Source organism: Lepidochelys kempii, chromosome 13 (genome assembly GCF_965140265.1).
Source record: "Lepidochelys kempii isolate rLepKem1 chromosome 13, rLepKem1.hap2, whole genome shotgun sequence".
NCBI lineage: Eukaryota > Metazoa > Chordata > Testudines > Cheloniidae > Lepidochelys > Lepidochelys kempii.
In genome coordinates this window covers 32,153,349-32,220,786 of record NC_133268.1, presented here as the reverse complement: position 1 = coordinate 32,220,786, position 67,438 = coordinate 32,153,349, and the positions used below count along the sequence as shown (strand labels likewise).

Below are 67,438 nucleotides of genomic sequence, written 5' to 3'. Positions count from 1 at the left end.
GCTGCCAGTGTCCCTGCGGCCCTGCATACTGCTCCCCTGGAGATTCCCCAGGCTCTGACGCTGTTATTTCTCGACAGGCTTCTCCCAGCCTCGGTAGCGTGACCTGCCTTCGTGACGCATCGGGGAGCAGCATGGTGAGTCCCTTCTCTTGGTGAAGGCGTGACTGGGGAGGGGGCCCTGTCTCAGGTGGTCAACGGCTACTCCGGGGGCTCCCTCACTGGGAAGAGCTGGGGGCTGCAGTGCGATATGGTGACTGAGCCTTTTGCCAGACATGCAGAATCTAGATCCGTTGTGTCCAGAGAGAACGGGGCTTGGAGATGGGGCCAGGGCCGTGAGAATCCAGCTTAAACCCTGACCTCTCCCATCTCCTTCCCCTGTCCCAGGCTGCCCTCAACTCCCAGATGGAGTGCAGGGAGGAGCTGCAGGTCCCGGATCCCCAGGGCTGTGAGGAAGGGGAGATGCCACGTGGTGCCAGCCCAGGTGAGGAAGGGCTTAACCCAGCTCTGGCGCGGAATGGCCCCAAAACTGCTGCAAAGCTCCCAGCATGACCACCTGTATTCACCTGACCTGTGATACGGCCCCACTAGCGCTGGGGAACCCCCCACCCCATGTTGTCTCTAGGGCTCAGCCAGGATATGCAGCAGAACTGGACACTCTGCCCTCCCCATGGGTGGGTTTGGGGGTCAGACCCTGGTTCCCAGCCCTACAAACAGAGGTTTATTAGTGACACGCACTCCCACCCGCAGGGTCCCTTTGCCCCGGTGCAGGGAGCTACTCACATCTGTGTCTCAGCAGATGACCGGGCGAGCGAGGAGGGGGCTGCCCAGCTGGACGGGGCACCCAGAGGAGCCCAGCTGGACGTTTGCCAGCGCTCAGAGCGGGTCAGGAGCCTGCGCCGGTCGGGAAGGAGAAGCGGCTCTAGGCAGCAGCCAGCGACCCCCGCCGGGCCAGTCCCCCAGCCCCGAGGAGCTCAGCAGCGCTACGTGTGCGCCGAATGTGGCCGCGGCTTCGCCGTGAGCGCCCGCCTGGTGAAGCACGAGCGGACCCACACCGGGGAGCGCCCCTTTGCCTGCGCTGAGTGCGGCAAGCGCTTCACCCAGAATGCCAACCTGGCGCAGCACCGTCGCACCCACACCGGGGAGCGCCCCTTCCGCTGCGGCGACTGCGACCGGCGCTTCGGCACCAAAGCCGACCTGGCCCGGCACCGCCAGTCCCACACCGGGGAGCGCCCCTTCCGCTGCGCCGAGTGCGGCCGGGGCTTCAGCCAGAGCTCCAACCTGCTGCGCCACCAGCGCTCCCACACCGGCGAGCGCCCCTTCGCCTGCCAGGACTGCGGGGCCGCCTTCGCCCGCAGCGCCCACCTGGCGGCCCACTGCCGCACCCACACCGGCGAGCGCCCCTTCTGCTGCGGGCAGTGCCGGGAGCGCTTCGCCCAGGCCACCGCGCTGATCCAGCACCGCCGGCTGCACACGGGCGAGCGCCCCTTCGAGTGCTCCGACTGCGGCAAGGGCTTCACCCGGGCCGCCACCCTGCAGCACCACCGGCGCCTGCACGCCGGCCAGCGCCCCTTCCCCTGCCGGGACTGCGGGGCCGCCTTCGCTGCCCGCGCCACCCTCCGCCAGCACCGCCGGAGGCACTCCGGGGAGGCGCCCTTCCGCTGCGCCGAGTGCGGCCGCCGCTTCGCCGTCAGCTCCGCGCTACTCCGGCACCAGCACGTCCACACCGGGGAGCGGCCCTTCACCTGCCACGAGTGCGGCTCCGGCTTCAGCCAGAGCTCGGCGCTCGTCCGCCACCAGAGGCTCCATGACTAGGGCCTGGCAGTCCCGGGCCCGGCGGCGACAAGCCAGGGCGCGACCCCTGGTGGGAGAAGGGTGCCACGGGGGGCCCTGGGCGAGTGGGCGAGGGGAAGGTGCTCTGCGGAGGTGGGTTAATTCAGCGGGAATAAATGAGCCCACAGGGTCTGTGCCGTTAACGGGACCCCGTCGCTGCCCAGGGCTAAGCGGTTCCACTCGGTTCGGGGTTCCAGTCCAGAGACCCTGCCTTGCTGAGCCCATAGGGGGCTGATGTCCCAGCAAACATCTCCTTAGCCTTCGATTAAAGCTACCGAAAAGAGCGCTAACCAGTTGTAGCCTTTGAAACGTGAAGTATTCAGTCTGGCTTTTAGTTCACCAGCAGCCTGTGCTCCTCTTCGCACTGGCAGGGGGGTTCTCCTAAAACTCTCTCCCATCTGGCAGCCTCTTAGCGAGCAACAGAGCTGGTGATCAGTGGCTTTCTGTGGGGCAAAGAGAATGGGCTGGAGCTGCCATTAGTTTGGCCCTTCCTCCTTGAGGACAGAGCATGGCAGACACACACAAGGAAAGACCAGCCCGGAGAGAAAACGCCGGTGAGTCTCGCTTGCAGCCGGTCTGCTGGAGCAAGCCAGGCCCAGCCCTGGCAAACCTGTCCCAGCCTTGGGCTGGTGAGGGCATTGCTATCCATGGCCACTCTGGTCACAGGCTCAGCTGCGAGAGAGCCAGGCACTGAACAGAAGGCAAGAGAGAGAGCAAAGTGCTAAGGTGGGGAAGGATAAGGCTGCCCAAAGGAATGGGGTGACAGCGGGAGCCCACGGAAATGGGATGATAGGAGGTGCCAAAGGGAATGGGGTGACAGCGGGAGCCCACGGAAATGGGGTGATAGGAGGTGCCAAAGGGAATGGGGTGACAGCAGGAGCCCACGGAAATGGGGTGATAGGAGGTGCCCAAGGGAATGGGGTGACAGCAGGAGCCCACAGAAATGGGGTGATAGGAGGTGCCCAAGGGAATGCAGTGACAGCGGGAGCCCATGGAAATGGGGTGACAGGAGGTGCCCAAGGGAATGGGGTGATAGGAGGCGTCCGAGGGAATGGGGTAACAGCAGGAACCCAGGATTCGTATCCCGGGTGGTGGTTGGGCTCGAGCCAGCACCAGTGGGGGCAGCCGTGTCCTCTGGCCTGGGCATGTCTCAGGAGCAGGGCAATGAAGGCCCAATGGGCTCAAGATGGGTCCTGGGGTCACAGGAGGCTGGGGGGCAGTTCTGATGCGGAAACTCGCTCCTTTCACGCCACCAGTTCCCGGCCCTTTGGATCTCGCAGCCTTCTCTGTACGGCCCTGAGAGTGGCACAGCCCCCTCCTCTCGTTATCAGACCTAATTGCCAACCCCCCAGTTCTGGTCCATCGATTCCCGGCTCCAGTTCTAGGTCATGAGACGTGGGCTCCTGGCTTGGAGCTGGAGCCCTGTTTGTTTGGCCCAGTGCAGGCCGGCTGGCTCCCTTTTCGTAATGTCGGTTGTTACAGGGGATTAGTAATTATTTCCGAACCTTTACCCACATTTCCACAATTGTGCTCACAATTCAGGTGGGCCTGCGAGACCTCAGCTCCTCCCACAGGCTCTGCATGGGGTGAAGGCAGACCGGCGTGGGGAGGTATGTGGCTCTGCTGTTGGGAGGGTCAGGCGGAGCATGTGGGGGGAACGGGGGGGCCTGCATGCTGGGGGCATGAGACTCAGGGACTGGGGCTGAGCAAGCTGCTTTTGGGTTGTTGAAGTGCAGCTGAATGCTTAAATTTGCCCCAAACCTACCTCAGCCTTGTTAAAGGGATCAGGATCAACAGAAGGCAAAAAGCAATTGAATTGTCATGGAGTGGGGGGTCAGGTCCGATGCTATTCAGTATCTTCATCGATGCTCAGCTAAGGGGTGCCCCAGGCCCCCACACAGGCTTCAGGGGATTGTACATGCATGCCCATCGCCCCGCCTCCCACCTTCCTCTCTGCTTGGGGAGGTCCCCTCCCTGCCTCCCAGAGGTGGCACTCACTCTGCCTCGTCCTAACCCTAGGTCTATTTCCCCATTGGCTCCGTGCTCCCAGCTCTGGGGCCCCCAAAGAGACCCCAGAGAAATGGCCCTTTCCCAGACGGGCCCTCCCCTCTGATGGGTTCAAGGCCACTGCCTCTCTGGGTAAGTTTTAACCAGTAACACCCCAGCCACGTTTGTTCTAATAACAGCAGGACGTGACCGGCACGCCCAGTCCAGGGCCAGAGAGAATTTGGGAACGAGCAATTGTCTCACAGGCAGAGGTGCTGCTACCCAGCGGGGGACTGGGTGCAGGGTCTGGGCACACGCCTGGGAGGGAGCCCCCACAGCGAGCGGGCCCCGGGGCCCCAACAGCCAAGGCCATTATGCTGTAGCAGGCGCTCTCCAATGGGCCCCGGAGCCCAGCATAAGCCAGTGGGCTAGAGAGGCTGCCGGGCTAGCTCAGCGTTTCTGATGCCCTCAGCTCCCAAATTCCACCCTACAGCTGTGAGGGCAGCAAGCAGCAGGGATAGCTCAGTGGTTTGAGCATGGGCCTGCTAAACCCAGAGTTGTGAGTTCAATCCTTGAGGGGGCCATTTAGGGATCTGGGGCAAAAATTGGGGCTTGGTCCTGCTTTGAGCAGGGGGTCGGACTAGATGACCTCCTGAGGTCCCTTCCACCCCTGGGATTCTATGATTCTATTTAACTGAGCACCTGGCTGGGGCAGCAGCAGCATCATGCCATTCCTGTGGGGAACCCAACCTTGGGCCTGGCCCCAGGGCCTCCCACGGGAGGAAAGACACTCACCACTCTATGTGCTGCCCCAGCCTGGGTGTAGCCCGCGGACCAGAGTGGCAGGGCCTGCTGGAAGCTGGGGCTCCCAAAGGGGGACCTGATGCCCCATGGGAATCCCAGCCTTGGGTGAGCTGCTGCATTCCAGCAGGGGTGATGGGCTGCCCCGTGACAGCATTGTCCCCCCCACGGGAATGGCTGCGTGGGCACACTGGCCTCCCCGCTGGAGAGGCTCACGCAGGATATGTGGGTTAGGCTGTCCTGCTCTCACCCCAGGGCCACAGCCCTTGCCCTGTGTCTGCCCCCAAACAGCTGCAGAGAGGAGACACGCGTTTACAAGGGAGCATTTCCCCCTCTTCAAAACCATTTATTGACCAAAAACATTACAGAACATGGCACAGAAAGTTCTCCCCTCTGTTCCCACCAACCACTCCCATAAGGACGCAGCCTCACCCAGCGCTCCCTCTCGCACCGCGTGCCTGCCAGCTCAGCCGGTAGTGCTCCCATGCCGTGGGCTCTGACGGCACGCTCCATGGGCGGCTTGTACCATGGCTCCGGGGCGGCGTCCCCTTGGCTCCAGGGCCGTGCACGGCCCGTGCAGGGCTGCTGTGGCTCCCAGGCCCGGGGAGCGGGTCTATCTCGTGTGGATGCGGCGGTGTTTGCAGAGGTAGGACCGAAGGCTGAAGCGCTTGCCACACAGCGCACACTCGTGGGGTTTGCCGGCCGCGGCGGCATGGATGCGGCGGTGCTTGCAGAGGTATGAGCGCTGGCTGAAGCACTTGCCACACTGGGGGCACTGGTGGGGCTTCCCCGCCCCGTGGATCCGGCGGTGCTTCACCAGGTACGAGCTGCGGCCGAAGCACTTTCGGCATTCGGGACATTGGAAGGGATTATCCTGCACCAAGGCTGCGGGGGATGGGGGGGTCTCAGCCAGGCCTCCCCCTCGCTCACCCATGACGCATTGAGCCTCTCCAGCCTGGAGACACTGCAGCGCAGCCAGTGCCAGGCTCTGGGCCACGGGACTCTCTGCTCCGTGGCAGGTTTCCCCGTGGACTGTCTGCACTGCACTCAGTGCCGGGTTCTGCTCGGTGCCGTGGCAGGGCTGCCCGTGGACTGTCTGCACTGCACTCAGTGCCGGGCTCTGCTCGGTGCCGTGGCAGGGCTGCCCGTGGACTGTCTGCACTGCACTCAGTGCCGGGTTCTGCTCGGTGCCGTGGCAGGGCTGCCCGTGGACTGTCTGCACTGCACTCAGTGCCGGGTTCTGCTCGGTGCCGTGGCAGGGCTGCCCGTGGACTGTCTGCACTGCACTCAGTGCCGGGCTCTGCTCGGTGCCGTGGCAGGGCTGCCCGTGGACTGTCTGCACTGCACTCAGTGCCGGGCTCTGCTCGGTGCCGTGGCAGGGCTGCCCGTGGACTGTCTGCACTGCACTCAGTGCCGGGTTCTGCTCGGTGCCGTGGCAGGGCTGCCCGTGGACTGTCTGCACTGCACTCAGTGCCGGGTTCTGCTCGGTGCCGTGGCAGGGCTTCCCGTGGACTGTCTGCACTGCACTCAGTGCCGGGTTCTGCTCGGTGCCGTGGCAGGGCTGCCCGTGGACTGTCTGCACTGCACTCAGTGCCGGGTTCTGCTCGGTGCCGTGGCAGGGCTGCCCGTGGACTGTCTGCACTGCACTCAGTGCCGGGCTCTGCTCGGTGCCGTGGCAGGGCTGCCCGTGGACTGTCTGCACTGCATTCAGTGCCGGGCTCTGCTCCGTGCCGTGGCAGGGCTCCCCATGGACTCCCTGCCGGGCAATCAGGCCTGAACTCCCCTCTGTTCCATGGCAGGACTCTCCGTGGACTCTCTGCAGCACAATCAGCTCCAGCCTCTGGGCCGTGGGTCCCTCAGTGCTGTAGCAGGGCTCTGCCTGAATTCTCTGCAGTGCAAACAAGGTTGGGCATTGTGCCACATTACCCTCTGCGCTGTCCCAGGGCTCCGCGTGGACCCTCTGCAAGGCAATCAGCGCCGGGTTCCCTTCTGGGCTGTGGCTGGGCTCCCCGTGGATGCCCTGCAATGCACTCAGGGCTGGGCTCCATTCTTGTCCATGGCAGGGCTCTCCGTGGACACCCGGCAGCGTAGTGAGCACAGGGCTCCAGCCTGCTCTGTGGCCTGGCTCTGCATGGACGCCCTGCAGTGTAGTGAGCATCGGGCTCCACCCTGCTCCGTGGCCTGGCTCTGCATGGACACCCTGCAGTGTAGTGAGCATCGGGCTCCACCCCGGTCCATGGCCTGGCTCTGCGTGGACGCCCTGCAGCGTAGTGAGCACCGGGCTCCACCCTGCTCCGTGGCAGGGTTCCACGTGGACTCCCTGCAATGTAGTTAGCACTGGGCTCCACCTCGCTCCATGGCCTGGCTCTGCGTGGACGCCCTGCAGTGTAGTGAGCACCGGGCTCCACCCCGCTCCGGGGCAGGGCTCTCCATGGACTCCCTGCAGTGCAAACAAGGTTGGGCTCTGTGCCACATTGCCCTCCCCTCCATGGGCAGGCTCCACATGGCTTCTCTGCAGTGTAGTCATCATTGGGCTCCACCCCGCCCCATGGCAGGGCTCTGTATGGACTCCCTGCAGGGTAGTCAGAGCCCAGGTCCTCTCTGCTCCATTGCCGGGCTCCATGTGGACTCCTAGCCCCTCATTCAGCCCCGGGCTCCGCCCCAGTCCATGGCCAGGCTCTGCGTGAACTCCCAGCCCCTCACTCAGCCCCGGGTTCCGCCCCACTCCATGGCCAGGCTCTGTGTGGACTCCCAGCTCCTCACTCAGCCCCGGGCTCCGCCCCACTCTGTGGCCAGGCTCCACGTGGACACCCTGCAGTGTAGTGAGCACCGGGCTCCACCCTGCTCCGTGGCAAGGTTCTCCATGGACTCCCTGCAGTGCAAACAAGGTTGGGCTCTGTGCCACATTGCCCTCCCCTCCATGGGCAGGCTCCACATGGCTTCTCTGCAGCGTAGTCAGAGCCCAGGTCCTCTCTGCTCCATGGCCAGGCTCCGCATGGACTCCCAGCCCCTCATTCAGCCCCAGGCTCCGTACCACTCCATGGCTGGGCTCCACATGAACTCCCCGGCCCTCACTCAGCCCCGTGCTCCGCCCCATGCTGTGGTCAGGCTCCATGTGGACTCCCAGCCCTTCACTCAGCCCCGGGCTCTGCCCCACTCTGTGGCCAGGCTCCCCGTGGACTTCCCGGCCCTCACTCACTCCGTGGTCAGGCTCTGTGTGGACTCCCAGCCCCTCACTCAGCCCCGGGCTCCGCCCCACTCCGTGGCCAGGCTCCGTGTGGACTCCCAGCCCCTCACTCAGCCCCACTCCGTGGCCAGGCTCCCCGTGGACTCCCTGCAGCGCACTCGGCACCGGGCTGCCCTCCCTTCCATGGCTGGCTTCCGTATGGACTCTCTGATGCTGCAGGAGCCGTGAGGCCCGGCTGAAGCCGCGGCCACACTGGGGGCAGTGGTGGGGACGCTCCCCCGTGTGCATGAGCTGGTGTCGGAGCAGGTCTGAGCGCCACAGGAAGCCCTTCCCACAGTCCCCACAGCTGTGGGGTTTGTCTCCAGTGTGGTTCCTCTGGTGGGAGCTCAGCTTGGAGCGGCGGCTGAAACTCTTTCCGCAGGTGGCACACGTGTGGGGCGGCCCCCCTGCAGCTGCGCTCTGGGGCACAGTGATGTCCCGCAGGGGGCTGCCCCCTTGCCTCCCCGGCGGGGGGTCATAGCGGCTGTTCTTACCCTGCCTCCTCCGTGGAGGGTTCCTCCTCACTGCCCGGTGCTGGCTTCCGCCAGCTCTGCCCTGCTCCGGGATCCAGGGAATGTTCTCTCCAGCACTTCTCTGGAACGGCCCCTCTGGCTCCAGCATCCCTGCTATGCCTGGCTCCAGCATTTCCTGCTTTACAGCCCTCACAGCACTTCTCAAGAAGGGCCTCTCCGACTCCGACATCCCTGTTACGCCTGGCTCCGGCATCTCCTGCTTTGTAGCCCTCACAGCGCTTCTCAGGAACGGCCCCTCTGGCTCCAATGTCTCCTGCTTTACAGCCCTCACTGTGCTTCTCAAGAATGGCCCCTCTGGCTCCAGCACCCCTGCTACGCCTGGCTCCTGCACCTCCTGCTTTACAGTCCTCACCGTGCTTCTCAGGAAGCGCCCCTCCGGCTCCAGCATCCCTCCTACGCCTGGCTTCACCATGTCCTGCTTTCCAGCCCTCACAGCGCTTCTCAGGAATGGTCCCTCCGGCTCCAGCATCCCTGCTATGCCTGGCTTCGGCATCTCCTGCTTTCCAGCCCTCACAGCGCTTCTCAGGAAGGGCCCCTGCGGCTCCAGCTTTACCGCTTCATCAACTGCTGGGAAACAGAGCGCAACCAGAGGTGAGTTCCAGCCTCAGCCGGGCAACCACCTGGGTGCAGCCAGGAGGGCCCACGCGATCATGTAATCTGACCTCCTGCGTAGCCCAGGCCCGAGACCTGCCCGGAATCAATCCCGATTTGAACCAGAGCAGCCCTTTAAGAGAACCATCCCATCTTGCCTGGAAAATTGTTAGTGATGGAGAACACCACCACTCCTGGTAAATGCTTTCAATGGTTAATTACTCACTGTCAAAAGGCACACCTTCTTTCCAGTCTGGACATGCCTAGCTTCAGTGTCCAGCCACTGGCTTGCGTTAGACCTTCAACTGCTAGAATCCCAAGGGATTCCCCCTCCCCTGATCCATCCCATGCGGCTCACACCCCACTAGGCAGGGCTCCCGCACCATCACCCCCTCCCCTGGGCCCAGAGCCCATTATCAAATATTTGTTCCCCCTGTGTAGGTGCGTACAGACTGTGGTCAAGTCATCCCTGAATCTTCTCTTTGTTAAGCTACAGAGATCGAGCTCCAGGGATCTATCGCTGTAAGGCAGATTTTCTATCCTTTCCTCAGTCTCGTGGCTCTTCTCCGACCCCTCTCCAACTCATCAACCTCCTTCCTCAACTGTGGGCCCCAGAACTGGACCCAGCAGCAGTTACCCCAGTGCCAAGTACAGAGGGCTCACTCACCACTGGGATCGCTGTAGGGCTGCAGCTCCAGCACCCACACATTCTCCCCTTCCACCCAGGACGCCGGGTCTGGCAGGGGGACAGAGCATCCTTCTGGAGGAAGCAAAGAGATGAGGTCAGGGAGACCTCCTGGAGAGCCCTGGAAACGGGAGGGTGGCACCACCCTGTATCTGGGGGAGTCCCAGGGTGACTGTCATTGCCTGGAGGTTCCCGCTGCACCACGGGAAGCCCTCGGGAGGCCAATTCCAATAGCCCCTCATTGAGGGGGCTGCGCTGGGTGCCCCCTACTGAGAATCCCAAGGGATTCCCCCTCCCCTGATCCATCCCATGCGGCTCACACCCCACTAGGCAGGATTCCCGTACCATCACCCCCTCCCCTGGGGCAGACTCACCTGCAGCTCGCTGAGAGTCCCTTCCCGGAGCGGGCTCTGCCGCAGCCATGAGTGAACCCGGACGTGGCTCTGCAGCCTGCCAGGGTGAGAAAGGCAGTCAGTGGGGGAGTGCGGGCGGGGGTGGGGGGTGGGGGGGTGTGCTTCTCCCCATTCCCTGCCCCTGGACCTGGTATCTGTGTCACTGGGGAAACATTTGGTCACTCTCCAGCCAATAGACATGGCAGGGAAAGAACTGGAGCAGCCAGCGCCCCCAGCGACGGAGCCCGAGGTGCCCCCCAACGGGGCCCTGAGAAACCCACCAGCCAGGCCCCAGCCCCGAAAACACAGCCCCCCACCTCCAGCCAGCCCCAGAGAGACTCCTGCAGCCAGCCCCCCCAACATTCTGATATTCCAGCACCCACCCAACCCTAACACCACCCCACACACTCAGCAACCCCCCACCCCTCACCCAGACTGCCCAGCCCCTCTGCCCCAAAAACCCAGCCCCCTCCCAGGCTGTGCCCAGCCTCGCACCTGCCCCAAACATCCAGCTATCCACACCCTGCACCCAGCCCCCACACTGAACCCAGCCCCCCCATGCTGCACCCGGCCTGCCGAGCCCCCCCACTACACCTAGCCCCCAGTCCCCGCACACTGCACCCAGCCTGCCCTGCCCTGCCCAGCCCCCCCACTACACCTAGCCCCCAGATACCGAGGCCCCCCCGCTGCACCCAGCCTGCCCATCCCCCCATTCTGCACCCAGCCCCCCCCACCGCTGCACCCAATCTATCCTGCTCAGCCCCCCCCAACATTGTACCCAGTCCCCCCCGACTGCACCCAGGGCCCCCCCACGCTTTACCCAGCCTGCGCAGCCCCCCGAATGGCTCCCAGGTCCCCGGCCCAGCCCCCCACGCTGCGCCCAGCCCCCGCTGCTCCGCCGCCGGGTGCAATTACCGGGTGAGCGGGAGGCTCCGCGGCGGGCCCGGGCTCAGCGACCCCCGGGCAGCCCCAGCGCCGTCCGGGGCGGGGTCCACCTGGAGCTTCACCCCCCCGGCCCCACGGGACCCTCCCGCCGCCAGCCCCGGGGACTCCGCCCTGTGCCCCATAGCCGGCCCCACGGGACCCTCCCCCGGGGCGGGCCCAGAGCTGGTCCGGCCCCGGGGCCTGCAGGGGAGCCCGGCCCCTGCCCGTAAATGCAGCCCCCGCCCTGCTATGCCCATTTCCCCACAGCCCCCTCACCCCCAGCATCCCCTTCACCCCGGCCCTCCTGCACCCCCACGTACCCCTCCACCTGCCCCCCATTCGCCCCGGCCCTCCTGCACCCCCAGGTCCCCCCTGCACCCCTCCACCTGCCCCCCGTTCGCCCCGGCCCTCCTGCACCCCCACATCCCCCCCGCACCCCTCCACCTGCCCCCCATTCGCCCCGGCCCTCCTGCACCCCCACGTCCCCCCGCACCCCTCCACCTGCCCCCCGTTCACCCCAGCCCTCCTGCACCCCCACATCCCCCCCGCACCCCTCCACCTGCCCCCCGTTCGCCCCGGCCCTCCTGCACCCCCACCTCCCCCCCCGCACCCCTCCACCTGCCCCCCGTTCGCCCCGGCCCTCCTGCACCCCCACCTCCCCCCCGCACCCCTCCACCTGCCCCCCATTCGCCCTGGCCCTCCTGCACCCCCACCTCCCTCCATTCCCCACAGCGCCAAGAAGCAGCCCTGACCTGTCCAACACTCACCCTGGCAGACCAGCGGCCGCCCATGCCAGGCACTGCACAGACACAGACCAGATGGTCCCTGCTGCCCCACGAGCCACTCTGGATTCACTCCTAAAGCTCTGGAGTCTCCCCCAACAGCCTATTATTACTCAGATCCCCCGGGGATTCGCAGAGGCCCTGCACTGAAAAGGAAGGAAATCATGCTCCCAGGACGCCGAATGGAAGGCAGCTAGGTGAGGTGCATGCCCCGGAGTGAAGCAGAGAGCTGGACATGGAATTCACAGGCCGCGCCCTGTTGGGAACAGAATCCAGACCCCTGCCTTGCACATATGGGAACGCTGCAGCCCATGTAGGAGGAGACTAAGGGCCCCCTCCCCCCAGTGCTAGGCACTGTACAAGCGCAGGACAAAACACCCATCCCTGATGGACCAGCCAGGCTGATGGGGGAGCACAAGGAGACGATGTGACGATGGGCAGCCACCTCGGCACACCAGCCGCTGAACCCTTGTTGAGTTTATTGTAGGCTTTTTCTGCCAGTTTCCTAGAACTAGTGGACTAAAGATCCCGGCAGGCTGCATGTATGAAAGGCAGGTGATCAATCCACACCCCTCCCTGTCTCTTCCCCACCCTTTTCCCATTTGACTTGGAGTTCCTCTTTTTTCTATACTTGAATACAGGGCTGGGAATATTGTCATGGGAATCCAAGTATAGTGTCAATAGCTGGAGGCCAGATTCGTAAAGGTATTTAGGCACCGAAGGCACCTGGGGATTTTTAAATACCTTTACAGATCTGGTCCGGGGTCTCTTCTTTTTTCTGGCATAGAGTTTTTTTTGTCCTTGGCATGTTCTACGTGTTGACACCTGGAATGGGTTTGGTTTGGTACAAGAAAAAGACGGGAAAAGTTTAACAGATGATAAAAATGTTTATTGAAGGCCTCACAGCAAAGGAGAGCTTGAAGGAGAGGTCTGATGGCAAATCCACAGGACACAAGATTGGCAGGGACCTCTGGGGCATGAAGTCCAGGCCCTGCTGTCGCAGAAACCACATCCCCTACTCCCACCCCGTGTGGATGATCCAATTTCACATAATGAAAGTGCAGCTTAAATCTGTTCCTTCTTGAGGTGGGGCAGGGCTACGCCTCACAGCTACCCCAATAGCAACGGCTGTTTGGGGGTGATGTTGTATGACATTTCTCTACTAGCAAAGCGGTTCAAGTGGCAAAAGCACTCTTTGCTGGTATCGCTCATTTCACACCCTGAGCCAATATAAGTTATATCAGCAAAAACATTTTCACACTGGAATAGCTGGGGTTTTTTCTTCGTATGGCCACGGTTAAGGGGTGACTTGATCCCGGTCTATAAATACCTACAGAGGAACCAGGAATGTGACAGCAGACGGCTCTTCAGTCTAGCAGACAAACATCTAACAAGAGCCAGTGGCTGGAAGTTGAGGCCAGACAAAGGCAGAGTGCTGCACATCTTTAATGGAGAGGATAATTAACCATTGCAACAACCTCCCAGGGCTTGTGGCGGATTCTCCATCCCTGGCAATTTTAAAATCAAGATAGGATGTTTTTCTAAAAGAGCTGCTCGAGTTCAAATAGGAATTGATTCAGGGATGTTCTCTGGCCTGGGTTCTACAGGAGGTCAGACAAGATGATCACAGGGCCTTAAAATCTACAAATGAATTAACACTCCCAAGTGTAGACCTGGTTTTAAGCAAAACCAAAATGAGGCGGATTTGAACCCAAGTCAGAGCATCCACACCACCCATTGCACCGTGAAACCCCAGCGGTAGTGATGCTGGCAGGACAGTCTGTGACGGTTGCGTGGCCGGAAGTGAAGCGAGCCAGACGAGATCCTTCAGGAATGGAAATCCAGGAAAAGAGTGTCTGCCATTCCCACAAGTGACAACGAATCGGAAGGGCTGGAGGGACTTTGAAGAGCAAACAGGCAAGGCTAGCAAACCAAACAAGAAATTCTCTCAGGAGCAGGAATCATAGAATATCAGGGTTGGAAGGGACCCCAGAAGGTCATCTAGTCCAACCCCCTGCTCAAAGCAGGACCAATTCCCAGTTAAATCATCCCAGCCAGGGCTTTGTCAAGCCTGACCTTAAAAACCTCTAAGGAAGGAGATTCTACCACCTCCCTAGGTAACGCATTCCAGTGTTTCACCACCCTCTTAGTGAAAAAGTTTTTCCTAATATCCAATCTAAACCTCCCCCACTGCAACTTGAGACCATTACTCCTCGTTCTGTCATCTGCTACCATTGAGAACAGTCTAGAGCCATCCTCTTTGGAACCCCCTTTCAGGTAGTTGAAAGCAGCTATCAAATCCCCCCTCATTCTTCTCTTCTGCAGGCTAAACAATCCCAGCTCCCTCAGCCTCTCCTCATAACTCATGTGTTCCAGTCCCCTAATCATTTTTGTTGCCCTTCGCTGGACTCTCTCCAATTTATCCACATCCTTCTTGAAGTGTGGGGCCCAAAACTGGACACAGTACTCCAGATGAGGCCTCACCAATGTCGAATAGAGGGGAACGATCACGTCCCTCGATCTGCTCGCTATGCCCCTACTTATACATCCCAAAATGCCATTGGCCTTCTTGGCAACAAGGGCACACTGCTGACTCATATCCAGCTTCTCGTCCACTGTCACCCCTAGGTCCTTTTCTGCAGAACTGCTGCCTAGCCATTCGGTCCCTAGTCTGTAGCTGTGCATTGGGTTCTTCCGTCCTAAGTGCAGGACCCTGCACTTATCCTTATTGAACCTCATCAGATTCCTTTTGGCCCAATCTTCCAATTGGTCTAGGTCCTTCTGTATCCTATCCCTCCCCTCCAGCGTATCTACCACTCCTCCCAGTTTAGTATCATCCGCAAATTTGCTGAGAGTGCAATCCACACCATCCTCCAGATCATTTATGAAGATATTGAATAAAACCGGCCCCAGGACCGACCCTTGGGGCACTCCACTTGATACCGGCTGCCAACTAGACATGGAGCCATTGATCACTACCCATTGAGCCCGACAATTTAGCCAGCTTTCTACCCACCTTATAGTGCATTCATCCAGCCCATATTTCCTTAACTTGCTGACAAGAATACTATGGGAGACCGTGTCAAAAGCTTTGCTAAAGTCAAGAAACAATACATCCACTGCTTTCCCTTCATCCACAGAACCAGTAATCTCATCATAAAAGGCGATTAGATTAGTCAGGCATGACCTTCCCTTGGTGAATCCATGCTGGCTGTTCCTGATCACTTTCCTCTCATGCAAGTGCTTCAGGATTGATTCTTTGAGGACCTGCTCCATGATTTTTCCAGGGACTGAGGTGAGGCTGACTGGCCTGTAGTTCCCAGGATCTTCCTTCTTCCCTTTTTTAAAGATTGGCACTACATTAGCCTTTTTCCAGTCATCCGGGACTTCCCCGGTTCGCCACGAGTTTTCAAAGATAATGGCCAGTGGCTCTGCAATCACAGCCGCCAATTCCTTCAGCACTCTCGGATGCAACTCGTCCGGCCCCATGGACTTGTGCACGTCCAGCTTTTCTAAATAGTCCCTAACCGCCTCTATCTCCACAGAGGGCTGGCCATCTCTTCCGCATTTTGTGATGCCCAGCGCAGCAGTCTGGGAGCTGACCTTGAAGCCTGCAAGGAACTTGGCAGGGCCTGAGGGAAGATAAAGACGTGGCCGAGAAGGTACGGGCACGTCTACACTATGGAAACTAAACAGCGCAGCCCCATAGGGTAGACGCAGCCTTCACCTACAGGAGTTTTTCTGCAGTGTAGGAACATTCCCTCCCTGAACACCACTAGCCACCTTCCACTGGCAGAGCTGTGTCTGCACTGGGGGGGCTGTCAGCAAAGGGAAGTTGGGGTGTTTTTTCACACCCCTGACCGACCAAGCTATGCCAGTGTATCATTTCAGTTAGAGCAGACCTAACTAACAAGACCCAGCCCTTACCATCCATCAGTCCCAAAGAACGGTGCAGCATTATCCCCATTTTACAGATAGGGAAACTCAGGCCCAGAGAAGAATGTGACGGAACTTACCCACAGCTGGGAACAGAGCCTAAGGGCCAGCCTGTGCGCTGGCCACCAGGCCACACCAATTTCTCTGCATCACCCTGCGCCCCAGAGGATGTCGGGAAGATACAGCTGAGGTGCTGTCAGGTTCGCGGGGCGTCAGGAGAGCAGCAGGGGTGCAACCACAAGTCCTGCAGGAACTGGAGCCTTCAGCAGCCTCGTTAGCTACCTTCACATCCCTCCACGGAACTCTCCTGGGCTGTGAGCCCTACAAAAAACCAGACAGGCCCCTGGTGAGCTGAGCCTAGTGCACATCCTGCTGACCTCCTTGTCCTCCCACATTGCTCAGTATCCATCTCTTGGCCTGTGCCTTGCACTTGGACTGTGAGCTTCTGGGGGCAGGGGCAGAGCTCGTTCTCTGTGCAGCACCTACCACGACTGGGGTCCTTCCACACTACAGTAATACACAGAAGGGGCTGAGCTACTGGGACCTGGCTGTCGTGTGGCCCCCCCGACCACCAGAACATATTGCCCCTGTCCCAGGTGCACGAAGGAGAAGAGTCTTCCCATTAGCATTATGTAGTACCACACGTAAATTGTGTCAGTAGCATAAATGACATCCCGCCCCGGCACACAGCCTAGCGAAGGGACCCAGGAAGGCAGATGTTGCTGCGTTTCGCAGAGACACAAACCCCAACTTCTGCCCTTCCCAGCATTGGCATGGCTCATGGTAGGGCAGCAGCAAGTTGTGCCAGCAAATGGTGTCAGCAGCGGAAACGGAGAACGGCTGCTGAATGTCTGACTTTAGAGAAAAACTGAATCATCCACAACAGAGGAGGAGGGCTTTGAATATTCTGGGCCATTGGGAGCTGAAGGGAGCCCTGCACTTTAATCCCTGGTACTATTCATCAGTAGATCTCAAAGCACTTCAGAGCATGATTCCCATTTAATGAATGGGGAAACTGAGGCACAAAAAGGGGAAAATTAGTTGCCCAAGCAAACCCAAGCAGGAGGGGCAGAGCCAGGAAGACAACCCAGGTCTCAACAGTCCCAGTCCATTGCTCTATCCACTCGGCCACACTGCTCTGAAGAGAATCCCCCCGAGATAAATGCACACCTAGAGTTCACCCATCCATGGAACTCCTCCAGCTGCAGCAATCTGAACGTCAGCGGCTGTGAGGATGTGCTTGACAGCAGATTGGACAAAGATTCTATGAAGTCTACCATCTCGACCAGTTAGTATGCTACAGAAGATAGAGACCAGCATAAGAGAGTTCTCTGTATCTATTTCCAATGCAGCCATCGTTACGATGTTTTAACTAAAAAGTGTGAAAAAGGAAGGAAACGATACTTTTGTTTAGCAGCAGAAATAAACTAGGTAAGAAAAGCAAGGGGGTTTTTGCAAAGCTTTTTATTCCTTAGAAACATTTACTAAATGGTGTCGTAACTAAGCAGCGAAAACCATATATACAAATCCTCATAAAAAACTTAGGCATTGACCTACTGCTTTATGTTGGCATTTCAGTGTCCTGGCAGAGTTCTCCGTAGATTCAGCAAATGGCAAAAAAACATATAAGGTGAGTAAGTGGTTTATTTTGTCACCTTTGTAAAAGTTTCTTTTTTGAACCATTATAACATAATAATTCTATGGCCTGCGCTCTACGTTTTTATAAAGTACTTTATTAACTCAGAGGTGGTACCTAGCCCGTCCTAAGACTAATTCACACAGAACAAAATGTCATTTAATGTCAGCTAAAGGTCTCTGTCCCCATTTTATACAATCACTAAGAAACTGGAAAACTACAAAGTAAGTGAAGGACATCTTCAACCTCCCATTTCTTACTCCCAAAAGAGGATGACACTGGATTTTCCACAATAGTCTAACGACCCTTCCATTTTAAACTGTCTAAGGTCTTTAAAAACAAGGTATTTTCCACCAAACACCCCATTTCCCATGTTGTCTTAGCCCAACAGATATTAAGGCCAAAGGGCCATTCTGACCCTGCACAGCACAGGCCGGAGAATCACCCACTGATTCCTTCACCATGTCCAGACTAGAGCAGATCCCTTAGAAAGGCAGCCATCTTCATGCAAACGCTTCAAGTGCTGGAGAATGCACCGCAGCCCTTGGTAAATTGTTGCAATGGTTACTCACCCTCAGTGAAAAATTTCCACCTTCTCTCTCATCTGAATTTTTCCAGCTTCAGCATCTGGCCACTGGATCCTGCTCTGACTTCCCCTGCTGGGTTGAAAAGCCCTCTACTCAGGCTTTCGACCCCAGATTGGTACTTAGAGATCACGATCGCACACCCACTTCACTTTCTCGTGGACAAATGAAAGTGATGAGGCTCTCATGTTTTCAACCTCTATCTGGTGTTTTCCTCGAATTCCCAGTTCCTGGAGTCATGTGATTATTGGCTAAGACATTGAGTCTGCTTTTTGGTAAACCAGACGGATCTAGCTCTTTATGTTGGTCACTCAAGGGCATTTTCTCCAGCCCTCAAACTCTGCAGGTCTCTTCCCTGCATCCTCTCCAATGTATCACCCCCCTGTTAGAATGTGTACACCAGAATTAGGCACAGGTTTCCAGCCTCCCAGTGCCACCCCTGGAGGTGAAATTCCTTCCCAGCTCAGTACAGCCGTGTATGTTCCACATCCAAGGATTGCACGACCCCTCGTGCCATGGCACTGCACTGGTAGCTTGTGTCCAGCTGCTTGTCCGCTGTGCCCCCTAGATCCTTTCCCATCACTGCTGCCCAATAGACAGCCCCCCGAGCCACCCCGGCACTGAGGCAAAGGGACGCCCCGTGATGGTGGGCGGGGGGTCACTAACCAATCACTGTTTATGGGGCTGGGAACCAGGGGCTGACCCCCCCAAACTTTTCCCAAGGGGAGAGCAGCTGTGACCACCTCCTACCTGGCCCCAGAGAGGGCCAGGCATGGGGGGCTCCACAGGGTGCCACTTCATAGGCCCCATACTGCTCATGGCAGCACCAGGGCCATTCCACATGGCGGCACCCCTGCGCCAACCAACCGCACCAGGGCAGGTTAACCCCTTCCTCACCTGGACAGTCGCCACATGGCATCTCCCCTTCCTCACAGCTCTGTGACCACCTCCCTGCACTCTCTCTGGAAAGTCAGGGCCACCTGGGACGGGGAGAGCCTGTCTGAGGGAAGGAGACAGGCCAGGTCACGCCTGAGACCCTTCCATGCCCGTACCAGGGCCTCGGGGAAAGCCAGACCTTGTAGGGGGTGGGGGGCTGTGCGCTATGTCTGGGATTTGGGCATCCCAGCGCTTGGGGGGGCAGGGCAGCGGGCGGTGCTCAGATAACTCTCCCAGCCAGAACAGCCCATGGGGCGGAGGCTGCTCGGGGTGCAGGGGCCAGGAGCATTCTGGGAGGGGGACCCCATGGAAAGCCCTGGGGCCAACGGGGGGCTGTTACCAGCTACATCTCTGAGCCCCTCCCCAGTGGCAGAGGGGGAGTGGGTGGCTCTAGCAGGGGGCTGAGCCCTGTCAGGGGTTGGGCTGCCAGGGGTGTCTGGTCCGGGCAGTCCCCTACTGCTGGGGCTGTGTCGTGCAGCGCCGGGACACTACCTGCCCTTCCCCAGGCACAGGGGCCCCGGCCCCGATCCCCTGCCCGATCCCGGGTGCCGCCCCCCGCGGCTCCCCCAGTTACCGGGGCCCCTGGGCTGGCCCCGTGGGGCCCCGGGCGCAGCCGGCTCGGTGCGCGCTGGGCGGAGCGGGACGTGGGGCAGCGAGCGCCGCCGCCTGCGCTCCGGAGCCAGCCCCCTCTGGCGGCGCCTGCTCCCGGCTGGGCCCTGCCCAGGGCTGCCCCACAGGGGCCCCCGAAGAGTGAGGCTGCTGGGGGCTGTTACTGCCCCCTGCCCCAAAGACCTGTTGGGGTTGGCCCTGCTTTGAGCAGGGGGTTGGACTAAATGGCCTCCTGAGGTCCCTTCCAACCCTGAGATTCTATGATTCTATTACACTGGTGTCAATCGGGAGTAATCCCATTGGATCCATCTGCCAGAGCTGTGAATTGCTCTGCTGGCTGGAAGAACAGCTTATTATAGCCATTTCACACATGGGGAAACTGAGGCACGGGGCGACCTGAAGTGACTCCCCAAGGTCACACAGGATGTCTGTGGCAGGGACAGGATGTTATACCCCAGAGTCCTGAGTGTCCCCCCTCCATCCTAGCTCTGACCAGCAGCAAGCCAGCTCCTGTTCTAGCCACTAGCCCTCACTCCCCTCCAGAGCCAGGGACAGAAGCCAGGGGTCCTGATGGGTGGCCAGCAACCCTGGCTGGACTGGGCGAGGCTCTCCCCACACTCTCCAAAGCAACCAGGAATGGGCCCTTTGCAGCATCCCAGCTCAGGGCTATGTCACTTCCCTGCAGCTTGCCACAGGGTGCTGGGGAGCTTGCCCCATCCCACATAGAGCCTGTAGTGTGGGGCCATGCCTGGATGGCAGGGGGCTCCCCCCCAAGGCTCGGGTCACAGCTGTGTAGCCAGAGAGCAGCTGGGGCAGGGACCACGGAGCCACAGTGCAGGGTAGGACAGGACAGCCCATGATGGGGCATCACGGGGGCGATGGGGCAGGCTGGGTGCTGGTGGGATGGGCTTGATTTCCCAAGAGACGTCTGGGAAGCATCAACTCCTGCTCCAGCTCCGAGGGGTTGGGGCTGGAGGCAGCAGAATTTCCCAAGGGGGCGACTGCTCTTTCCCAGAGACGCTGGGGTAGGAATCCAGTGTAGCGGCTGGATGGCTGCAGCACTGTCTGCGAATCCATAGGAGGAGGGTGGGTCCTACCAGAGCAGAGCTGCGCCCCCCCAGGCCCGTCCAGCCCAGTATCCCTCCCTTGCCCCCCCAGATCAAATCCACAGGTGCATCCAGTCCAGGTCCCCCCTTCTGCCCCACAGATCAGCAGTGCTGTGCCAGAGCACCATGTGCTGGGGACTGGAGGAGACTTACCCGCCCTCTCTCCAGCCCCAGGAGATTTGCCCAATACACCCCCTCCATTCTACCCCATGCTCTGCCCTGGCCCAGCTGGGCTTATTCCCAGAATGCACTGGGGCAGGGCAGAGCTGGGGTCCCTGAGGCGAGGTTGGCTCTTGGGGAGCTGCCCAGGTGGCCAGGGCATTGGCTTCCAGGGCCAGGCTCCCAGGCAGGGTCAGCAGCTGCTGGGGAGTTCAATGAAGGGCTGGAGGGGTATGTGGGCTGATGTGTCTGGGACTGTGGGCGAAGCACCTGAGGTCTTGGGGGGGCTGTCTGGTCATGTGGGGGGAGGTGACACCCCTGGGATGTGACTGGGGAGTTTTGGTGGGGGTAATGTGACTGGGGGGTGTAACGTGGCTAAGGGATCTTGGGAGTGATGTGGCTGGAGCGGTGATGTGGCTGGCAGTGTGTTGGGGGGGGGGTGATGCTGCTGGGTGACATGGCTAGGGGTGTGGTGGGGTGACACCCCTGGGAGTGTGTGGACAACTGATGTGGCTGGAAGGGTGATGTGGTTGGGAGGTGACGGGGCTGGGGGCTGGAAGTGGAGTGATGTTGCTGGGGTGGTGGATGACTGACACGGCTGGGAGGGTGACGTGGCTGGAGTGTGTGTGGATGACTGACATGGTTGGGAGGTGACAGGGCTGAGGGGTGATATGACTGGTGTGGTGGACAACTGATGTGGCTGGAAGGGTGGTATGGCTGGGGTGTCTGTTGATGGCTGACATTGCTGGGAGGTGGCATGGCTGGAGGTGTGTGGATGACTGACGTGGCTGGGGGTGACATGGCTGGGGGGTGTGGGGGAATGTGTGGCTGTGACGTGGCTGGCAGTGTGTTGGAGGTGACGTGGCTGGGGGCTGGGAGTGGGGAGAGGAGTGATGTGGCTGGGAGGGTGATATGGCTGGGGTGTGGGGATGACTCATGTGGCTGGGGAGTGTGTGGATGACTGACATGGCTGGGGGTGTGTGGATGACTGACGTGGTTGGGAGGTGACGTGGCTGGGGGCGTGTGTGGGTGTGATGTGGCTGGCAGTGTGATGGGAGGTGATGTGGCTGGGAGCTGGGTGTAGAGAGGGGAGTGATGTGGTTAGGGTTGTGGATGGCTGATGGGGCTGGGAGGGTGACATGGTTGGGGAGTGTGTGAATGACTGACATGGCTGGGAGGTGATGTGGCTGTGTGTGTGTGTGGACGACTGACATGGTTGGCATGTGACGTGGCTGGGGGTGATGTGGCGGGGGGAGTGTGTGGGTGATGTAGATGGGGGTGTGCGGAGGGGGACACCCCTGGGAGGTGGGAACAGTCTCAGGATGGGTGGGGTGGTTGAAGCTTAGGGCTGATGGGCTGTGGGTGTGTGGGGAGCCAGCCCTCCAGCCTGGCTGCCAGGGTTCAGCTGACTAGCCTACGTCCCCAGGGTCGGGAGAGCCCGAGGGAGAAACTGACCCCAGGGAGCTAGAGGGGGAACTGGTCCCAGGTTGGGGGGCTGTTCTGCACCAGGCTGGGGCCTGTGGGGAAGTTTCCTGGCAAATACACACACCAGCCTCCGGGGGGGGGGGCAGGGAGCAAGTCCATTTGTTCATTTTTCTTTTTATTTCCAGTTTCAAATTTTCTACAAGAAAAGAATAAAAAAAATAGAGAACTCTACGGATCGTCCAGCTGCCACGGCAACCATCGTCATGGGGCCGAGGCCATGGCACCGATCACCATGGAGACGAGGCCACAGCACCGAGCACCGGCGGCCACAGGAGGGAGGCCACACAACGATCAACACGGAGACCACGCTACAGCATGAGTCCCCATGGAGACAAGGCCAGGGTGTGGACACTCATCCACCCAGGGACCCTTCCATGGACACGGCCCTCCCCAGGACACGGCCACCCCTGCTCGGCCCGCTTCGTGGGCAGCTCTCCGTGTCCCAGAGCCGCATAGACCCACAGCCTCCGCCGGGGCCTCTGTTAGCACGACAACACTGGAACCGACAACGGAGACGTCTACAGACACTAGGAAACTACCACCACAACCCCAGGGGAGAGCACCCCACTAGCCAGAGTGCCCCACAACAGCCCCCTGCCAGCCACCAGCCTCTGCCAGCCAGGGCACCCTGACTCAGCCCCCGGCCAGCCAGAGCACCCCACTACACCCAGAGTGCCCCACCACAGTCCCTGGCCAGCCATAGCCCCCTGCCAGCCAGTGGGGTTGCAGAGGGCGCAGGGCAGCAGGGGCTGTCCACTCCCCACGGCTCTCTGCCCCTCACCAGGCATATCCCCCATCAGTGGCTCTCTGTCCCCCAACTCTCTGTCCCCTCGTGGCTTCCCTCCCCTGCTGGCTCACTGTCCCTATGAGTCTACTTTCTAGCAAGTTCTCCCGCCCAGTGTTAGTGTTTCATGTCTACACTACAGGCCCCTGCATCCGCCTTGCCCCACTAGTGGGAGGACTGGGGGGTCATGTCCCTGCCCCGCCCAGGCACTGGGATCTCCAGGCCCCGTGTGGAGAGCAGGGCCCCGGCTGGCCACTCCGCTGCCTCAAGCCAGCACCAGCTCCAGCTCCCCTTGCCTCTCACTGGGCTCCGTGTCCATAGGGGCTCCGGGGGGCTGTTGGGACATGTGGGGCACGGCGGTGGGGGGCTCTTCCCCAACTCCAGGCCCCTCGTCCTGGGGGTGCAGTGGGGGCTGCTCCCCATCCTGCCCCAGGCAGGTGTGGGGCCGTGCGGGGGGGGCCGTGACAGGGCGGCGCCCCCGGGCCTTGCGGCTGTGGTGGACCTGCAGGTGCAGGGCCATGAGCTCAGGTGCGGAGGTGGCAAAGGGGCAGAAGAGGCATCGGTGCAGGGTGAGCTCACCAGGCGGCACCCCCTCTAGCGCCGGCCGCAGCGACAGGTCCAGTGGCTCGAAGTCGGCTCGGCCGTTGCGCAGGGCTCGGCCAGTGCAGGCCGGCTTGCGGCGGGACGGTCGGGGCAGGGGCTCGTGGCTGGCCGTGCCCCAGGCCTGCGGCAGGAAGGCCCCGCGGTACTTCTCGGCTGCCTGCAGGAGCAGCTCCGGCGGGAAGGCGGGCGGCTTGGCGGGAGCACTGGGGGCGGTGCGGCCCCTTGGCTCCAAGCCCCCGGCTGCCCCGGCACCAGTGCTGTTCTTCTGCTCGCGGTGGTGGCGCTGCAGGTGGTACTTGAGAGAGCCGGACTGGGTGCCAGCATAGTCGCAGTGTGGGCACTTGTAGGGGCGCTCGCCTGCCGGAGGAGAGGGGAGACATCAGACCCTGCTGGGGAGCCCAGAGAGAGACAGACGCAGAGCAAGAGGGACACAGACAAACACGGAGGCCCGGACGGACACAAAGACAGGCCAAGTACCGGGCTAGTTTATTCCACACACCCTTAACACCCACATGCATGGGCACTATGCCCACACGCACACTACACCCCCCTCCACACACATGCACACTTACACCCACCCACCCGCACTTCACACACGCACACAAACCAAGCGCTGCTGGTCAGACGATAGCTTTGCTGGTGTAACTCCATGTACCCTCTGGGCTCACGCCGGCAGAGATCACACCGTTTCACTCCCCTGTGCCAGCAGGACAGACGGATGCAAAGACTCACCACAGACACTGATGTACAGACACAGATGCAGACAGACAGACAGACAGACACACCCAGGCATGTCAGCCTAGCTCCCTTGGGGCATCCCAAGCAGAACCGATTTTGGACTCCAGCATGGCACTTTTTACCAAACAGCTGCCATCCTCCATCCCCCCTTTTTCTGGTTTTGTCCCTAATAATTTGGGGAGTAAGTGAGGAACACTGGAAACCCACCATTTTTTGGTTTTAAACAAACCTGGAAAATTCTAAAAAAAGTCCATGTTGGGGTGAAATTTTTGTTTTCACACAAAAAACACTTTCTTTGATGCAACTAAAATATCAGTCGAGACCTCGCATCCAGATCATGCCAGGCACCCTGGCCAGGCAAGCCCATCAGGACCATCCAGTCCAGCCCACTGCATGGGCCAGGATGCAGACACCCACCCAGGGACACCCTTCTGCTCTGGGCACCAGCTGCCCTACCCAGCCTGCTGCCCTACCCAGCCCACTGCCCCACCCTAAGTCCACTCCATGTGACGCCAGCTTTGTGATCAGGAGACCTGCTCAGATGCAACCACCTCTAAGGCGGAACCCACTCCCAAGAAGTCTCAGGAAACCCTTTGGCACAGGGAAGGTAATAGCCTACTGCTGCTGCCAGCACAGGCAGTCCCACCAGCAGCATGGCTGGCGGAGGCTGGAGTTGTGGGGCTGCCAGTCCAAGTGCAGTTCCTGAGGTGCCCTGCACTGCATGGGCTCCACTCTGTCTTTCCCCTCCAGACAGAGGGGCCATAGAGAGCCTGGGTAGGGCTCTGTCCTGCAGGCCCCCCAGGGCCCAGCTCACCTGTGTGGACGCGCAGATGAACCTTGAGATGGTGGGAGGAGCGGAAGGTTTTCCCACAGTATGGACAGTCTTTGCCTGACGTGCCACGGCCCCCATCTGGACGCAGGGCCCCCCCGCGCAGCCCCTTCTCCTCTGCACAGACAGGAGGGACAGCGTGAGCCCAGGAGATGGGGGCTCAGGGGAGGGGCAGGGAGTGCAGGCCTGTGGGGCTGGGGGGACATGGGGAGGTGGGAGGCACCTCAGGGTGCATGTGGGTGGGAGGGATGCAGAAGATGGGTGGGAGCTGAGGGGTCCGTACTCACCCTGTATCCCTGGGTTGGGCAGGTGTGGGTAACGGGGACACAGAGGGTGGGGGTGTTGTGGGGGCTGTACTCACCCTGTATCCCCGGGCTGGGCAGGGCCGTGGTGCCGGGGGGATGCAGGTGGGGTAAGAATGGGGGTGGGGGTGGGGGCCATACTCACCCTGTACCCCTGGGCTGGGCAGGGCCGTGGTGCTGGGGGTATGTAGGCGGTGTGAGGTGGTGCTGTGGGGGCCGTACTCACCCTGTACCCCCGGGCTGGGCAGGGCCGTGGTGCTGGGGGTATGTAGGCGGTGTAAGGTGGTGCTGTGGGTGGGGGGTGCTGTGGGGGCCGTACTCACCCTGTATCCCCAGGCTGGGCAGGGCCGTGGTGCTGGGGGTATGTAGGCGGTGTAAGGTGGTGCTGTGGGGGCCGTACTCACCCTGTACCCCCGGGCTGGGCAGGGCCGTGGTGCTGGGGGTATGTAGGCGGTGTAAGGGGGTGCTGTGGGTGGGGGGTGCTGTGGGGGCCGTACTCACCCTGTATCCCCGGGCTGGGCAGGGCCGTGGTGCTGGGGGTATGTAGGCGGTGTAAGGTGGTGCTGTGGGTGGGGGGTGCTGTGGGGGCCGTACTCACCCTGTACCCCCGGGCTGGGCAGGGCCGTGGTGCTGGGGGTATGTAGGCGGTGTAAGGGGGCGCTGTGGGTGGGGGGTGCTGTGGGGGCCGTACTCACCCTGTACCCCTGGGCTGGGCAGGGCCGTGGTGCCAGGGGTATGTAGGCGGTGTGAGGGGGTGCTGTGGGTGGGGGGCGCTGTGGGGGCCGTACTCACCCTGTACCCCTGGGCTGGGCAGGGCTGTGGTGCCAGGGGTATGTAGGCGGTGTAAGGGGGTGCTGTGGGTGGGGGGTGCTGTGGGGGCCGTACTCACCCTGTACCCCTGGGCTGGGCAGGGCCGTGGTGCTGGGGGTATGTAGGCGGTGTGAGGGGGTGCTGTGGGTGGGGGGCGCTGTGGGGGCCGTACTCACCCTGTACCCCCGGGCTGGGCATGGCCGTGGTGCTGGGGGTATGTAGGCAGTGTAAGGTGGTGCTGTGGGGGCCGTACTCACCCTGTATCCCCGGGCTGGGCAGGGCCGTGGTGCCGGGGGTATGTAGGCGGTGTGAGGGGGTGCTGTGGGTGGGGGGCGCTGTGGGGGCTGTACTCACCCTGTATCCCCGGGCTGGGCAGGGCCGCAGCCCAGCCACTGCCTGCGTTGGAGCCGCCCCCGCCGTCCGTGGGCAGCCCGTGTCCCGCTGCCGCATGGAGCGAGGCCAGCGCCCCCAGGGCCCGGCCCCTGGCCCAGTCGCCATCCTGGGGCCGGTGGCTGCGGCTGTGTAGGGCCATCTGCTGGTAGGTGGCAAAGGCCCGGGCGCAGTCGGGGCAGCGGTGCTGTCCCACGCCGGCGCCACCCTCCTCCCTGGCCGTCTCGCCCCCGCTGTGCGACCGGCGCTCCCCCCACGGCTGGGCCGCCACCTCCTGCCAGCTCTCCACTGCGCGGGCCGTGGCCTGGAGCCGCTCGGCGCAGCGGCCGTCGCCCGGCGGGCGCAGCTCCAGGTAGCCCAGGAAGGAGCCCTGCTCGGCCTTGTCCGGGGGCGGCAGGAAGGCGGGATACAGCGCCTCGTAGCCCAGCAGCAGCCCCCGAGGCGCCTTGGGCTTCCCGCCGGCTGCCGGCACGGCCGCACCCCGCTCCCCCTTCAGCCCCAGCTTGCTGAGATGCACCTTCATGTGGTTCTTGAGGAACCAGGGCTCCTTGAAGCAGCGCCCGCAGACCTGGCACTTGTGGTCGAAGGAGTCCTTGTGTTTGCGCATGTGCCCCTTGAGGAACCAGGACTGGGTGAAGGCCTGGCCGCACACCTGGCAGCGGAACTCGGTGGGGGGCGGCGCGGCGGGGGCCGGAGGCGCCGGGGGGGCGTGGGCCTCCCGGCTGTGCCGCTGCAGCTCCCCCTCCTGGGCGGCGGCAAAGGGGCACTGCCCACACTTGTAGGGCTGGTGCAGGATTCGCAGGTGGCGCTCCCGCTCGCCCAGCGTCCGGAACTTGCCTTTGCAGAAGGGGCAGCGGAAGCTGGGGGGAGGCAGTGGCGGTGGGGGTGACGGGGGGGCAGGGGGTGGGGCTGGCGGGGGGATAGGCAGTGGGGGGGGTTCCTCCTCCTCCTCTTCCTCCTCTTCTTCCTCCCCCTCGCTGGCGGCTGGCGGGCCCCGTCGAAGCAGCGCCCGCTCCTCCAGCTCCAGCAGCAGGCGGCTCTGGTGGCTGAGGCGGGCGCAGGCCTCGGGGCGGTGGGAGCGGAGGTGGAGCCGCAGGAGGCCGCGCTGGGCAGCGCGGTGCCCGCAGTAGGGGCAGGTGAAGGGGGTCTCGCTGGCGTGGATCCGCGTGTGCAGTGCTAGGATGCTGTTGAAGCGGAAGCGCTTGCCGCAGACGGCGCAGGGGTAGGGCCGGGCTTTGCGCCCCCCGCCCGCCCCCAGCGCGGGCCCCGGCCCGTTGAAGTACCGCTGCAGGTCCAGCTCTCCGTTGAAGGCCGGGTTGTCGCCCTCGCCAGGGGACAGCCCCTCGGGCAGGGGGGACGGCGGCAGCTCCTGCTGGGGTGGGGGAGACGGCAGGGCCGCACAGCTGGCAGGGCTGGAGTCCACCGCCTTGTGTGGGGACGGCGACCGGGAGTCCACCTCCTGCAGGGGACAAGAGGGAAGGGGAGCACTGGAGCTGGAAGACAAGCGAGGAATAAAGGGAGCCCAGGAAGGGCCCCCTCCTGACTCCCAATAGTTGGAGATTGGGTGAGAGATGGGCTGGAAATGGACTTCCCAAGCCAGGAAAAAAGTTGTGATTTTGGACCTGAGGTGACCGATGCCTGAGTCTGCAGAGAGCCTGAGCCCATCACTGTGAGACGGGGAAGCTGCCCCAAGTGAGACTGTCACAGTTACGCTGTCTGGAGGGGCCCCCAGAACGACACTGCTCTGGCGGCCTCTCCAGCGCCACCCTGGTAGCGTCTCCACGCAACGACGACTGATGCAAAGCAATGCCCTAATCTTCCTGAATGGGTCCTTTAACCCAGGGGTCCAATATGACGAAGTGGGAATTTTCTGTAATATTTTCATGAAGTCTATGTGTGCCTCAGTTTCCCTCTATAGTTTGCATTGTTGCTCAGCGGAGGGGAAAGGGGACAGCACAGGACACAGGGTGTGGGTGACTCCTTGCTGTCTGGACTGCAGTGAATGGGGTTGCTAAGGAACTGATTGAAACCAACTCAGCTCAGCAGAGAGTCCACAGAAACAAAGGAAGCCCCAAGGACCGAACAATTGACACTCAACAGCGCAGGCAGGTGGGGCTGTGAACTCAGCCTGGCCCTGCCTGGAGACAAAGGAGGAGAGGTGACCAGCAGGGGACAAAGTATGGGCCTCGCCTGGTGGACTGAATCTTAACCTCTGTCTCTGTGCTAACCTGAGCTCTCGAGCGCTGTGTGCCAGGCGACAATAAACTGCTGCCTGGTTTGAAAACGCAGCCTGCTGCCACTGTAAATACTTGCTGAGCGCGCTCAACAAGCCTCAGCGGGACTCGCTGGCAAGCTCAGGGCATGACGCAGGACGGCTGGAGCCCCGAGGCTCAGGCACTGAGGCCGCGTGGCCTCCCCTGTAGGAAGCGTTGGACCCCTTAGCGTTCTGGCCCCCTGAGAGTGTTAAAAGCTGGGGCCTAGCACAGATCCTATGGCTCCATGAAACTCAGCAATTCCGATCCGCTGCCTGGCTGGGGTGAGGGCATCCGCTGTCTGTGTTTACACCCTCATCAGTTTTCCTTTCCAGGAGGCCTCCCTCTCCCGCAGCCACTGCCTCCAGGCCCAAGGCTAGGAAATGGGATCCAGTCCCAGGAAGCGTCCCAGTGGGATGGAAGAGCACTTACCTCCATGGTGCCAGCGATCACATGCTTCAGTCCTGCTCTTTCAGGGCAGCCGAGGGGATGGGGCCGGGCGCATCTTCAAACCCAACAGACAGTGGCATGGGCTGCAAGAGAAAAACCAGAGGAGCTCAGAATTCATCACCCAGGGATTCACGCCGGACACCCACAATGCGGGACTCGCCCCCAACGCCAGCATCGCACAGGACTCCGGAGCAGTGGCATGGCAGCCGGAGCTGAAACCAGGGGAGTTTGAATGGAGGTGAGTGGGAGAAGGGAGGCAAGCCCCTGTTCCTTCGGGGCAGTGACAGGAGCTTAGGTGGGAAGGCTCTGACTCCTCCAGAGGCAGCAATGGAAGTGACCCAAGGAACGGCAGAGACGATGAAGGTGACGGGATGTGGAAGCTGCAGGATGTATGTTATTCTGGAGAGGGAACCATAAAGGTGCTGCCTTTGGATGAAGTGCTGCCTGATAGAGCGGATGGAAGAGACGACCCAAGGTCTGGAGACGCAGCTAGAAAGTCTGGCTGTGTTTCAAAGGGGATTTGAGCGGCTGATGGGGGGAAGAAGGGAGGTGGCTGAAGGGAAACCTCCAGCCTTGCAGATGCAGGCTGGACCGGAGAGCTGCGAGGTTAGCCTGCCAGGTGGGGTAAGTGCACAGTGGAAGCATGAGATCCAGGCAGAAGAAAAGACCCAGCTAGTGAAGAGTAGAGCTGAGGAAGAGGTTTGCTGGGCTGGAAAATGAAGGGGTGCAGCAGGCAGTGACAGAAGGTGGGAGGGCGAGGAAGAAGAGGAGAGCGGCTAGTTCTACAAGAAGAGGGAAGAGACAACGGAGCTCCAGAGTTCGGAGCCCCAGGAGGACAGGAGACGGTGACATGCTGAGGGCTGCAAGTGAGAGCAGAAGACAAGAAGACACAGCCAGAAAGCACAGAAGGAGGGAGGGTGGAGAATTGCACCATCCCCAAGAAAAGGCAGGTCTCCATGACTGGGGATTCGCTACTTCGAAGAACAGATGGGCCTGTCACCAGAGCTGATCCAGAGAACAGCAGGGGGTGCTGTCTGCTGGGAGCTAAGGTACGGGATGGGGACCTGAGGCTGAAGAGGATCCTGATCGGAGCAGGAAAGAACCCACTGACTGTCCTTCCCGTGGGAACAAATGATACAGCTAGATTCAAGGGAGAGTATACCAGGCTGGGGAAGACACTTAAAGAAATGGAGGCTCAGGGGATCTTCCCTGGGATTCTGCCTGTCCCTAGAGAAGGAGAGCCAAGACGAGACACGATTATGATGGCTCCGCAGATCAGCAGAGGGCTCTGGCAGTGGTGTTATGAGGAGGGCTTTGGGATGTTCAACCACAGGGACGCAATTCATGGACAGAGGCCTGTTCTCATGGGATGGACTCCATCTGAGTAGGGACTGAAATAGACCTCTGGGCTGGAGGTTGGCACAACTCATTAAAAGAGCTTTAAACTAGGAACTCGGGAGAGACAGTTGGGCGATGCTCATGTAATCTCCATGCCTGATTCTAACACTGAGCAGGTGGAAAATCAAGTACAAGAAGACAGAGCAGTGGAGACAGGAACAGCAGAGGGTAGGATAATGGACAACAAGAGGAAAGACAGAGCCAGTACCAATGACACTAACAGTCCGATGAAGTGAGCTGTAGCTCACGAAAGCTCATGCTCAAATAAATGGGTTAGTCTCTAAGGTGCCACAAGTCCTCCTTTTCTTTTTGCAAATACAGACTAAGACGGCTGTTACTCTGAAACCTAACAGTCTTAGGTGATGCTGGTAGTAAAATGACTGTACCTAATGGGCGAGGAATCTGTGCCAAGCCAAGCAGAAACAGCTTTGATGTCTGTACACCAATGCAAGGAGCCTGGGTAATAAAATGGAGGAGATAGAACAGCTGGTGCAGGAAGTGAAACTAGCTATGACAAGGATAACAGAAACATGGTGGAAGAGCGGTTATGGCAGGAGCCCGGGTATTGAAGGCTTTTCAGGAAAGACAGAAATAAAGGCAAAGGTGGTGGAGCAGCATTGTGTGTTAACGATGTGGTAGATTGTAAAGAAATTAGAGGTGATGGAATGGATAAAAGGGAATCTGTTTGGGTCAAAATCACTTTGGGGAAGAAAGGTAACAGAGACTCCCTTGGGGCAGTGCTTGGGGTGTGCTACCGACCCCCAGGATCTGATTTGTATGGGGATAGCGACTTCTTTAAGGTTTTTAATGAAAGAAATACTACTAGGAATTATGTGATTATGGGAGACTTTAACTTCCCAGCTATAGGAGGGAGGACAAGTGCTACTAATAATAGTAGGGCCCAGATGTCCCTGGATGTGATAGCTGACAGATTTCTTCACCAAATAAAACAGGAGTACTTGTGGCATCTTAGAGACTAACCAATTTATTAGAGCAAAAGCTTTCGTGGGCTACAGCTCACTTCATCGGATGCATAGAATGGAACGTATAGTAAGAAGATATATATATACATACAGAAAAGGTGGAAGTTTCCATACAAACTGTAAGAGGCTAATTAATTAAGATGAACTATTATTGTCACTGAACCAACAAGAAGTGATGCCATTTTAGATCTAGTGCCGGTCAGAAGCAAGGACCACATGGAAGAACTGGTTGTAGAGGACAACCTTCATTCAAGTGATCATGAGTTGATTCAGTTTAAACTAAGTGGAAGGATAAGCAAAAATAGGTCTGCAACTGGGGTCCTTGATTTCGAAAGGGCAAACTTTACAAAATGAAGGGACTTATTATGGAAGTGGACTGGCCTGAGGAACTCAAGGATCTGAATGTGGAGGAGGCTTGGAATTACTTTAAGTAAAAGCTATGTGAAGTCGGCATCCCAAGCAAGGGAAAAATTTGTAGGGAGGGTTGCAGGCCAAGCTGGATGAACAAGCATCTCAAACAGGCTATTGAGAGAAAGCAGAAAGCCTGCAAGGTATGGATCAGTAAAGAAAGCCACCTCTTTGCAAGGGTGCTGGAAAAACTTTTACAGTGGGGGTGCTGAAGGCAGAAACCATGTATTTCAGTTGTTATTACTACCAGCTCTCCTGACCATCAACAAGGTTAGCCTTGAAATTAGGCAAAGGTTTCTAACCATCAGAGGAGTTGAAGTTCTGGAACAGCCACCCAAGGGGAGCAGTGTGGGGTAAAAAAATTAACTTGTTTTAAGACTGAGCTTGGTAAATGTCTGGAGGGGATGTTATGATGGGACTGCCTGCAATCGCATATGGCTCAGTACCCCCAGCAGCCGGTGACTGGGAATTAGGTGGGGAGGGCCCTGACTTACGACAGAGAATTATTTCCCAGGGGTCTGGCTGGTGGGTCTCACTCACATGCTCAGGGTCTAACCGATTGCCATATCTGACACCGGGAAGGAATTTTCCCCAAGGTCAGATTAGCAGGAACCCTGGGGCGTTTTCCCCTTTCTCTGCAGCATGGGGCACGGGTCACTTGCTCCTTTGAACTAGAGCAAAGGGTGGATTCTCTGTAACTGGAAGTCTTTAAACCAACATTTGAGGATGTCAGTATCTCAGCCAGAGGTCGGTGGTCTGTTACTGGAGTGGGTGGGTGAGGTTCTGTGGCCTGCAACCTGCAGGAGGTCAGAACTAGATCAACATGATGGTTCATTCAGCCCTTAGAGTCTATACGACGTCAGTATCACACCCACACACACACCCACACCAGCCTCACACCAGAATTCACACCTACCGCAAAACCAGCATCACATTGGATTCTCCCCCTCCCTCCAAGTAGGGTTGCCAACTTTCTAATCTCACAAAATAGAACACCCCTTCCTCACCCCCCTCCCCAAGGCCCCACCCCTTCTCCGAGGCCCCGATCTTGCTCATCCATCCCCTCCTCCCTGCATCATTCACTCTCCCCCACCATCACTCACTTTCACTGGGCTGGGGCATGGGGTTGGGGTGCGAGAGGGGGTGAGGGCTCTGGCTGGGAGTGCGGGCTCTGGGGCGGGGCCGGGGATGAGGGTTTTGAGGTACGGGAAGGGCTGGGGCAGGGGGTTGGGGTGCAGGATGGGGTTCAGGGTCCCAGTGGTGCTTACTGCGGTTCCCAGGAAGTGGCCACCAGGTCCCTGCAGCCGCCAAGTCCCTGCAGTCCCTAGGTGACGAGAGAGGCTCCGCACACTGCCCTCCTGCCTGCAGACGCCGCCCCCACAGCTCCCATTGGTTCCCAGCCAATGGGAGCTTTGGAGCTGCCACTCAGGAGCGCGGAGCCTCCCTGGCCACCATGTGCCTAGGGGCTGCAAGGATCTAGCGGCCGCTTCCAGGAGCCGCGCAGAGCCAGGGCAGGCAGGGCCTTAGCTCCGGGCCCCTGCTGCCAACCGGAGCCGCCAAGTTCCCTCTTCGACCAAGTGTTTCAGTAAAAACTGGATGCCTGGCAACCCTGCCTCTAAGACCATGCTCACCCCCACAGCCAGCTTGGCCTGGCCCAGGTCCCCCTGTCCGGCCCCCCTGGCCTGGCCCAGAGTGCTCTGCACAGCCACCGCCACCCAGGCCATAGCCCCCTGCCCAGCTGGCCCAGCCCAGAACCCATGCACAGCCAGCCTGGCGCAACCCAGCCTAGGGACCCCTGCACAGCCCAAAGCCAGAGCCCCCTGCACAGCCAGCCCAGCCCCAGAGCCAGACCCCCGTGCCCAGCCAGATCTGCCCAGTCTCCATGTGGTACCAGGGGCTGGTGCAGCCATGGGCTGGGTGGATGGCTGCGTGCTCGGGTCGCTGACAGGTTTGGGCTGAACCGAATCCGAACATTTTGAAAATTTTCTGCAACGCAAAACAATCCATTTCTGCTCAAGCCAAACACATGATCCAGACTGGATTGGTTCAGGCCTTTAGCCCAGCGGTCACAGCACTTCCCTGGGACTGGGCAGTCCCTGGTTCAATTCCCCTCTGCTGCTGGGAAGGAGGGATTTGACCCGGAGGGGACCCTGGCAGCTGTTGGAGCATATAGCTGAGTGCTCCAAGCCCCAGGCTATGACTCAGGCTCATGCTCTCCCTGGCCCAGTGATTATCCATTGTCACTAGGAACGATGCTGGATGGCCATTGGGCCTTGCCCAGCATAGCTGGGCCTCACATGGGGAGAAGGCAGGGGGAATGAGTGCATCCTGAAGGGATCAAACCTGAAAGGAAGTTTCTCAGCCTTGTCTCTGACTCCTTGGGCCTGCGGGGACCATGGCTGAAAAGGGCCACAGACCAGGGAATCAGGGAGTCAGTGCCATGCCTCTCAGAACACTTGCAGCTCTGCACTGGGATAATGACTATAATCCAGTGTCATGCTTCAGGGCCGCAGCTCCTGCAGGGTCAGGAAGAATGGTTGTCCCCCATGCACAGCTGGCCAGATGGATTGAGGCGGCGAAGGTGGGGTCGCCTTCCTCTGAAGCATCAGGGATCATCCACAGCTGGAAGGAAATATTGGACATGGCTGCTGTGAGCTGATCCAGAGAATTCTGCCTCAGATACTTGGCTGGTGGGTCTTGCTCAGGGTCAAACCAACTGTCAGATTTGGGATGGAGGAGGAATTTTCCCCTCAGATTGGCAGGGACCTGGGTGGGGGTGGGGTGTGTCTTGCCTTCCTCTGCAGCATGGGGCATGGGTCACTGGCTGGGAGCATCTGGGCATGTCCCACCTACTTAATTCCCTGCCATTACAGGGGCCGAGCATTGGTGTGCTGCAGTCTCCCATTCTCTGCCTCTGGCACACAACCGTTTAGTCTCTAAGGACTGACATGCTTTGGTCTAAGTCAGGTAATTGAGTGAGTCCTGCATTATGTCTGGCTGAGTGAGAGTGGAGTTGCTAGAAGGAGATGCCCAATCTTTGATTAGTGACGGTGAAGCCACCCTGTGAGTTGCTTTAACATCAGTCCCCCTCCTTATTAAGCGTTTGCATGTTGTTCCCAGTTGGAATTTACAGCCATTGGCCCGGTCTCGCCCTTGCACACAAAGCAAACAGAGCTCTCAGACATGAAGTGTGCCCCCAGATGCTGTGGTGGCTGCCTGTTTTTGCAGAGAGCCTGAAGCCATTCTTCCCAGGGGAGAACTCCTCTGACCCCATTGGGCTCATTGCAGACTCAGTGCCATGCCCAGTGGTGGCTAATGCAGTGGCTAGTGCTGATCTGGAATGGGGGAAATGGTGGGCAGGCAGTGGGAAGGCACAGCCAGGACACAAGGAGAGGAGGAGGAGGGGATCAAAAAGATGGCCTGAAAGGCTAGTGGGAATTCCCACTGAATGCAACAATAAAGCACTGAGCAAACAGCACCCACACCTTTCACTTCGAGCTGGTCAGAAAATGGGGAGATGTTTCCCTAGGAAATTCTGACTTTGTTGAAAAAATACAAATGTATTTTGCCACTAAAAAGAAAATAATCAGTTTTCTGTGGGGGTGAGGGGTGTTCTAGTGACGTGGAGCGGCCTAAAGCCCTTCCCACCCACTCAACCTGTGCCGGGGGGGGGAGAGAGGGGGCGACTCCCCCTGGAGATGGGCAGTGATACGAAGCCCCCAGCCTGTGTGCTTGGGGGGGTGGAATTCCCAGTGGAGATGGGCAGGGATTGTTTAGTGACTGTCTGGACTCAGTGCTCTCCCTCATTGCTCTGCTCGGCCAGGGGCTCCCATGCACACAGCCTGGAGGGCAAACCCCACTTTGCATGGACAGCGCCCCAGCTAGTGCTCTGGTCCATGCTGGCCCTTACATGCCCAGACCCCACGGGGATCCCAGTGACCTATTGATCTTGGCTGTAAGCCCCTGGGAACACAGGCATTGCCAACTGGGGCAGCGCTGCGTCCTGTCTAGCCCAGACATTCTCTCCCACAGTGACCAGCATCAGATGCTGCAGAGGCAGGGGTAGGACCCGTGTGGTAGCAGTGTGGGGTAACCTGCCCCCGACAGGAGATCTCATCCTGCTCGCTAATGCCTTAAGCCCCAAAGCAGGAATAATCTGCCTGTTGGCATGAACTGTTATAACCCTGGACACGTCTGTACCCCAGAGAAAATGCCTGTGGACCTTTACAAGTGGGCGCAGCTCTCGGCCTCAGCGACACCCTGTGGCAGAGAGTTCCATCGGCTCGTCACTCCTTGCGTGTGGAAAAGCCTTTCTTTCGATCAGTTTTCAATTCCCCCTTTCAATCTCATTGACCAGCCCTTGTCCTTATGCTGTCAGAATGGATGCCCCCCCTTCTCCAGACCGGTTGGCATTTTATAGACCCAGGTCCTGCCGCCTCTTAGCAATCCACCTTGTTTCCATCTCTCTCCAGAGAAAAGTTTTTTCAGCCCCTCATCATTCTCGCTGTAGCCTTTGGGACGAGGTGCCCAGCACGGCACAGTGTCCAGAGGGGGCCGCCCCATGAAACGGCTTTGCGACATGTGCTGTGATTCCCCATCCCAGATATTAACTATGCTGTGATTTCCTGCACAGAGCCCTGCCAGAAGGAAGTTAGTCAAGGGCAAAGTCACAGAGAATGGAGGCTCCGCACACCCTGCTCTCTGTGCCTGGCCTGGGGCTCCCATGCTTCTCCCTGCAGGGCCCTGCCCGAGGGAACGTGCAGGGTGTAGACCCAAGGCTTAGGTCACTATCCCGTCCCCTGATCCTGGACTGACTCATCTCCAAGGCGCACGGGGGGCCCCTGGGAGGCAGCAGGGTTAACCCTAACCCTGACCTCTTGGGTGTCTGCCTTTGCCCTCGCTGACCCCGTGCCTCCTCCCTTCCCCTCCGCAGTCCGCCCTGCGGCAGCGCCTTCCCCCCTTCCCTCTGGGGGAGCTGCCGTCCCGGGGAAGGGGCCCTGCTGCCTGTGACGGGGCCGGCACAGCCCGGGGAGGGGGAGCTCCCCAGAGTGAGGCCCAGGGAAGAGGGGAGCGCCAGGCCTCAGGGAACCCCGGGTCCCAGCCAGCCCGCACGGCGTGGGCAGAGGAGAGGAGCAGCTCCCAGCTCGCTCTGCTCGCCAGTGTGCACCTGTCCCGGCGAGGGGCGGGGGAGAGAGCCGGCCCTGCGAAAGGGCTTTATCCCAAGGCATCCCCTCCCCCGCCTGCCCGCCCAGCCGTCTGCACAAACTTCTGGGGCCTCCATGAAAGGAGCCCAAAGAAAAAGGATTAAGGTCCGTCTCCCCCCTGCCGCTGGGAGAGCGGCCGCCCTGCTCCCCAGACCGCACCGGGGACCGCTTCCCCGCCTTGCCCTGCAGCCGGCGGCTCCCAAAGTTGGGCAAGTGCCCCCCCCCCCCCGCACCCAAGCCGGGGAGCCCAGACAAGTACGGGATTGTCCCCGCGGGCCCCTTCCCCCCGCCGGGGAGAACAAAAGGAGCCGGAGCCGGAGCAGCAGCAGCGCCCGCCTGACTCCTTTGTGCCACTTGTGCTCATGCAAAACAGCACATTCCAGCTCGCCTGGCCCCTGCGCCCCCACCCCGGCCGGGAGCGCCCTGACCCCCCCAGCCGCCCAGCATCTTTTATCCCCCAACCCCCGAGAAACTGACCCCTCCCCGCTAGGCCCCAACTCACGTCTGCAATACAAAGGGCTGCCCCGGGGAGCAGGCCCACTGTGCCACGCAGGCCAGCAGCACCCCCTCTTCCCCGCCACCTCCCCGGCCAGCGGGAGAGCCACGGCAAAAGTTGACTTAGTTTCCCCTGACCGGGCACCCCCTCCCCAACCTGCACGGCACCTGCTCCCAAGTCGGAGCCGGGGCCGGCGCCCAGCCATGGGGCGGCGGGGACGCTGGCGTGGGCCGCGCGGCACAGCTACTCACGGGCCGGGCGAGGCGACAGCTGGGGAGCCCCCCGCGCCAGCGCTGGGCTGGGGCTGACTGAGCAGAGCAGAGCGGCAAGCGGCCGGCCTCCCCCCTCATTGTATGGAGCAGGCATGCATGCAGCAATTTGCATTTTTTAAGCTTTTCATCACTGCACAGGCAGCGCTGGGAGTTTTCTCCCCCTCTCGCCGCCCAGCTCAAAATGGTGGCAGGGCTGGGGGGCGGGGGTGTCCCACACAGGCCGGGCTGCCAGGCATGGGGGGAGACGAGGGCCTTTCCCAGTCCCCCCTCTTTTCCCTTTGTTTAGATGGTGACATTTGGTAGAGTCCTGGTTATTGATCACAACATTAAAGAGACAGCGACCGGGAGAGAGACAGAACGGGAGAGAGACTGGGCGCAGGTGGGGGTAGGCGCCAGGCTGCAGGGCAGGGGGTAGGAGCTCAGGGATGGGGCACGGGGGTGGGGGGTAGGAGCTCAGGGATGGGGCAGGAGCCCAAAGATGGGGCATGTGGTGAGGCTATTAGCCCAGGGACGGGATGCAGGGTGTGCGACGGAACTCAGGGAAGGGTTGTGGGGCAGGGATACCCATCTGTCCCGTGGGACCACAGCACAACATAGGTGGTCAGAGGGGACTCTAGGCCTGTCTCTCCTGTGGGGTCATGGCCCCAATGCAAGTGGGTTTGGAGGGCTCTGGGCCTCTTTCACTTATGGGGAGCACAACCCCAGCATGGAAGATGGGGATCTCTGGGTCTGTCTCTCCTGGGGGGGGTCAAAACCCCAGGGCTGGGGGTCTCTGGGCCTGTCTCTCCTGTGGGGGGTCACAGTCCCAGGGCCGGGGGACTCTCCTGTGGGGGGGTCACAGCCCCAGGGCCAGGGGTCTCTCCTGTGGGGGGTCACAGCCCCAGCATCAGGGGTCTCTGGGCCTGTCTCATCTGTGGGGGCCCGGAGGCTCTGGGCCTGTCTCTCCCATGGGGGTCACAGCCTCAGGGCCGGGAGTCTCTGGGCCTGTCTCTCCTGTGGGGGGTCACAGCCCCAGGGCCAGGGGTCTCTCCTGGGGGGTCACAGCCCCAGCATCGGGGGTCTCTGGGCCTGTCTCATCTGTGGGGGCCCGGAGGCTCTGGGCCTGTCTCTCCCCTGGGGGTCACAGCCTCAGGGCCGGGAGTCTCTGGGCCTGTCTCTCCTGTGCGGTCACAGCCCTAGCACAGGGGAAGGAACAATCAGTTGCACACATACAAAATGGGAAATGACTGCCTAGGAAGGAGTACTGCAGAAAGGGATTTGGGGGTCAGAGTGGATCCCAAGCTAAATATGAGTCAACAGTGTAACACTGTGACAAAAAAAGCAAACCTCATTCTGGCCTGTATTAGCAGGAGTGTTGTAAGCAAGACATGAGAAGTAATTCTTCCGCTCTACTCTGCACTGATTAGGCCTCACCTGGAGTACCGAGTCCGTTTCTGGGTGCCACATTTCAGGAAAGATGGGGACAAATTGGAGAAAGTCCAGAGAACAGCAACAAAAATGATAAAATGTTTAGAAAACATGACCTATGAGGGCAGATTACACAAACCCAGTGTTCTCAGTCTGGAGAAGAGAAGACTGAGGGGGACATGATCACAGTTTTCAAATACATAAAAGGTTGTTACAGGGAGGAGGGAGAAAAATTGTTCTTCTTAACCTCTGAGGCCAGGACAAGAAGCAATGGGCTTAAATTGCAGCAAGGGAGGTTTAGGTTGGACATTAGGAAAAACTTCCTGTCAGGGTGGTTAAGCACTGGAATAAATTGCCCAGGGAGGTTGTGGAATCTCCATCATTGGAGCTGTTTACGAGCAGGTTAGACAAACACCTGTCAGGGATGGTCTAGATAATACGTAGCCCTGCCAGCAGCACAGGGGACTGGACTAGACGACCTCTAACAGTCCCTTCCAGTCATAGGATTTTATGGAGGCTGGGGCTGCTCTGGCGCGCCTGGATGCTGGCACACAGCTGGGTCCTGCAGTGGGACTGGCCACAGCACGGGAACAGAGACAGAGACAGCTGCCGGCATGGCTTTATTAATATGCAGGATATAAATGGCCGGGAGTCTGTACAGCGACCGGCTTCCTGGCTCCAAATGCAGTCACCCCAGCCCCTCCACCCCATAGTCGGGGGGGGCCTCAGTGCCAGGTCCTGAGGGCATGAGGCAGCAGCCTTCCAGTATACCTCTCATTCCTAGGCCAGGCCCCACAGGCTCCTGCTTCCCTGGCAGCCGCAGCCCCCACTCCTGCCGGCCCAGCTCCCTCAGTAAATATATTGTATATTATATACTCCTTAGTACTTGTATAAAGCTCCGGCCCCAAGAGCTGAATCCCCATGATGCTCCAGTCTGTCAGACAGAGAATTTCCCACAATGCTCTAATCCCTGAGCACAGAATGTCCCATGATGCTCCAGTATCCCCAGGACGGAATGTCCCAGGATGCTCCAGTCAGCCAGGCACTGAATTTCCCACGATGCTCCTGTATCCCCAGCAGGGAACATCCCATGATGCTCCAGTACACCAAGCACAGAATTTCCCATGATCTTCCAGTCGCTCCCAGCACAGTGTCTCACAATGCTCCAGTCTACCAGCCACTGAATTTCCCACAGTTCTCCAATCTCCCCAGAAGGGACTGTTCTATGATGCTCCAGTCTGCCAGGTAAAGACTTCCTGTGATGCTCCTGCCCCTGGCTGATGAGGCTGGGTCACCCCAGGGCCCTTGTGGCTGCCTTGCAGTAACCCTGGTGGCTACAGCTGCTTCAGAAGGGGAGTGGTGTGGACCTGGGCACGTGAAGGGGTTGTGGCACATGGAGTCACGACTGGGTGAGACAGGGATCAGCGTGTCCGTGGGCACGTGAAGGGGTTGTGGCACGTGGAGGCATGGCTGGGTGAGACAGGGATCAGCATGTGCGTAGGCGTGGGCATGTGAAGGGGTTGTGGCATGTGGAGGCATGGCTGGGTGAGACAGGGATCAGCGTGTGCGTGGGCACGTGAAGGGGTTGTGGCACATGGAGGCACGACTGGCTGAGACAGGGATCAGCGTGTCCGTGGGCACGTGAAGGGGTTGTGGCACGTGGAGGCATGGCTGGGTGAGACAGGGATCAGCATGTGCGTAGGCGTGGGCATGTGAAGGGGTTGTGGCATGTGGAGGCATGGCTGGGTGAGACAGGGATCAGTGTGGGCGTGGGCACGTGAAGGGGTTGTGGCACATGGAGGCACGACTGGCTGAGACAGGGATCAGTGTGTGTGTGGGCGTGGGCATGTGAAGGGGTTGTGGCATGTGGAGGCATGCCTGGCTGAGAGAGGGATCAGCGTGTGCGTGGGCACGTGAAGGGGTTGTGGCATGTGGAGGCATGCCTGGCTGAGAGAGGGATCAGTGTGTGCGTGGGCACGTGAAGGGGTTGTGGCATGTGGAGGCATGGCTGGCTGAGACAGGGATCAGTGTGGACCTGGGCACTGAAGGGGTTGTGGCACGTGGAGGCATGGCTGGCTGAGACAGGGATCAGTGTGGACCTGGGCACTGAAGGGGTTGTGGCACATGGAGGCACGGCTGGGTGAGACAGGGATCAGTATGCACATGAGTGGCAATCCTCATGGGGTCTGTGCACATGCACGGGGAGCTCGGTGAGTGTGCGGGGCCACGGGTGGGCACACTCGGGGTCCATGAGAGCAGGGTCCTCGTGCTAGCCAGGTGCTGGTGCTGGGGCAGTCCCAGGCCGTACTCAGGGTGCAGCTATCACTGCCCTTCTAGCCCCAGGCCAGCCCCGCTGCTCTGACGCCCAGGCCAGACGGGTTTCCTGCCCACACCATCACTGTCTTTCCCCTCCCAGGCCATGGGGCACTGCGCCCTCCACTGATACCCATTCCCCACCCCACATCGTAGCTACAGGGCCCTACTAGTCCCATGAAGGGTAAGGGGAGGACCCATGAGGCAGTGGCTGGGGGTCGTCTGGGGGCTCCATGCAGTGGGTGGGGAGGGAAGGATCTGTGGGGTACAGCCTGTGGGGTGCAGTGCCAGGGGTCTGCCAGGGGCTCAGACTGTCCTATTCCTGGCAGCCCCAGGGCTCCGATCCTGCCCCACGCAACCACGAGAGGCAAACAGCTTCCTGTGCAGGCTCCAGACCCAGCTCTGGGGGAGAGAGAGAGCAGGGTGAGTGCCAGGGAGGGGGGGACAGACACACAGGGAGGGGGGGACAGACACACGGGGAGGGGCAGACGGTCAGCGACAGTGGGGGGCAGATGGACACGAGGGGGACATGGGAGGGCAGACGGACACAGAGTGGGGGAGGAGGACTAGACAGATGGACAGACGCAGTGGGGAGGGGTGGGTGCCCCGCCCGTGTGCTGAAGCGGGGCAGACAGACACACAGACTGACGGGCGCCCAGGGGGCATCCCAGCCGCTGTACCTCGGCACCAGGGTCAGAGCGGGGTCGCCAAGTCGGGGGGGGCGTGGCCGTCTCTCTGGCAAACAAATAAAACACCATTTGTGAGGGTGCCAGGATCACTGTGGGGAGGGGGAGGGAATGGGGCTGGGAATGTGAAGCGGGGGTCAGGGTTGGAGATGGGGAGGAGAGAGGGTATCCCTGGGCCAGTGTGGAGGGTGGAGCTAGGGGTAAGGGCATGGGCGACAGGGTAGGGGTGGGAAGGTTGGGGGGTGCCTTGGTCCCATGTGGGGAACACAGATGGTGGCAGAAAAGAGCAGACTGGTTCTGAAATGGCAACCCCCAGAGCAGCCTCCCCTGGGAGCCAGCAGGCCTGGGGCCCCGCAGTGCCCAGGCCTGGGGCAGGGCAGAGCAGGGCTGGTGCAGGGGTGGAAATGGTAACCGGCCTGGGACCCCGCAGTGCCCAGGCTTGGGGCAGGGCAGGGCAGGGCTGGTGCAGGGGTGGAAATGGTAACCGGCCTGGGACCCCGCAGTGCCCAGGCTTGGGGCAGGGCAGGGCAGGGCTGGTGCAGGGGTGGAAATGGTAACCGGCCTGGGGCCCTGCAGTGCCTAGGCTTGGGGCAGGGCAGGGCAGGGCAGGGCAGGGCTGGTGCAGGGGTGGAAATGGTAACCGGCCTGGGGCCCTGCAGTGCCCAGGCTTGGGGCAGGGCAGGGCAGGGCAGGGCAGGGCTGGTGCGGGGGTGGAAATGGTAACCGGCCTGGGGCCCCGCAGTGCCTAGGCTTGGGGCAGGGCAGGGCAGGGCTGGAGGTGGAGTGGAAACGTAACCGGCCTGGGGCCCCGCAGTGCCCAGGGTTGGAGCAGGGCAGGGCAGGGCAGGGGTAGGGGTGGGGTGGAAACGGTAACCGGCCTGGGGCCCCGCAGAGCCCTGCCTGCAGTGCTGCCCATCCCCGGCCACTTACCAGGCAAGACAGTAATGCCCCCCGCACTCCTGTGAATTCAAATGCTCCCAATGCTCCCAGGAAAGATGCCAGCCCCTCCCAGAGAGCACAGCCCACCAGCCAGCCATGCTCAGACAGACACACAGCCAGCTACGCAGAGACAGCCTGACAGAGACAGCCAGCCGGCCACGCACAGCCAGACATACAGCCAGTCTACCAGCCAGCCCTGCACAGACAGACTGAGCCAGAGAGACACACACGCACTGCCAGCAACATCCATGACCAATGGACGGACTGACAGCCGGACGGACCCTGCTCTGCAGCACAGCCCCCACCCTGGCAGCTCTGAGTGGGCGAAGTGAGGTGACAGCTGAGCCCCCTGGAGCCCCGAGAGCTGAGATGGGGATAGAGACAAAGACAGACACCTGCCCCACAGCCCCTGCTGTGCCCCCCTGTACTCACTGGCCGGCGCTGCACTGGGGCAGAACCCCTTGGCGACTCTGCCCGCCCGGGGGATGGCTCCCCCAGAGCCGGAGCAGCTCCTGAGCCAGCGGCTGTCTCGGATGCTGCAAGAGAACCATTGGGGTGGAGGGTGAGCCCAGGGACCCATGCCTGTGCCCGCCCAGACGCATTGCTGGGCATCACCACAGTGATTGGGCTACAGACCACAGAGCCATGTGTCAACAATAGGGACCAGCGTTGCCCCAGCAGCCTCGGTGTGGGGGAGAGGCAGAGACCCCCCCACATGTCTCCCACAAAGCCAGCCCACCACGCACTGACTCCACACAGCCCCAAACCCAGCCGTCTCTTTGAAGCAGCCACACCTCCCTGAATGCCAGGTGCCAGCCCTGTGTACCCTCCCCATGGAGCCAGCTTTCCCTCCACGGTTCCACCGAGCTCCCCAGAGACACCACCCCTGCAACCCTCCTGTCTTGTGGGCTCACTGCGGGGGATGTGCTTGACGTCCAGCTCCCACTCCTCCTCCTCCAGGTGCCCTGGCAGCGAGCAGGCCCCAGGGGAGCGCCCTGACGCAGGGGACACAGTGCTGGCATCGCAGATCAGGCCCAGGGGAGCAGGGCTGGGGCGGGGGGACGACGTGGCAGCCGGCGGGGAGCATGGGGCCCCGGCCCAGGGGTTGAAGGAAGAGACGGCCACAGAGGCACGGGTGCGGGCGGCTGCAGAGAGGGGATGAGAGAGCACCAGGGAAGAGACCCCCCCCGAGCCCACAAAGGAGGCACCTCTCTGCTCCTAGAGACAGACTGCTCCCCAACCCTGCCCCCAGAGAGACAGCCTAAGGACCCCTCCCCTCCCCAGGAGACCCCATCACCCCTGCTGCTCCCAGAGTCCCCCCTCTCCGAGAGACTCCCTGCTGTGCTCCCAAGACGCCCCCAGAGTGACCCTGCCATGCTGACAGCCCCACACCCCACGGCACCCCCGCAACCCAGCCCCCCTCACCTCTGCCTGTGAGCAGGCTGCTCAGCAGGGCCTGGCTGGGGCTCTGGATGCTGACAAAGGGCTTGTCCCCGATGCCCATGGAGACCATCTCCTGGGTGTGCAGTTCTGGGCAGGACACACAGAGAGAGACTGTCACAACAGGGCAACGTGCCCCCATCCCAACTGGGACCATCCCCCAATCGCATCCCACCGGGGCCACTCCCTGACCCATCCCCCTCCTTCCCCATCACAACGGGGCCCACCCCCAATTCCATCCTGCTGGGGGTCACTCCCTCCGTCCCATCCCCCTCCTCCTTCTCTACCCCATCTCAGCAGGGCCCACCCCCCAATCCCATCCTACCTGGGCTACTCCCCATCCCATCCCCCTCCTTCCCCACCTCATCATAATGGGCCCACCCCCAAATCCCATCCCACCGGGACCATTCCCCATCCTGTCCCCCTCCTTCTCCACCCCATCACAATGTGCCCACCACCCCCCAGTTCCACCCTGCTGGGGCCATCTCAGCAGGGCCCATGCCCCCCATCCTCTCCTCTGCCTTGTCACAAGGCCCACATGTGTCCCTATGCATTACACCAAGGGCCGTGTCCCCCACCAATCCCATCCTCTCATTTTGCCATGCTGGTGCCCGTGTCCTCTTGCTTCCCCCAACCCATCACAATGAGAGCTACTCCTTCCCCCAATCCTGACACGCCAGAGCCCATGTACTCACCCCACAACCTCATCCCTCACGCCTCATCTCATTGCAGCCCCGGATCTCGTCCTACCTGTTCTCCCCATTCCTGCCCCCCCTACCACCTCCGCCTACCCTTGCTGAGCGTGGCCTGCCTCCACAGCAGCTGAGCCACGGCGCTGGTCCACTTGTGCTTCACCTCGGGTGAGGAGGCCTGCAGCGTGTAGGCCTCACGCAGCTTGCGACGCCGGAACCAGAGCTCGAATCGCAGCCCACTCTCCCCGATGTTCTCCGTCAGCCCCATATCCGCCGTCTGGGGGGCGGACAGCATGGCCAGGAGGTGAGACACACCTCGAAGGCCTGTTTGCAGTGCAGAGGCGGACCCATGGGGGAGGTAGTGCTGGGGGAGGAATGCTATGGGGCAGGGCAAGTGGTCTCCTGGGGCAGAGTGGGATGAGCCAGCACACCTCGAAGGCCTCTTTGCAGTGGGGGCAGATCCCCTGGAGTGGAACAGGATGTGGTGGGGCAGGGATCCCATGGGGTGGGCCAGGGTATCTTGAAGACCTGTTTGCAATATTGTGGTAGGGGTCCTATGGAGTTGGGCAGGGCAGTGCACCTTGAAGGCCTGCTTGAAGTCCTGGGAGAGAGGGCCGCATGGGGTGGGGCAGGGCTGGGGGAAGGGGTCCCAGGGAGTGGAGCAAGATCCTATGGGGTGGGGCAGGGAAGGAAGCCTATGAGACAGGGTAGTGCAGGGCAGGGGGAGATCCTACTGAGTGGGGCAGGATCCCATTGGGCAGGAAAGAGCAGGGTGGAACAAGGCAGGGGCAAGAGATCCCATAGGGCAGGGCAGAGTCGGGGGGACAAGGCAGGGGCAGGTGATCCCATGAGGTGGGATGGGATCCCATTGGGCAGGGTAAGGCATGGGGTGAACAAGGCAGGGAGAGAGGATCCCATGGGGCAGGGCAAGGCAAGGGGAGGGGATCCCATGGGGCGGGGCAGAGCAGGGGGAACAGGGCAGGGGCAGGAGATCCCATGGGGCGGGGCGGAGTGAACAGGGCAGGGGCAGGAGATCCCATGGGGCGGGGCGGAGCGGGGGAACAGGGCAGGGGCAGGAGATCCCATGGGGCGGGGCGGAGCGGGGGAACAGGGCAGGGGCAGGAGATCCCAGGGGCGGGGCGGAGTGGAGGGAACAGGGCAGGGGCAGGAGATCCCAGGGGCGGGGCAGAGCGGGGGAACAGGGCAGGGGCAGGAGATCCCATGGGGCAGGGCGGAGTGAACAGGGCAGGGGCAGGAGATCCCATGGGGCGGGGCAGAGCAGGGGGAAAAGGGCAGGGGCAGGAGATCCCATGGGGTGGGGCAGAGCAGGGGGAAAAGGGCAGGGGCAGGAGATCCCAGGGGCGGGGCAGAGCGGGGGAACAGGGCAGGGGCAGGAGATCCCATGGGGCGGGGCGGAGCGGGTGAACAGGGCAGGGGCAGGAGATCCCATGGGGCGGGGCGGAGCGGGGGAACAGGGCAGGGGCAGGAGATCCCATGGGGCGGGGCGGAGCGGGGGAACAGGGCAGGGGCAGGAGATCCCAGGGGCGGGGCAGAGCGGGTGAACAGGGCAGGGGCAGGAGATCCCATGGGGCAGGGCGGAGTGAACAGGGCAGGGGCAGGAGATCCCATGGGGCGGGGCAGAGCAGGGGGAAAAGGGCAGGGGCAGGAGATCCCAGGGGCGGGGCAGAGCGGGGGAACAGGGCAGGGGCAGGAGATCCCAGGGGCGGGGCAGGGCAAGGCAGGGGGATCCCATGGGCAGGGTGGCGCACCTTGTAGGCCTGCTTGTAGACGTAGACGTCCAAGCCGCCCTCAGTGCCCTTGCGCTTGCTGAAGAGCAGCAGCTGCTCGAAGAGGAAGACGTGTCGATGGCACTTGCGGCGCCCGCGCAGCACGGTGAACTCGTCCCGGTGCAGCAGCTGCCCCTGTGCCTTCAGCTCCAGCTGTGGGGAGAGGAGATGCTGCGGGCAATGGGCAACCTCCCCGGGCCAGGCTCGCCACCCCCCGGGACGGAGCAGCGCACGCTGGGCAAGCCCCCGCCCGCCCCCTCGGGTAGGGACGGAGCAGCGCACGCTGGGCGAGCCCCCGCCCGCCCCCTCAGGTAGGGACGGAGCAGCGCACGCTGGGAGAGCCCCCGCCCGCCCCCTCGGGTAGGGACGGAGCAGGAGAGCCCCCGCCCGCCCCCTCGGGTAGGGACGGAGCAGCGCACGCTGGGCGAGCCCCCGCCCGCCCCCTCGGGTAGGGACGGAGCAGCGCACGCTGGGAGAGCCCCCGCCCGCCCCCTCGGGTAGGGACGGAGCAGCGCACGCTGGGAGAGCCCCCGCCCGCCCCCTCGGGTAGGGACGGAGCAGCGCACGCTGGGAGAGCCCCCGCCCGCCCCCTCGGGTAGGGACGGAGCAGCGCACGCTGGGCGAGCCCCCGCCCGCCCCCTCGGGTAGGACGGAGCAGCGCACGCTGGGAGAGCCCCCGTCCGCCCCCTCGGGTAGGGACGGAGCAGCGCACGCTGGGAGAGCCCCTGCCCGCCCCCTCGGGTAGGGATGGAGCCCCTGGCTGCCCCCTTCTCTGCCCCACCCTTGTTAGGGATGGAGCAGTGCATGCTGGGAGATCCCCGGCCACCCGCTCTGGTAGGGATGGAGCAGGGCATGCTAGGAGAGCCCCTGGGGTCCCATCCCCCCAGGACAGAGCAGTGCATTTTGGGATGGCCTCTGGGCAGAGCAGTGCATGCTGGGATGGCCCTTGGCTACAGTCACCTCACAGCCCCGGATCTGCTCCATCGCCAGCAGGTTCCTGCCGTGCTGCACCTGGGACTCCAGCAGCTGCTGCGCTGCCCGGAAGGCCTCGCGCTCTGTCACCTGCTCCGGGTCCGTCTCCTGCAGCAGCTCCTCCAGAAAGTGCCCATAGTGCTCCAGCTGCTCCAGGGGCCTCTGCAGGGCACTTGCCAGCGCCGTGTCCTCCCAGGGACCTTCTAGGCTGCTGTGTGCCATCTGGGGGGAGGAGAGGAGCTGAGCACAGAGCCCACAAGCCGGGCTACTGCACCATCACTGCGGCTTCCAGATCCCAACAGCCGCCCAGACCAAGGAACGGAACCCACAGATCCTAGCTCCCAGACCCCAGCTCTAACCACTAGACCCCACTCCCTTCCTAGCACCAGGGCTAGAACCCAGGAGTGCTGGCTCACAGACTCCCTCGCTCTAACCACTAGACACCACTCCCTTCACAGGACCCATCCCCAATTAAATCATCCCAGCCAGGGCTTTGTCAAGCCTGACCTTAAAAACCTCTAAGGAAGGAGATTCTACCACCTCCCTAGGTAACACATTCCAGTGTTTCACCACCCTCTTAGTGAAAAAGTTTTTCCTAATATCCAACCTAAACCTCCCCCACTGCAACTTGAGACCATTACTCCTTGTCCTGTCCTTTTCCACCACTGAGAATAGTCTAGAACCATCCTCTCTGGAACCACCTCTCAGGTAGTTGAAAGCAGCTATCAAATCCCCCCTCATTCTTCCCTTCCGCAGACTAAACAATCCCAGTTCCTTCAGCCTCTCCTCATAAGTCATGTGTTCCAGACCCCTAATCATTTTTGTTGCCCTTCGCTGGACTCTTTCCAATTTATCCACATCCTTCTTGTAGTGTGGGGCCCAAAACTGGACACAGTACTCCAGATGAGGCCTCACCAATGTCGAATAGAGGTGGATGATCACGTCCCTCGATCTGCTTGCTATGCCCCTACTTATACATCCCAAAATGCCATTGGCCTTCTTGGCAGCAAGGGCACACTGTTGACTCATATCCAGCTTCTCGTCCACTGTCACCCCTAGGTCCTTTTCCGCAGAACTGCTGCCCAGCCATTCGGTCCCTAGTCTGTAGCTGTGCATTGGGTTCTTCCGTCCTAAGTGCAGGACCCTGCACTTATCCTTATTGAACCTCATCAGATTTCTTTTGGCCCAATCCTCCAATTTGTCTAGGTCCCTCTGTATCCTATCCCTGCCCTCCAGCGTATCTACCACTCCTCCCAGTTTAGTATCATCTGCAAATTTGCTGAGAGTGCAATCCACACCATCCTCCAGATCATTTATGAAGATATTGAACAAAACCGGCCCCAGGACTGACCCCTGGGGCACTCCACTTGACACCGGCTGCCAACTAGACATGGAGCCATTGATCACTACCCGTTGAGCCCGACAATCTAGCCAACTCTCTACCCACCTTATAGTGCATTCATCCAGCCCATACTTCTTTAACTTGCTGACAAGAATACTGTGGTAGACCGTGTCAAAAGCTTTGCTAAAGTCAAGATACAATACATCCACTGCTTTCCCTTCATCCACAGAACCAGTAATCTCATCATAGAAGGCAATTAGTCAGGCATGACCTTCCCTTGGTGAATCCATGCTGACTGTTCCTGATCACTTTCCTCTCATGCAAGTGCTTCAGGATTGATTCTTTGAGGACCTGCTCCATGATTTTTCCGGGGACTGAAGTGAGGCTGACTGGCCTGTAGTTCCCAGGATCCTCCTTCTTCCCTTTTTTAAAGATTGGCACTACATTAGCCTTTTTCCAGTCATCTGGGACTTCCCCCGTTCGCCACGAGTTTTCAAAGATAATGGCCAATGGCTCTGCAATCACAGCCGCCAGTTCCTTTAGCACTCTCGGATGCAACTCGTCCGACCCCATGGACTTGTGCACGTCCAGTTTTTCTAAATAGTCCCTAACCACCTCTTTCTCCACAGAGGGCTGGCCATCTATTCCCCATGTTGTGATGCCCAGCGCAGCAGTCTGGGAGCTGACCTTGTTCGTGAAGACAGAGGCAAAAAAAGCATTGAGTACATTAGCTTTTTCCACATCCTCTGTCACTAGGTTGCCTCCCTCATTCATTAAGGGGCCCACATTTTCCTTGGCTTTCTTCTTGTTGCCAACATACCTGAAGAAACCCTTCTTGTTACTCTTAACATCTCTCACTAGCTGCAGCTCCAGGTGCGATTTGGCCCTTCTAATTTCATTCCTACATGCCCGAGCAATATTTTTATATTCTTCCCTGGTCATATGTCCAACCTTCTACTTCTTCTAAGCTTCTTTTTTATGCTTAAGATCCGCTAGGATTTCACCGTTAAGCCAAGCCATATTTACTATTCTTTCGACACATCGGGATGGTTTGTCCCTGTAACCTCAACAGGGATTCCTTGAAATACAGCCAGCTCTCCTGGACTCCTTTCCCCTTCATGTTAGTCCCCCAGGGGATCCTACCCAACCGTTCCCTGAGGGAGTCGAAGTCTGCTTTCCTGAAGTCCAGGGTCCGTATCCTGCTGCTTACCTTTCTTCTCTGTGTCAGGATCCTGAACTCAACCAACTCATTGTCACTGCCTCCCAGATTCCCATCCACTTTTGCTTCCCCTACGAATTCTTCCCGGTTTGTGAGCAGCAGGTCAAGAAAAGCTCCCCCACAGTTGGCTCCTCTAGCACTTGCACCAGGAAATTGTCCCCTACGCTTTCCAAAAACTTCCTGGATTGTCTATGCACCGTTGTATTGCTCTCCCAGCAGATATCAGGAAAATTAAAGTCACCCATGAGAACCAGGGCATGTGATCTAGTAGCTTCCGCTAGTAGGGTTACCTAGGGAGGTGGTGGAATCTCCATCCTTAGAGGTTTTTATGGCCCTGTGACGACAGGCCCAGCTTGACAAAGCCCTGGCTGGGATGATTTATTTGGAGTTGGTCAAGCAGGGGGCTGGACCAGATGACCTCCTGAGGTTTCCTCCAACCCTAGTCTTCTATGATTCTATGAAAACCTCCTTTACTCACACCTCAGCCTGGGACAGTTCCTCAGATTGGTCACCTACAAAGAATGGCTCAGGTGTGGGAACCTCCCTCACATGCTTTGCAATGAAGACCAATGCAAAGGATTTGTTTAGCTTTTCTGAAACCTCATCTGCCTCGAGTGCTCCTTTAGCACCTCAGATGTCCAGTGGCCCCATTGATTGTTTGGCAGGCTTCCTGCTTCTGATGTACTTAAAAAAGATTTGCTGTTTCTTTGTGTGTCTTTTGCTAGTTGCTCTTCAAATTCCTTTTTTGGCCTGTTCAGTTATACTTTTGCATTTGATGTGATAGAACCCAAGAGTCCTGAACTCCCAGCCCTGCCTGGCCTAACCACTAAACCCCACTCCCCTCCCAGAGCTCTGAGCTTCTCCATGGGAAGATGCAGGCAACACAGATAGTACCTTGTTGGCAGCTTGCTGAGAGGCCAGGGCCGCTTGGAGCTTCTGCCAGTTCTTCACGTAGAGAGCATAGAGACTGAATTGGTCCGCCTGGCGCAGAGAGTGATGGGGGAATTAGAGTCAACTTCAGCTTCACCACCTCCCCACAGCACAGGGGACACGGGGGAGACACAGAAGGGCTGGGCCAATGCAATTAGAGCAGGAACCCAGGGCAGATGGGCTGTGGCTCCTGCAGGGGTCTACTGGCATCTCCTAGGGAAGACGATGGGGGTGCCAGTGAGCAGCACTCATGCCTTGGGTGGGGGGAGGTGCCTGGGAGAGGGGCGTTCCGGAGGGAGGGTGGGGGTCCCCAGATGGGTCACGGGGCTGGACACTCACATATCGCAGGAAGCAGCCCCCTGCACGGAGTGGGTGGCTGGCGCAGCCCTGCAGCTCCTTCAGGAAGTAGGCGCGGTGGAAGCCCAGCAGCCGGTTGCGGGTGCCCTCCAAGGCACTGCACTCGCGTCTCAGCTCAGGGGGAACCTCCTGGCATCCCGACTCCAGGGCCAGCGACTCAGCCAGGCAGCCCAGATACTCCTGCTCCGAGGCAATCAGCTCTGCCACCAGCCTCTGCTGGGCGCTGGGAAGGAGAGGGGATGGGCATCAGAGAAGGGCCCTGTGCCCTACCCTGTGGGTGCTGATGAGCCTCCCACCCTGGGGCACTCCTACGTGCCGCCCATGGGTCACCCAGCCCGATGCTCCCCTCAATCCCATGGGCGACAGCCGTCCCATGGGTACTGATGGGCCCTGTGCCACAGTGGCCCCCACACCCTCACAGGTGCCAATGGGCCCTCCCCCCGATGGGCACCAACAGGTGGTGCCAGGGTGCACTTCTCTCAGACGGGGCAATGGGTCCCAGCGTGTGGGGTATTCAGGTCCCAGTGCGTATGTGGGGTGGCAGTTAGGGGTGGGGGCAGTGCCCAGAAGCCCCGGGTCCTGGTGTGGCGCAAATATTCCTCCTCCAGAGCGACTCACCCCAGGCGGCGTTTCCGCTCAGTGCTGGGCGTGCCCCCCCACGGCGCCTCGGCCCTCTGGGCACTGCTGCGGACCAGCATCACGTGCTCCCGGGGCGAGCAGGTCCGGTCCACCACCTCCTGGCTGCTCACTTCCAGCCCGCGGATGAGGACACTGGGGCGGGGAGGGCTGGGGCCAGGCTCACTCAGTGCCCTCTGCGTGCTGGGGGGACCCCTGGGGGGAGGCTGGCAGGGGGGCAGTGTGCCCAGAGGCAGCGTGGGTGCCTGGAAGAAGGCAGCGGTGGGGGTGCTGGTGGGAGGGGGGCTCCGCTCTTCGTCGCTGGTCTCCACGGGGTCCCTAGGGGACGCCAGTGAGTGGCAAGAGGGCACCTCGCACAGGCCAGGGGAGAGGCTGCCAGGCGGGGGCAGCAGGCAGCTCATGCTGCGGGAGGAGCCCAGGCTGGTGTCCAGGCCCCTCGTTGGGCGCTGCGGTGAGCAGGAGGTGCTGGTGCTGTCAGCACGGCGCCGGGGCGGGGGCCCAGTCTGCCATGCCACTTCCAGCCGCCGCTGCAGGAGGTGCCCCAGCTCCTGGCAGCGGGCCCGGCAGCGCCCCAGCTCCCGCAGCGCCCAGGGGTTCTGCACTGCCAGCCCACGCATCTCCTGGAAGGCGCCGTCCGAGATCTCGCCATGCTGCTGGCAGTACCGGCCCAGAGCCCCCAGCACCACCTCCGGCCCTGCGCCGTCCTCAATGGCCGACAGGCGCCGGGCGCCCTCCAGGGCCCAGGCCTGAGCCTACGAAAGAGGGCAGGAGAGACGGGGTGAGAGTGACGCAGGCCATGGGGGACAGGGAGCGGGGTCAGGGGGACGCAGGCCAGGGGAGACGGGGGGACGCAGGCCAGGGGAGACGGGGAGCCGGCACCAGGATCAGAGTGATGCAGGCCATGGGGGATGGGGAGCTAATGGTGGGGGGGAGAGCGGGGAGGAAGAAGGGGGGCGGGAAAGGGAGCCAGGGACAGGGGGGATGGGAAGCCCTGCAATGGAAATGGGCAGGAATGACAAATGGACCCAGGAAAATCACACCCCCTCCCCCGCCCAATGTGTGATGCTGCCCTGGGGGCATCCACACCCGCCTCTGGCATGGATAGCGGGGCTGGGCTGCCTCAGATGTGGAGTCGGCTCCCCTGCCAGGAACACGCCCCTGGGCTGAACTAAGCTGGATGCTAAAGGGGAAAGGAGGGATGGGGCAGGCACAGACAGACAGACAGAGGGAGCACGCGGAGCGGCTGGCACCTGCTGCAGGAAGCGGTGCAGCCGCAGGGCACTGTGCATGGTGTGCGCACAGCTCTCCAGCCGGCGCGCGAAGCTCTCCAGCTGCTGCCCCTCAGGGGCCAGGACCCCGTCACCAGCCAGACGCAGAGCCTCATGCCCCCGGGCCAGCCATTCCTGGGGGAGAGAGGAGGAGACCCTATGCTCCAGACTCCCGCCAGCACAGAGTGCCCCACGGAGCTGACGCCCCTCAGACACAAACCCCGCCCAGTCCCATGTGGAGCACCCATAGAGCACGTGCCCCCCCCAGTATAGAGCCCCCCACAGACCCAATGCACACCCCACAGCATAGAGCCAATGCTCCCCCACCCTTAGTATGGGGAGTCCTGAAGAGTTAATGCACCCCCAGCCCCATATGGAGCACCCCACAGAGCCCATGTCCCCCCCAGTATAGAGCCCCCCACAGACGCAACGCACGCCCCACAGCATAGAGCAACTGGATGCTCTATGCCTGCCCACTCTCAGCCCAATGCCTGCCTACCCTGCGGAGCCGATGTCCCCCAAATACGATGCACCCCACAGAGCCGACACCCCCCCGTCACAGAATGGCGCACCCCGCAGAGCCAACGCACCCCCCACCCTCAGTACGGCATACCCCACAGAGCCAATGGGCCCCCCCGAAACAGCTCACCCCGCAGAGACGAAGCAACCCCCCCACCCTCAGTATGGCGTGCCTGGCAGAGATGACACCGCCCACACTCAATACGTTGCATCCTGCAGATGCAATACAGCCCCACTCATTACAGCGTGCCCCGTAAAGCTCAGGCTCCCCCACCCTTGCTATGGCACGCCTTGCAGAGCTGATCTGCTCCCCCTCAATATGGTGCATCCCGCAGGGCAACCCCCCTCATTACAGCGCCCCGCAAAGCCTACGCCACCCCCCCAGGTCAGAGAGCCCCACAGAGCCTACGCCACCCCCCCAGGACAGAGAGCCCCACAGAGCCTACGCCAGCCCCCCAGGACAGAGAACCCCACAGAGGCTACGTCACCCCCCCAGAACAGAGAGCCCCGCAGAGCTGGCACCCCCCGGTATGTAGTGTCCCACAGAACCAGGCCTCCCAGTATGCAGCGCCCCACCCACACTCTTCTCCTCAGGGTCCCAGCCCCCAATAACACCCACATGGGGGTGTGTACCTGCAGATCCCTCTGTGCAGCACTCAAGTGGGGGAGGGGGCAGGGAAGTGTCTCACCTTGGCAAGGGTGTGAAAAGCCTCAAACTTCGCCAGCGTCTCCTCCACGGTCAACAACGAATCCCCCACCCCCATGGGGGTGAATCCTGCCAGCGCCTGCTCCCCATGGTCAGCCAGCCAGCCCACCACCTGCCAGGACAGGGGGTGAGAGCAACAAGAACGGGCAGGGGGGCAGGCATGTGAGGGTCAGCACCCCAGGCATGGCGGGGGAGAGGACATGGGGGCTGCCAGACTGCTGGGCATGGGAGTTGGGAGGGAACCTGTGGGGGGGCAGTGAGGGGGGAAGGTCACTAGGGGAGGTAGCAGAGGGGTACTACCTGTGTCATCTGCCGGCGGCTCCTCTCCTGCTCCAGCTCCCCCAGGCACCGATTGCTGAGCTGCACCAGCCTATGAATGGCGTCGTCCACCTCCTGATACAAGCTGACAGCCCTCATGGCTTGGCCACTGCGCATGGGAGAGGATGTCAGTCCCTGCCCCACGCGCCGCCCCCCGTGCCATCCCACTGCCCCATGCGCCATCCCCCTGCCCCACGCATTGCCCCCTCACTGCCAGCCCCACGCTTGCCCAGCCACCCCTACGCTGCCAACTCCATCTAGCAACCGCCACACCCTGCCAGCCCCCCACACTGTGGCCTGGGGACAGCAAATAGCATGTCACTCCCTGCCTCTCACATCACCATGCCGCCAACCTCGGCCCCTGCCCCTCCTCCCTCGACCCCGCTCTGCCAGGCCACAGGGTATGGGGCAGTTTCGCAAGCAAGCATGTGTATAAGGCGGGCAGAGACCACCTCTCCCAACTACAGTGAGAGAACTCTGGCACAGGGGCCATCCCCCAGCATAGGTTGTCGGGACACACCCCGTGTGGGGCCTGATGCCCTCCCATTGTGAGGCCTGGTGTGCCCTCCCGTCCCTTTGGGATGTGGGACAGGTGTCACCTGCAGGTCCCTGATGAGGACAGTTGAGCCAGCAGGGACCCCCCACTGCTCTGCAACTCCAGCAACCGTGGGTCTGACAGCAGCTTCTGCATGGCATCCTTGTGTCCGGAGATCCGCACAGAGAGCGCCTGCGGGCACATAACAGTGAGCAATACAACGCCCCCCTGCACAGCCAGCCTGCCCGGCCCAGAACCTCCAACCCAGCCCAGCCCAGCCCCCCCTGCCCAGCCAGCCCCTGGTCCAGAGCCCCCCGAACAGCCGGTCCGGCCCAGAGCCCCCTCAGGAAGGCCAAGGGGGCCCTGCAGGGGCTGGAGAGTCACATGGGGAGAGCCAGGGAGGCCTGGAAGACTGTGTGGGAATACAGGGTGGCAGGAGACTTGTAGGGGGAGGGCAGGACAGCTGCAGCAGGGCTGGGGAGCAGGGGAGTCATGGGAAGGCCAGGGGGCACCGAGCTGCAAGGGGACCATGGGTTAGGGGCAGGCGAGCTGCATGGGGGTGTCACGTACCTCGTCGCCCTCGGCCAATTCTGATGCCTCCAACTTGGCACTGGCCACTTGCACTGACTGGATCACGCCCTGGCAAAGCCCACAGAGCCCCTCCAGCGCCTGCAGGGAGAGACAGCGGGCAGTGGGGGGACACAGACCCCTGGAGGAGATGGCAGGAAGAGGGGCTGGGGCTCAGTCAGGGGTACTGCGGTGGGGAATGTGCCACCCCTGGTTAGTGGGAGGTTGTGCGACATGGGGTGCTGCAGGGGGCAGGGGTTGTGGAGGTGTTGGGGTGCTGGAGGGTTATGGGGGTCACTCCTAGCTCTCACCTGGCACATCTCCACCCACTGGGTCTGCGAGTGCTGCAGGGTCCCACCTAGAGTTGGCTGCAGCTGCTCTGGGTCCACGAACTGGGGCAGGTCGCTTGGGGAGAGCACAAGTGCTTCCTGGGGAAGGGAGCAGGGCGTCACCAAGCAAGGAACTCCCACTGCCCCCCCAGCCAGGGGAAAACCTGCCACCCCTCTGCTCCCAGGCAGGGAACCCCCTCCTATTATCCCCCCTCCAGGCAGGGAACCCCCTCCCATTATCCCCCTATGACAGGGAATTCCCCCCCACACACCTCCTCCCAGCTGTACCTGCCAGGCAGGAAACCCGCTCCATTATCCCCCCTCCGGGCAGGGAACCCTCTCCCATTATTCCCCCCGCCCCCGACAGGGAACTCCCTCCCATTATCCCTCCCCAGGCAGGGAATCCCTCCCACACCCTCCCAACTGCACCTTCCAGGCAGGAAACCCTTCCCATTCAGCACTCTCACTCTGGTTCAGGTGCTGTCAGTCCTTCCTACCCCACCCCTGACCCCCTGGCACCCCCTACCTGAATGAGGGGCAGCTCCTCATGGCCCACCAGTGGGGCCAGCACCAGCAGGCGGCTCACAAGAGCTGGTGACACCTCCTGCAGGGCAAGACGAAATCAAGCTGCCGCCCCAGTGCCCAGGGCAGGGGGATGTGTGGGGGGCAGGTAGGGGTCACAGTTGTTCTTTGGAGTCCTTGCAGGGCTGGCAGCAGGGTGGGGAGGGGCCATGCCAAGGTGCAGGCAGTGGGGGGAGCTTTGCGCTGTTGGGGGGTAAGGAGCAGCATGGGGCCATGTGGGGGGCGGTGCAGGCTGTCGGCAGGGAGCCATGCGTGGTAGGGAGGAGCAGCAGGTACCCTGTGGGAGGCAAGCAAGGGGTGGGGAGGGGTCATGGCAGGGGAAGCTGGGTGGCTGTGCTGGGTCCTCGCAGGACTGGCAGCCGTGCAGGAGGTGGCGAGGCAGGGCTGGGCTCCGCAGGGGGGCTGGGGCGCAGTGCTGGGAGAACCAGAGAACCGTTAGAGGGCGTAGGAAGGGGATATGCAGGTGGGGGGCAGTGTTGGGGGGGTCTGTCTGGGGCAGTACCTGCAGCTCCTGCAGGGCTGGCAGCAGTGCAGGGGGATGGGGGGACAGAGCCCCCCCTTGCCGCAGATCCAGCAGCACCGTCAGCCCCAGCTCCTGCTGCTCCTTCCTACAGGGGAGAGGACAGTGAGGGGTTAATGGGGTGAGAGCTCTCACCCCCCATAGGAGATGAGGGAGCAGAAATGGGGCGAGGTGTGTGGCATGGGGCAGTTGTGGGGGTGTATGGAGGACAATGTGGGGTTGGTGTAGGGGATGCAATGGCCTGGGGGTTTATGTAGGGAGCATGGGGGATGGTGTGACAAGTGGGGATGAGGGTGTGGGGGCTGTGTGGAAGGAGCTAGTGGGGGGGAAGATGTGAAAAGTGGGGGGACATATGTGGGAGGACTGGGGTCTCCCTGTTGTCATTACCTGAGCAGCGAATGCAGGTATCACAGGGCTTGCCTCAGCTCCCCATGAGCTGGGAGGAGTTGGCGTAGGGATGGGGAGGGTCAGCAGGGATCTGTGTGTGTGGGGGGGTAGGGATGCAGGGGGATGGATGTGGGAGGACGGGGGTCTCCCCGTTGGTGTTACCTGAGCAGTGAATGCAGGTATCGCAGGGCCTGGCTCAGCTCCCCCTGAGCTGGGGCTGACTCCCCTGGGGGCTGGGGGGTGACGGTCAGCAAGGCCCTTCCCATCCGGTCTACTCCGCCTGCAGGGGCAAGGCAGGGTGAAGGAGACTGTGTGCCTGGGCAGGGCCTGTGACACCCCTGCCAGGAGCATGGCAGAGGGAGGACAGCTGTGGGGCAGCCCTAGGGTGATGGGAGCAAGCAGTTCTATTCTGCGCTCCCAGAAGCTAGGCCAAGCAGGAGGAGCGGCTGCTTGGGGTCTTCCCTGCGCTTGATGTGAGCTTGCAGGTGGCAGAAGGGGAGTTTCTCCCCCACAGCCTCTCCACAAAGGGGAACAGAGGATCCCAGAGGAAAACGTTCCTCCATGACCCCTACAGACCCCTCCCCAGTGCACTGCACTCTCCCTGCCCCCAGCAGGAACCCCCATCCCCGCCCCGCCGCCCTTGCTCTGTTCCCCTGTGGTGCCAGGCACCTAGCTCTGCCCCTTGGGAGATGCCCAGCTGTAGAAAACCCCTGCCCCAGACAACCAGGCCATGGCACTGAACCCAGCAGCAGCCTTTCCCTCAGACAGCCACTGCCTCCTTCCCATGCCATGGCTCCCCACGAGGCCGCCAGACCAGAGGGGCGTGGACAGCACAGCGTGGCACAGCGTGGCACAACCAGGGGTTGCATGCTCTGTTCATTTGCCCCAGTAGCTGGTGGCTGAGCCCTCTTTCTGACCCCTGCCCCAGGGGCTGCACCCACATTACCGTATCTGCCTGTAAAGGAGGGGCTGAGGCCAGGCTGCCTGGGAAGGGAATGGAAATAATGAACCCAGCAAGAAGCACGAGGGGGCAACTCAGGGCCCCCAGCCAAGGGGCTCCAGGCCCGTGGGCACACATTCTGTCCAAGACCAAAGCACCTCTAGACCCCAGGACCTCCTAGCTCCCACCCAGCGCCCTCTCTGCTGGGCCACAGCCCATCCGGGCATTGGCACTGGGCTTTCCTTGGCCTGGCTGGCTCCAGGACGCCAGGTTTGTCCAGGCAGCTCCCTCAGCGCACTTAGGGCGACAGGGCACCAGGTCCAAGCGGAGAAGGGGAGTGGACCTGCATCAAGGCAACAGGAGGGATGTGAGGGTGGGGTGCTGCTACACCAGGCTCTGGGGTGCCAGCCCTCCCCCGTCCAGGTGCCTAGCCGCTAACCAGCATAGGTGCGGGCACTCACCTGTCAGCTGGAAGATGCCTGAGCCCAAAAGCTCCCAGTCTACATCTTGCTCCACAGGGGCCGAGGTGGGGGGCAAGGATTCCACGGGGCAGCTGGTTCCTGCACCCCCCGTGAGGGGCAAAGCACTCTTCACAAAGGGGGCTGTGCCAGCACCAATGGCCTCCGTCCTCTCCAGGGGTCTGGGGGCAGCCTCTTCCTCTGCGCCTGTGGGGACTGCAGCCTCTGCCAGGGCCGCTGTGAGGGCCCCCTGCCCGGGGCAGTCAGCACGAGTCTCTTCCTCTTGGCTGGGGGGGATGGACCCCTCTCCTGAGGTGAGGGCAACGGGGAGTCTGGTGACAGAGGGGCTGTCTGGCTCTGTGCTGCTGGGGGGGATGCCTCCTTCTCCTGGGGTGGGGGCAATGGGGAGTCTGGTGCCAGAGGGGCTGTCTGGCTCTGTCCTGCTGGGGGGGACGCCTCCTTCTCCTGGGGTGGGGACAACGGGCAGTCCAGTGCCAGAGGGGCTGTCCCGTTCTGTGCTGCTGGGGGGAATGCCCCTTTCTCCTGGGGTGGGAGCAACAGGGGGTCCAGTGCCAGAGGGGCTGTCCCGTTCTGTGCTGCTGGGGGGAATGCCCCCTTCTCCTGGGGTGGGAGCAACAGGGAGTCCAGTGCCAGAGGGGCTGCCTCCTTCTGTGCTGCTGGGGGGAACACCCCCTTCTTTGGTGGTGGGGGGGATGCCCCCCTCTCCTGGGGCGGAGGTAATGGGCAGTCTGGTGCCAGAGGGGCTGCCCTCCTTTTTGGTGCTTGGGGGGATGTCCCCCTCTCTTGGGGTGGGGACAACAGGGAGTCTGGTGCCAGCAGGGATACCGCCCTCTTTGGTGCCAGCCGGGGCATCCCCCACCCCTGTCCCAGGAGACCCAGGCTCCTTCCAATCCACATTGGTGGGGCAGCCTCTCCCTCCCCACTTTCTCCTTCTGCGGTTGCCCTTGGCAGCCCGGTGTGGCAGCCCCGCAGCAGAGTCCCCAATGGCCCCTTGCTGGGGGCTAGTCCTGGCTCCTGGTGGCTCTGCTCTGGCTGACCTCAGGTCAGCACTGGAAGCCTCATGCTGGGGGCTGCTCGGCCTTGAAAGACCCTGGCTCTGTGCCTGCTGCCCAGGGCTAGGCCATGCAGCTGGCCAGGTCGCCTGCCCCCCTCCCTCACTAAGTCCCTGCACCTCAGCCACAGTGCTGGGCTGGGGAGAGATGGCTGGGGTGCCAGGGTCCCTGCTCTGCTGTTCCTCCCCGAGGCTGCAATCCCCTCCTTTCTGCCTCTCCTCAGGGACCCCATCCCGCTGCTTCTCCTCAGGGTCCCGGCCCCGCTGCTCCTCCTTGAAGCTGGGATCCCCCACATGTTGCCCCTCCCCAAGGTCCTCAGCACGCTGCTCCTCCCTGAGGCTGAGATCCCCTTCCCGCTGCCCCTCTGGAGGGTCCCCACCGCGCTGCTTGTCCCCCCCCAGACTGGGATCCCCTGCCTTCTCCCCAGTGTCTCCTCCCCACTGCCTCTCCCCAGGCAGACGCCCCCCTTTGCCCCGACTCTGTGCTGCCACTTTGTGTGCAGGGCCTCCCCGATCCTGCCCATCCCCCTGGCTGACCCTCGGCCCTCCAGTCTCCCCGTATGGCCTCTGTAGGTCCCAGCCCCGGAGGAGCCCTGCTTGGCCGGGATCTGCCCCTGGCCGCCCCCCTTCCCAGGTCCTGCGGGGCCGGTTCCTGGGCAGAGTCTCCTCCCGGCTGGGCTTGTGGTGCAGCCAGGCACGGTGGCGCCGGTTGCGGCCTTTGCCCTGGCCCTTGCGGGCGGGCAGGGTGCGGGTCTGGGAACTGGGGGACACTGGGGTTGGGGGGGCATCATGACGTGGCGGGCTGATTTCCAGGAGCTGCACGTACTCCCCCTCCAGGCCCACACCTTCCGCCTCCTGGCTCTCCCCGCCTGAGTGGCGCCCATCCCCAGGGCTGCGAGCCCCCAGCACCTCAGGGCTGCGGCCCGGCAGGCAACGCCGCCCCACCATGAAGCTGCCTTGGTGCACAAACTGCGGGCAGATGAGTTCGGTCCAGGGCAGGCGCAGCACCCGCTCTTCAGCGGCCAGCAGGCAACGCTCCAGCCGCCCGGCCCGCCGGTCTTTGTTGATGCCGTTCAGCCACTCGGCAGTGAAGAGGAAGGGGTAGGCGTCAGGCAGCACCGGCAGCTCCTGCACGCTGCGCCCGTCCGGCGACAGGCACTTGAGTACCAGGCGGGGGGCATGAGACAGGTAGGGGGCCACCTGCAGGTAGAAGTCGCCAGGACACAGCTGCTGCCAGGGCAGGGAGCTGAGCTGCACCACGACCTTCTCGTGCAGACAGAGCGGCCACCCCTCGTGACAGAACACAAACCCGCTGTACTGGGCCTGAGGGGGGAGAGGGACAGAGTCAGGGGGCAGCCCAACCTGGGGCACCCGGTCCTGCGCCTGCGAGGCCAGATGCGTCCCTCCACGCGCTGGGCCTGGCCGCAAACCGCTCCACACACCAGGCCCACAGACAGGCAGACAGACACCCCTCCACGTGCTGGGCCCACAGACTGACACACACCCCTGTATGCACTGGGCCTGTAGCTGCATGCCCTCTCCAAGCACCGGACCCACAGACGCACGCCCCCTCCATGCGCCAGGCCCTCAGACAGACGCACGCCCCCTCCATGCTCCGGGTCCGAGGACAGATGCACGCCCCCCCAATGCTCTGGGTCCGAGGACAGATGCACGCCCCCCAATGCTCCGGGTCCGAGGACAGATGCACGCCCCCTCCATGCTCCGCGTCTGCAGACAGACGCACGCCCCCTCCATGCGCTGAGCCCACAGACTGACGCACACCCCTGCATGTATTGGGCCTGTAGCCACACATACTCTCCACGCACCAGCACACAGACAGAAGCCCCTCAATGGGCCAGGCCCACAGAGGCATTCCCCTCCATACGCTAGGCCTATGGACAGACACCCCTCAGTGCACCAGGCCCACAGACAGATGCACGCCACCTCCATGTGCCAGACCCACAGACAGACGGCCCTCCACCTGCCGGGCCCATGGACAGACAGACGCCCCCTCCGTGAGCTGGTCCTGTAGACAGACACATGCCCCCCCATGCATCAGGCCTGCAAACAGACACACAACCCTCCATGCACCGGGCCAAACCCACACCTTTGCACACATTGGGCCAGATACACGTGGATGGACAGATGGAGGGACAGACAGACTCACACAGGCCTCCTGTTGAATGCGTGCCAGGATGTGCTTGGCCGGTATGAGGAACTCAATGGTGTAGTGCAGGGCATCCTCCCGGTACGTTCGCTCCACCACCTCGAACACCTGCCCCAGCAGGGTGGGCGCTGTGGCCGCAAAGGGCGGGTACAGGGCCGAGAGTGTGTTCTGCACGCAGTCCTCCACTGGCTCGGGCTCCTGCGGGGAAGGGCAACACAGCACTGCCCTAAAGACTAGTCACACTCTTCTCCTAGCTCAGAGAGACGACCCAGAAGTCTTGGTGCACAGCTCCCAGGCCCCCTGCTCCATCCCACTAGACCCCACCACCTCTCAGCTCAGAGAGAGAACCCAGGAGTCCTGGCTCCCAGATCCCCAGCTCTAACCCGCTCTCCTCCCAGACCTCGCCCAGCTGAGGCCCTGAGGTGTGGGAAGGCGCTGTGCAGCGTGTACTAAACAGCCCAGCTCCCGTTATGGGCCAGGGCCCTGCCCACACAAGGGTGCCAAGCCCAGTCCAAGCTAGCCGACAGCGTGAGCACAGCTGGGCTGGGCCAGGGAGCCGAGCACAGCCCCTGCACCAGCTGCAAGCCATTAACGGCGCTGAGCTCATTCCTTCCGCAGCGCACAAGGCCAGGAAACTGCCATGGGGAGGGGAGAGCTCTGTCTAGACTCCGCTCCTCACACCCCATCAGCTGGCACCGGTGCCAAGTGAGGGCAGGGACCAGCCCTCAGCATCTATCTCCAAGTCCATACCCAACTCAGAGGGGGCCTGCGCCCACACAGACATCACCTCAGCCCTCTGCCCCACACAGAGCAGGCACTGGTTAGGGTTGGGGAACTGGCCCCTGGCCATCTATCCCCATCACCATACCCCGCTCAGGGCAGGACAGCCCCACAATACCCCAGTCCCCTGCTCCCCACAGCACTGGCCAGGAGTGGGGGAATTGGAGAGGGAAATCTCTACTGTAGACAGACACATGCAACTTCCCAGTGCTGCGAGCTTCCTTGTGACAGTGCCCAGCTGGAAACTCTAGGCAACGCAAGCTACCCCACGCAGTGCCCAAATGGAGACCCTTGTGCTGCAAGCTTCCCTGTGACAGTGCCCAGCCAGGGACCCCTGGCCCCAGGGCGATCCCCACCACCCAGCCCCCACCAGGGTGACTCCCTATGAGACAGACAGACACGCCCCATCCAGTGCCTCCCGTCCAACTCCTGTATAAACACAGCTCACAGGAGTGTCCCCTCCCAGCTCTTGGCATTCCCTGTGTACAGGACGGCGCAAGGACAACCAGAGAATCCAGGGAGAGACATGGGGGGGGGGGGGAGACTAGGAGCAGCGGGAGGCAGATGGACCCTTGATAGCCAGAGAGTCCTGGCCAGAAGAGAGGTGGATGGGGGGTACTTACAGAGCCCTGGCCGGGCAGAAGGGGTAGAGGGGGACTGGAGTGCTGGAACAGTTTTTATAGTGGGAATGCTGAGAGCCATTTAACCAAACTGTAAACCCAGTATATAATGGAAACCATTTTGAGCCAGAGGGTGCGGCAGCACCCCCATAACCCCTAGTTCCAGCACCAATGGAAGGAGACACCCGGGAAACCCTGTCCGGCTGAAGAGATGGAGGGGTGGCACCCAGGGAGCCTTGGCCGGAGGGGACTGGATGGGGGATACCCGGGGAGCCCAGGCCAGTGCTGGGTGGGCGATATCCCAGGGGCCCTGACCCGGTTAAGTTGGATGGGGGGTAACCAGGGGCCCTGGCCAGGCAGGGGCTGGGTGGGGGGTACCTGGGGAGCCCTGGCCGGGCAGGGACTGGGTGGGAGATACCCGAGGGGCCCTGACCAGGTTAAGTTGGATGCGGGGTACCCTGGGGCCCTGGCTGAGAGAAGGAGGGGTGGGGGTTACCTGGGGGGCCGTGACTGGGAGGAGGCTGGGTGGGGGATATCCGAGGGGCCCTGACCAGGTTAAGTTGGATATGGGGTATCCAGGGCCCCTGGCCAGAAGGAGGGGTGGGAGTTACGGGGGGGGGCCTGGCCAGGTCGGGACTGGGTGGGGGGTATCTAGGGGGCCCTGGCCAGGAGAAGGAGGGGTGGGGGTTACCCGGTGGGCCCTGACCAGGTTAAGTTGGATGGGGGGTACCCGGGGGGGCCCTGGCCAGGTTAAGTTGGATGGGGGGTATCCGGGGGGGCCTGGCCAGGTTAAGTTGGATGGCAGGTATCCGGGGGGGCCTGGCCGGGCGGGGGCTGGGTGGGGGTTACCCGGGGGGGCCCTGGCCAGGTTAAGTTGGATGGCAGGTATCCGGGGGGGCCTGGCCGGGCGGGGGCTGGGTGGGGGTTACCCGGGGGGGCCCTGGCCAGGTTAAGTTGGATGGCAGGTATCCGGGGGGGCCTGGCCGGGCGGGGGCTGGGTGGGGGTTACCCGGGGGGGCCCTGGCCAGGTTAAGTTGGATGGCAGGTATCCGGGGGGGCCTGGCCGGGCGGGGGCTGGGTGGGGGTTACCCGGGGGGGCCCTGGCCAGGTTAAGTTGGATGGCAGGTATCCGGGGGGGCCTGGCCAGGCGGGAGTTGGGTGGGGGGCCCTGGCCGGGCGGGAGTTGGATAAGGGGTACCCGGGGGGGGCCTGGCCGGGAGGGGGCAGGGGCTGGTGGGGGTTCCCCTGGGGGCCCTGGCCGGGCGGCGATACTGACCATGGCGCACCCAGTGCGCTCCCCGTGCCGGGCGCTGGGGCTCGCCCCCCCATGGGCCGCAGCGGCTCGGTCCCGCTAGACGCCTCCGGCCACCGGGCTGGACTGGAGCCGCTCACGCAGGACGGGGCCCCGCCAAGGGGGACGCCGAGACGCAGGCGGCGGCGGGCGGTGCCGGGCAGCGGACCCGAGCTCCGCGCGACCGAGGCACGCCCAGACCGGGACCCCTACACAGCCCCAATCTGCCCGGAACCCCCCTAACCTGGCCTGGGGCCCCCAGAACCCGGATCGGCTCCCCCGTGTACCCCTACCACTGGAATAACCCTGACTCCGCCGCGCACCCCCAATGCACCCCAAGCCAGGACCCTCCAGCCTAACTACCTGGGGGCCCCCAAACCCCCTGCGGATAGAGCCCCCCAAGGGAGCTCCCAACCCTTACCCCCCGACCCCCTACAGCCTTGCATGGGAGCCCCATACCACCACCCTGGGGAAACCCTCCACAGCAACCTCGCAAGAAGATCCCCTACCTGTGGGTAGTCCCTCCTCATCCCTGTCACTCCATAGACCCTGCCGGATCTAGGGATCCCCCTCCCAACACACACCCTGTCCTATCCAGGGACACCCCCCACACACCACACCCAGACTCAGGATCTTCCCCCTCCCCAGACTAGGAATTCCCAGCCCCCACGCACATCCCGTTTCAGGCAGCTGTAAAAAAAACCCCTTGATCTATTCTCCGGCCCTACCAGAAAATGTTGCCAGGGAATGTTTCCCCAGGGTACTGCCCCAAAGTTGGGGCCTGTCTCCCCTGGGACCTTCACCCCTCAGCCAGGAGACCACATAGCTCAGACCTCAGAATCTGGAATAAAGTACAGGAGAGGAGAGCAGCGGGAGCGCGTCTGAGTGGCAGAGGTAAGGAAGTGCCAGCTGAAGTAGTTGTCTGTTCAATGCAGCCTGACACCATGTTCCAGCTTCTTGCTGGTGTGAAATACATCACCTGGGACTTGCTCCCATCCCTGGGTGAAAAGGGCAGAGGCACCCCGCTGAGGGACAGGGGTCCGAGTGAAGCTGCTTAGTGCTTTGCCTCTGAGTTTGGCCCGGTCTGTGACTTGAATCAGTAAACAGCTTATGACGTCTGGGCGGTGGTGGTGGTGGGGGGTCCATTTAGAGCAGCCCTGTCCCTGGACAACCCAGAGAAAGCCTGGGCCCAAGGAGGCCTGTTGACAATGGAGACGCAACTGTCACAGAAATGTGACAACGTGGGAATATTTTGTAAATTTTTTATGAGTCCTGTTTCTGTCTTAGTTGTGCATTGTTACCCAGTGAGTGGAAGGGCGCTGTTTGCTCTCCAAGCAGGCAGAGATAGCGGTGTGGGTATCACCTAGCTATCTGGGCCTTAGTCTCCATATCAATGGAACCGATAACTAGTCTTAGACTTCTTTGAAGATACCACAGATGGCAAAGGTGCCATTCAAGCTACCGTTATGGTCTGCTACTAGGAGAGTAATAATAGGGACCAGTCCCAGCCTGAAATGCTGTCTGGAGCAACAAAGAACGG

General features: G+C 61.4%; 4 protein-coding genes across 25 annotated transcripts in view; 1 reads left to right on the top strand and 3 right to left on the bottom strand.

Annotated features, from left to right (window-relative positions):
• Positions 1-2,119, top strand: part of LOC140897180 (uncharacterized) — a 9,110-nt gene extending 6,991 nt beyond the window's left edge. Inside the window, exons 4-6 of the mRNA XM_073309578.1 lie at positions 78-134; positions 384-480; positions 793-2,119. Coding sequence (XP_073165679.1) covers positions 78-134; positions 384-480; positions 793-1,811 — 1,173 coding nt within the window. The 3' untranslated portion in view covers positions 1,812-2,119. The remainder of the gene's footprint in view (positions 1-77; positions 135-383; positions 481-792) is intronic.
• Positions 2,120-4,927: 2,808 nt separating this feature from the next.
• On the bottom strand, positions 4,928-19,483 carry LOC140897415 (uncharacterized). 16 transcript variants are annotated; one of them, XM_073310090.1, is made up of 8 exons: positions 19,416-19,483; positions 17,894-18,905; positions 16,856-17,057; positions 15,766-16,006; positions 11,735-11,895; positions 10,026-10,101; positions 9,634-9,726; positions 4,928-8,942 (listed from the first exon to the last, which is right to left on the bottom strand). In XM_073310090.1, exons 5-8 carry the CDS (start codon positions 11,756-11,758, stop codon positions 5,230-5,232), a joined length of 3,906 nt encoding a protein of 1,301 aa, XP_073166191.1. In that variant the 5' UTR covers positions 11,759-11,895; positions 15,766-16,006; positions 16,856-17,057; positions 17,894-18,905; positions 19,416-19,483; the 3' UTR covers positions 4,928-5,229. The 16 variants fall into 16 exon arrangements, 14 of the variants coding, with proteins under 14 accessions (XP_073166191.1, XP_073166188.1, XP_073166192.1 ...); XM_073310087.1 differs by lacking the exon at positions 19,416-19,483 and adding an exon at positions 17,243-17,278 and having other exon boundaries at positions 17,894-19,404; XM_073310091.1 differs by lacking the exon at positions 19,416-19,483 and adding an exon at positions 17,243-17,278 and having other exon boundaries at positions 16,856-16,982; positions 17,894-19,404.
• A 2,815-nt stretch (positions 19,484-22,298) lies between these two features.
• Positions 22,299-38,473, bottom strand: ZNF219 (zinc finger protein 219). Of its 7 annotated transcripts, XM_073310079.1 has the most exons (6): positions 38,099-38,473; positions 34,491-34,769; positions 29,341-29,441; positions 26,621-28,115; positions 25,140-25,271; positions 22,299-23,944 (listed from the first exon to the last, which is right to left on the bottom strand). In XM_073310079.1, the coding sequence occupies exons 3-6, from the start codon at positions 29,344-29,346 to the stop codon at positions 23,250-23,252; spliced, it is 2,328 nt and encodes a 775-aa protein (XP_073166180.1). In that variant the 5' UTR covers positions 29,347-29,441; positions 34,491-34,769; positions 38,099-38,473; the 3' UTR covers positions 22,299-23,249. The 7 variants fall into 7 exon arrangements, with proteins under 7 accessions (XP_073166180.1, XP_073166179.1, XP_073166181.1 ...); XM_073310078.1 differs by lacking the exon at positions 34,491-34,769; XM_073310080.1 differs by lacking the exons at positions 34,491-34,769; positions 38,099-38,473 and adding an exon at positions 37,854-37,937.
• A 1,287-nt stretch (positions 38,474-39,760) lies between these two features.
• Positions 39,761-66,086, bottom strand: ARHGEF40 (Rho guanine nucleotide exchange factor 40). Its single transcript, XM_073310107.1, has 22 exons — positions 65,884-66,086; positions 63,208-63,405; positions 59,972-62,363; positions 58,733-58,850; positions 58,166-58,271; positions 57,608-57,685; positions 57,064-57,180; positions 56,756-56,854; positions 56,250-56,377; positions 55,633-55,759; positions 55,316-55,444; positions 54,090-54,242; positions 52,822-53,591; positions 52,186-52,426; positions 51,811-51,897; positions 48,344-48,577; positions 47,366-47,536; positions 45,696-45,873; positions 44,890-44,994; positions 44,379-44,609; positions 43,897-44,000; positions 39,761-42,241 (listed from the first exon to the last, which is right to left on the bottom strand). Exons 1-22 carry the CDS (start codon positions 65,884-65,886, stop codon positions 42,146-42,148), a joined length of 5,865 nt encoding a protein of 1,954 aa, XP_073166208.1. The 5' UTR covers positions 65,887-66,086; the 3' UTR covers positions 39,761-42,145.
• Positions 66,087-67,438: the final 1,352 nt, after the last annotated feature.

Bases quoted from the DNA above. Each gene is read 5' to 3' on its own strand.
- LOC140897415 (XM_073310090.1), bottom strand. From the start codon at position 11,758: ATGGGCGGCCGCTGGTCTGCCAGG. The intron at 10,102-11,734 runs GTGAGTGTTGGA...TCACCCTGGCAG, and splicing joins GCGGCCGCTGGTCTGCCAGG to GCTGCAGAGCCACGTCCGGG. The intron at 9,727-10,025 runs GTGAGTCTGCCC...TGCTTCCTCCAG, and splicing joins GGACTCTCAGCGAGCTGCAG to AAGGATGCTCTGTCCCCCTG.
- ZNF219 (XM_073310079.1), bottom strand. The intron at 25,272-26,620 runs GTGAGTACAGCC...CTGTCTGTGCAG, and splicing joins GCCCAGCCCGGGGATACAGG to AGGAGAAGGGGCTGCGCGGG. The intron at 23,945-25,139 runs GTGAGCTGGGCC...CTCCTCCGGCAG, and splicing joins TCATCTGCGCGTCCACACAG to GCGAGCGCCCCTACAAGTGC.
- ARHGEF40 (XM_073310107.1), bottom strand. The intron at 52,427-52,821 runs GTGAGTCGCTCT...TCTCCTTCCCAG, and splicing joins GAGCGGAAACGCCGCCTGGG to CGCCCAGCAGAGGCTGGTGG. The intron at 47,537-48,343 runs GTGACTGTAGCC...CTCTCCCCACAG, and splicing joins AGCAGATCCGGGGCTGTGAG to CTGGAGCTGAAGGCACAGGG.